At 38.2% G+C, this 72,089-nt stretch overlaps 2 protein-coding genes across 2 annotated transcripts; one reads left to right on the top strand and one right to left on the bottom strand.

Moving 5' to 3' along the window:
• Positions 1-10,284: 10,284 nt before the first annotated feature.
• LOC115714217 (mulatexin-like) lies at positions 10,285-12,528 on the bottom strand. The gene is made up of 3 exons (XM_030642809.2): positions 11,938-12,528; positions 11,690-11,837; positions 10,285-10,863 (listed from the first exon to the last, which is right to left on the bottom strand). Exons 1-3 carry the CDS (start codon positions 12,377-12,379, stop codon positions 10,512-10,514), a joined length of 942 nt encoding a protein of 313 aa, XP_030498669.2. The 5' UTR covers positions 12,380-12,528; the 3' UTR covers positions 10,285-10,511.
• Positions 12,529-38,872: 26,344 nt separating this feature from the next.
• On the top strand, positions 38,873-39,992 carry LOC133036802 (uncharacterized). The gene is made up of 3 exons (XM_061113545.1): positions 38,873-39,022; positions 39,111-39,653; positions 39,729-39,992. Exons 1-3 carry the CDS (start codon positions 38,873-38,875, stop codon positions 39,990-39,992), a joined length of 957 nt encoding a protein of 318 aa, XP_060969528.1.
• The last annotated feature ends 32,097 nt before the right edge of the window (positions 39,993-72,089 follow it).

A 72,089-nucleotide genomic window follows, 5' to 3' on the forward strand; every position in this document is an offset into this window, starting at 1 on the left:
CCTTAAACTACTAGTGTTAATTTCCTGATTAACCAAAAGTAGTTGCCAAAGATATAGAATCCAGTATCCCAAGAGAGTAGACATATAGAGAGGAATTTCACATTATCAATGATTTTGTGATTAAGGAAGAGTAATGGTGGAGAAAAGGTTGTGGTTAAATCAACCTTTCAGATCCTATTACGAGGAGTTTACTACTACTACACTTGATTTGTATATCAAGGTGTTGAGATTATTTGAAACGTATTTTTTGTTTTATATTAGTGCAAGTGGGAGTTTGTTGGGTTTTATGCCCTAAATAAAACTCATATCAATATAATCAGATTTACTTATTAATATAGATCAGAATTAACATTTAATGTTGCATGGTTCACATGATTTACTTCATGATTATATGTACATAATGTATAAATTCATCTGAAACCCTTTTCACATACTTGATCCTGTTTATTGTGCCGTCAACACATTGGAAAGTAAACGTGACTATGTGAATAAAGTTTCCTAGATTTATCAGACATAGGGTTTTACTGATATGATAATCTACAACAGAGTTTACTTGCATTTGGAGAAGTGCTATGTTCTTTCCAGAGCATTGGTTAAAGTAAAGCTCAGGTTGGATGCATGGAGTATGCATCGGAAGGGACCGATATTGAACTTTGACTTAGATTTATTAAACTTACCGTAATATCTATTCAAGTCAATATCGCCTAGTTGATCCTAGATCAAATGATCTTAATCCTGATATGATTAGGCTCAATCTCGAGAGGCTATTCGTGTTCTTTGATTTGTTAGTTAAGCCTACTTTTAGGTCAGGGTGATACGTACATTTTGGGAACACGGTAGTGCAATTGAGTGGGAGCGCTAGCATAAACATGGAATCTATAGCTTCTATCTGGCGAATAGTAAGCAAAGGATGATCTCCTTCGAGCTTGACCAAACGAACATAAATGGTGGAGTACTCATTTCACATAAGCTGAAATATCATTTATACGGGGTCAAGTGTTTTAAGGATAAAATACATTGTAGGGTGTAACGGTAATTTAATCCCTTTACAGTGTAGATCATTCATATAGAGGATCATTGATCAAATTAGGATTATAACAATGGATAACTAATGATGTGTCTATATGGTGGAACATATAAAGCATTCTATATACTGAGAGTGCGATTCTAAGTTCTATGCGTGGATTCAACGAAGAATTAATAAGTTAGTGAATTTTAGTGCTAAATTCTTGATCTACTTATTGGAAGCTCGGTTATATAGACCCATGGTCCCCCCACTAGTTGAGATAATATTGCTTGTAAGACTCATGTAATTGGTTTTGATTAATCAATTATAATTCTCAAATTAGACTATGTCTATTTGTGAATTTTTCACTAAGTAAGGGCGAAATTGTAAAGAAAGAGTTTATAGGGGCATATTTGTTAATTATGATACTTTGTATGGTTCAATTAATAAATATGATAAATGACAATATTATTTAATAATTATTTATAGTTATTAAATAGTTAGAATTGGCATTTAAATGTTTGAATTAGGAAATTGGCATTTTTGAGAAAATCAGATACAAAAGGTGTTAAAATTGCAAAATTGCAAAGCCCAAGGCCCAATCCACTAATGCTATGGCCGGAAACCTATGTAGCTATTTTAAACTGATATTTTCATTATTTTAATGCCATATAATTCAAATCTAACCCTAGTGGAATGCTATAAATAGATAGTGAAGGCTTCAGGAAAATTACACTTTTCTTTAGACTTCTTCTGATTTAGAAAATCTGAGCCTCTATCTCTCCCTATCTTTAGCTGACCACTCTCTCTCTTCTTCCTTAGAATTTTGAAATCCTTAGTGATTAGAGTAGTGCCCACACACATCAAGCAATACCTCAATCATAGTGAGGAAGATCGTGAAGAAAGATCATCAGCAAAGGAGATTCAGCATCAAAGATTCAGAGAAAGAGATCCAGGTTCAGATATTGATAATGCTCTGCTACAGAAAGGAATCAAGGGCTAGATATCTGAACGGAAGGAGTCATTATATTCCGCTACGCCCAATGTAAGGTTTCTTGAACTTTATATGTGTTTATTTTATCGTTTTAGAAAGTTCTTATTTAGGATGTTAATAAACATACTTGTGAGTAGATCTAAGATCCTGGTAAAATAATTTCCAACAGTTCACAAGTACTAACTAACCAGAACTCCCCCTGGAAAAGGGTCTAGAGTTGATAAAAACAAATTGAATGCTCAATAAAATGCACATTAATTAAAAAATATTTTGACAATGAAATTGCCAAAAAAGAACCTAACAATCTCCCCCTTTGGCACTTTAGATAATAAAAATATTATTAATCAACAAACACCTACAAAACAAAGTTAGCGAAACAAACATAAAAACTCCCCCTGAGAAGCCCAACATTAAACCTAAATAAAAAGCTAACTTTGACCAAAGACGAACACAAACACAAACCTCAACTCCCCCTAGACAGTTGAGTATACAATTACTCCCCCTTTTTGTTTATCTATAAGGGCCAAAGACAAAAAGAAATGAAAATATAGAAATATGTCCAACAAAAACAAAAAGAAAGAAAACTTATGCCCCATAAAGCTTGATCAATGAGGACAGCTGCTTGGACATCTCTTGCTGAACCTCCTCCATGGCAGCAAGACAATTGGAGCAGCAAGAAGAGCATTTGGGGGGGCTTGTTCGGATTCCACCATTTTCCTTGGATGCCCTAGGTTCTTAGTTGTAGCAATGAATTTCTGAAGTAAGAATGAGAAACAAAGAAGCAAGAACACAAAGAATAGGGATCGGGTAGCTATGTTATAAAAAATAAAGGAAGTTGGTTTATATAATCATGTGAGAGAGGATCAAAAGAGGAAACTAACTTAAAAAGAGAAACTACCAGCCCAAGAACACAAAAGGAAACCGCTCATTCTCTTGCCACTCCTTTCCTTTTTTTTAAAAAAAAAATAAAATAAAAGGAAACTAGAATTACCAACAATATTTCCAAAAATAAGTCAATCTTTCAAGATTAAACACACATTACCATATAAAAGATTAATCTTTAAATGGAAACATATCAAAAATAAATCAAGGAAGAATAAATATTGATACTTACCATTAAGCACAAAATTTCCTTAGCCCATGAATCAAGACACACGCCTCCCTCTCCTTTTTTTTTTTTTTTATTATTTTTAAGAAACCCAAAATAAAATAAAATGTGTACAATACATATATGAAATTCTAAACAAGCAATGTAATCAAATATCATTGAAAATTGACAAAATAAAATACATGTTATGCTTTTAAAGAAAATAACTAATCAGTATCTCAGGAACAAATCATACTTAATTGATGTTGAGGAAAAAGATATGCATGTTACTAAAGATTGTGAACAAGGATTATCAATTTAATTTAGTAGAGGAGACTTACAAATTTGAACACACTTGTCAGACATAAGTGTGTGCAGTGAAAATAGGATCATTGTCCTTGGCAAGATTTTTCATTTTCGCCTTTTTCAATTTGATCCCGCAACTGGATGCTATCACACCATACTGAAGGTAGCCCTTTTCTATGGTAGTGCATCCTCATCATAGTTGCTAATTACAATGTTCCAGCTTACTCAAAAGATGGCTTTCACATCTCAGTATGGGTAGCTCTATTCCAGCAAGGGCCCTGACAAGTCTGAAACAAAAATTGCTCAACTCTGTATAAGTACATTAGTTAATCCTAGACACAAATAAAGAGTAACATGAACCTTTTAACACAACATCACAAAGAGTATGATAAGAATGAGATCCTAACTAATTATAATCTAAAAGCATAAACATGATTTGTCAAAATACAATGAAAGAACATTAAAAGCTAGAGAAGAATCACATAACAATATTGTACAAAAATATGAACAAGAGAGATTTAGACAATGCAAACTCCCAAAGACTTTCTGAGGGAGTCAAAGCGACTTGAATCTAGGGCCTTTGTGAAAATATCTGCTAATTGTTTTTCAGTAACAACATATTCTAATTGCAAAGATTTATTTTCAACAAGTTCCCTGATAAAGTGATGCCTTATATCAATGTGCTTTGTTCTAGAATGTTGAACAGGATTTTTGGAAATATTTATGGCACTAGTGTTATCACAAAAGATAGTTAAAACACCCAATTCAAATCCATAATCAATCAACATTTGTTTCAACCATAACAGTTGAGTACAACAACTGCCAGCAGCTATGTACTCAGCTTCGGCAGTGGACAAAGAAATGGAATTTTGTTTCTTGCTATGCCAAGATACTAGATTATTCCCAAGAAAGAAACAACCTCCACTTGTGCTCTTTCGATCATCAGCATTGCCTGCCCAATCTGCATCACTAAACCAAGAAAGATTAGAATTAGTATCTTTCGAGTACCAAATTCCATAATCAAGAGTACTATTAACATATCGAATAATCCTTTTTACAGATCATACATGAGATTCCATAGGATTACTTTGATATCTAGGACAAACTCCCACACTGTAACAAATATCAGGACGACTAGCAGTTAAATACAAAAGACTTCCAATCATGCTATGATAAAGTGTAGTGTCTACCTTTACTCCATTCTCATCTTTTGTCAATTTCAATGTGGTGCTCATTGGAGTACTTACCTGCTTAGCCGATTCAAGACCAAATTTCTTGACAAGGTTCTTAGCATACTTACTTTGAGATACAAATGTACCTCCTTCCATTTGTCTCACTTGAAGACCCAAAAAGAAAGTAAGCTCACCAACCATGCTCATTTCAAATTCACTTTTCATTTGATCAACAAAAACATGCACTTCATGGTTAGATGTAGAACCAAAAACTATATCATCAACATAAATTTGAGCAATGATAAAATCAGATTTTATATGCTTGATGAAAAGAGTTTTATCCACACTACCTCTTTGATAATCATGTGAAAGTAAAAATTGAGTTAACCTTTCATACCAAGCTCGAGGAGCTTGTTTCAGACCATACAAAGCTTTTTCAAGCTTGTACACATGGTTTGGAAATTGAGGATCTTCGAATCCTTTTGGTTGCTCAACATAAACTTCCTCATTCAAAATTCTATTTAGGAAGGCATATTTTACATCCATTTGAAACAATTTAATATTCAAAATACAAGCACTACACAAAAGTAAACGAATTGATTCTAATCTTGCAACAGGAGCAAAAGTTTCATCAAAATCAATACCTTCTACCTGTGTGTATCCTTGTGCCACCAAACGAGCCTTGTTTCTCACAATTGTACCGAACTCATCACTTTTATTTTTAAATAACCACTTTGTTTCAATTACATTTATACCTTTTGGTCTTCGGACCAAAATCCGTACCTTGTTGCGAACAAATTGGTTGAGTTCCTCTTGCATTGCATTGAGCCATTCCTCAAAGGTCATGGCTTCCTTCACATTTTTCGGTTCATATTGAGAAACAAAACAAAGAAAGCTGATTAAATTAACATACCTTCTGCGAGTTACCATGCTTTCTTCAGGATTTCCAAGAATGAGATCTTTTGGATGATTCAATTTGACTCTGGTGCTTGGTTCTTTCTGAATAGAATCAGCGATGATGTTTGGATGAGTCAAGATAGACGGTTCTGGTTCTCCAGTCTCAGTTGCAGTATCAGATTCATCATTTGCAGCATCAGAAATGGGTTCTGCTGCATCAGGATCTGCTTTTGCTGCTTCTGGAGGAGCATCCATGAGACTATCTATCTTGGCTTCTGTGGAAAACTCTGAAAAATCTTTAAAATCATCAACAACCACATTAGCTGATTCCAAAACAGTTTGAGTTCTCATGTTATAAACACGATAAGCTCTACTGTTTAAGGAATATCCAATAAACACACCAACATCACTTTTAGCATCAAATTTACCAATATGCTCACGATCTCTATAGACATAACACACACATCCAAAAACATGAAAAAGACTTACATTGGGGCGCTTACCTTTCCAGATTTCATAAGATGTTTTTGAGGTACCTGGACGAATAAACACTCTATTTATTATGTAGCAAGCTGTGTTAATAGCTTCAGCCCATAGGCGCCTTGTCAATTTCTTGCTATTTAACATCACTCTTGCCATTTCCTGCAATGTTCGATTCTTCCTCTCAACAACTCCATTTTGTTGAGGAGTTTTGGGAGCTGAAAATTCATGAGTTATACCTGTAGACTTGCAAAAATCATCATACACAGAATTTTCAAACTCCTTACCATGATCACTTCGAATTCGAACAATTTTCCCAATGTTACAACCTTTCTCAACTCTTAATCTCAAACAAAGAGTGTTAAAGGCATCAAAAGTGTCAGACTTTTCTCTTATGAAATCTACCCAAGTAAAACGTGAGAAATCATAAACGCAAACGAAGATATATCGTTTACCATTCAAACTTTCAACTTGGATTGGACCCATAAGATCCATGTGAAGCAATTCCAATACTTTTGAGGTATTGATATCAGACACAGGCTTGCGAGTGATTTTTAATTGCGTCCCAAGTTGACACGGTTCACACTTACCAACACTTTCTTTACCAAGCTTGGGAAGTCCTCGAACAATACCTGCATTTGACAATTTTTTCAGGTTTTTATAATTAATATGCCCAAGCTTGGCATGCCACAAATCTGTGGTGTTGTTGATAGCTGAATGACAAGTAAACACAGGGGTTAGAGTGTAACAGTTATCATTGGATCGAAATCCTTGCAAGATACATTCATTATCATCATTAAGAACATAGCAATGATCACTATCAAATGAAACAGTATACCCTTGGTCACAAATTTGACTAATGCTAAGTAAATTAGCCCTTAGTCCTTCAACTAACATCACATTTTTCAGTCTAGGTAACCCTTCAAAATTTAGAGTTCCCATACCAACAACTTTACCAGCTAAGCCATTACCAAACGTGACCTCACCACATTGTATTGGTCTGATATTCATTAAAAAATCCTTGTCACCTGTCATATGTCTAGAACAACCACTGTCAAAATACCACATTTGAGAAGCAGCACTTTTATCAGAAAAATCAACTAGACATTTTTCTTTTTCAATCCATTTTTGTTTCAAAGCACTATGTTTCTTTTGAAAAAATTTCAAATTACCAAAATAATTTATTTTAAACAAATTTTTCAACGTGAAACATTTAGGTCTGATATGTCCTTTTCTACCACAAAAATGACAAGTAGGAAAAAATCTTTTTACCTGAGATCTTACTCTTTTCGAAAATCCTGGAGATTTTGCGACATCAAAAACAGCTCTTGCTACAACAGGCTGTGAAACTGTTGCAGCAGAATTTGTAGCCTCAGAATGATTCGTTGGAACACTAGATTTTACAAACTTCGTGACTCCAAAATTTTCCATTCCATTTGATCCAATGCCTGCGAAACCTCTTTGACCTGCATTCTGTGCTTTTTCAAAAATAGAAGATCCAGGGTTAAGCATTTGAATATTTTTCTTAAAATTTTCAAGTTCCTTCTTTAAGAGAGTTATTTTTTCATCTTTATCACAAACATTTTTCTCATACTCTTTTTATTTTCAGTTCACAAATTTCAATTTGATGAGACAATTTTTTATTCAGTTTATTCAACTCTCTATTTTCAGAAGCAACCTGAATCCATTTTTCATACATGACTTTGTATGATTCAGCAAGAGACTCTTCACAGATTTCAGACTCATCTGAATCTGATCCCTCTTGTTTGGTGGTATTATTCAAACATACAAATGTAGCTTTTACCTGTGAATCACACAACACATTAGTCATAACAGAAGTTAGGGCAACATTTTCAGAATTATCTTCATCACTTTCGGTTTCATCATCACTCCAAGTGACATTGAAACTTTTCTTATTCTTTTTCAGAGTGTTTGCACACTCAGATTGAATATGCCCAAAACCTTCACATTACCTGCACTGAATTCCCTTTTTGTTAGAGACAGATGGTTTAATAAAAGTATTACCTTTTGAAACTTTCGAAATATTCTTTTTATTTCCCATCTTTTTCATATAGTTCTGAAAATTATTTGTTAATAAAGCAATCTCATCATCACATTCACTATCAGAATTTTCATTATCAGCAACTTTCAAAGCAATCCTTTTACCTTTATCAGCAATGGATTTGGGTTTGTCCTTTTGTTTAATCTGTTGATTTAATTCAAAAGTACGTAAGGAACCCATCAATTCTTCCACCTTCATTGTGCTAAAATCTTTAGCTTCCTCCATTGCCAAAAGTTTAGTATCGAACCTTTCTGAAAGAACTCTAACAATTTTTCTCACAAGAACAGAATCATCAAGCTTTTCACCAAGAGCAAAATATTCATTAGCAATATCAGATAATTTTTCATAGAATTCAGTTAAGGTTTCATTATCAGACATTCCAAGCTCATCAAATTTAGTTTGAAGCATGATAAATCTAGATCGCTTCACATCAGAAGTTCCCTCAAACTGAGTTTGAAGGATCTCCCAAGCTTCCTTAGCAGAAACACAAGATGATAGAAACACATCAGATTTTATAAAGTGTTACCTGAAGAATCTGTCTCAACTGGAAGAGACCAACCTGATAGAACCATTCTCCAAGCTTTCTCATCTTGAGATTTGATGAACGCCCTCATTCTAACTTTCCAATAAGAATAGTTAGAGTCATTAAGTAATGGTGGTCTAGAAATAGAACTTCCTTCTGCAAAAAATGACATTTTAACACAAAAACGTTATAGGACCACACTAAGAGTTTAGTGGCCCGCTTTGATACCAAGTGAAAAACCGTGTTTTTTCAAATGTCAGTTGTATATAAGAAAATATAAAAACTGTAAGCGTTTGCAGCAGCAGAAAGTAATTCTGCTACAAAGAAATGAACGAAATATAAAATATTTTGCAGAAAAATAAATAACTTGACACAAGAGATTTATACGTGGTATCAGTGTTCTCACGAATACTCCTAGTCCACTGGGCCACGCCCAGAGAATGAAATCAATTAATAAAGTATCAAAATTACAAAGACAATTGACTTAAACAAGTTTAGACTCCCTCTAAAGTATTGTCGCAATCCTTTGTAATCCACTTTATGAATCTGACTTCTTGAAACACCTTCAAGCCCGAACTCCCTTCATCTTTGAAGTGTGAATGCTTACTTCCTCCTGAAGTAAGGCTTCAACAAGTCTTCTCCCGAAGACCAAGTGCTTACTTCCTCCCGAAGTAAGGCTTTATCAAGTCTTCTCCCGAAGACCAATCTCTTGTTCAGTCAAGTAGTTCTTCACAACCTCTAGGACAGAGTAAGAACAGAAATAGAATAACTAGAACCTAGATGAACAACTAGGCTCTCACAAAACAAAGAAACACTCTCTTCTCTCAAAAGATAAATGCAAAAAATGAATAATGGAAGAGCTGATTCGAATGGTTGCTCTCTAGGCTCTATTTATAGAACATGGAAACCAAAGAGGCAACCACAAGTTCGAATCTACAGCTGTACAAAAACTTTCCTACGAAAACACGATCTGCTACATCAGAATCGGATGCTGACGCAGCAGATCTGACCAGAAACGGGAAACTTACTAAAATCGGGTCCGATCTTCTATCAATGCTTGATTCCTGCCAAAAACAGATTAGATATTCTGATTGTATCAAGATACAATCGAAATCAATAAGGAAAAGGCAATAATCAAAGTTTCCCTAAAAAAGACAACTTTCCAAAAGAGAATTTCTTCTCTTTTGAGAAGATTTCAACAAAGGAAAGTTCAGCTGAAAGTGCAACTTTCCAAACAAGGAAAAGAGCAACTACAATCCGAATTTATAAGGCAAGAAATCGAATATGAATGCATAGCAATCTTACCATAAATGGAAAAATTATTTTGTCAACTAAATTGCCAAAAAAGGACTTTACAGTGCCTCTTCGAGGTGAACCTTATCTTCGTAAAAGAATCAAGTTGCAGCTGCTTTTACCTTTATGCATTCACACCTAAGCCCAAGTATATATTCATCTCAAGTTTTGTGCGGCTACTATTCATGTTTTTTTTCGTTTTATACACAACTATTTACTAATTTGCTTCTTTTACTGTTATTATTTTATTTTATTACACATTTTTTTTCTTTTTACTCATCAACAACATACATGAACATGACAAATAGAATTATATAAACAAAATCTTACCACTACTAAAATATCTCTCACTAAATATTAATCTCTTTTAGTTTAAATATAGGCTCGTATTCCTTTTACCAGTTAAGGTATTTATGGTCAATTATTGTTTAAGCTTTTTTTGTGAAATATAAATTGTCTAACAATAAAAACAAAAACATGTGTGTGGCTCATTAATTTATTCATCAAGAAGAGAAGATCAACCTAAGTTGAACCTCTTTATTACATATTTACATTACATAACATAAAAGGAAGTGGTTCTAGTAGCAAAGCATATATATATATATATAGTTTCTTTTCCATTCGTAATTCCAAACATAGAGCCATCATCATTTCTTTTCTTTTGGTAATCTCATATTTTATTCATGATCGATCAGATAGGCATTTGGATGTGAGCATCAACCGATTGGTCGAGCCAATATTTCAAGTTATGTCCATGGCTCACTCCTAACATGTCACAGTACCTCTTGTAGTAGCCGATGGCATTAGTAGCTGTATTATCTACATTGATTATGTTTCCAATCACTCCATAGCTTGGGATATTCACTTTCACTTGGGAATTAGCATTGATAAGTATATCATGACAAGAAGGCTTGTTGTCATGCTGAGTCATCCAGAACCATATGGCTGTTTTGAACGATATAATTGGGTCTGTTGCCACCAAATCAGGGTGGTTGATCAAATCTAGCCCAAGGCTTTCTCCAGCAAGCCCGTAATTGTAGTTGCTGCAATGCACGTCAAGTAGTAATTAAATAAACCAGTTTGGATTCAATCCCTTAACGGTTCTCACAATATATATTGAATATAATAATATATGATGTGGTCCTTTGTCTTTATTTTACTAAAATAATTATATATTAAATAAAAATGAATGTATTATTTAGTACTACTACAGATAGCTAGTAACTTAATTAAAATATTGCTCTAAAATTAAATAAAATATTTAAAAAAAATTATAAATTTTGAATTTTTATTTTATAATTTTAAAATAATAATATTAAGTGTAGCAATATAAACAAGTGTAGTCCATATTGACAGTTAACTGTGAAAAATACATAACAGTTTAATTAAATATACTAACTACTCAGTCATTTGAAGGATTTTATTTTACTACTAAAATTTAAGCTTAGATAATTAGGTACAAATGAACTAATAATTTAAAATAATAAAAGAAATGTCTCTTTCATCTTACTCCTCTAGTCTTGCCTTTCTTCCGTATTTTTAATTCTATTTATTCATTTTGAAAAGAGAACTTATTTTGTCTTAAAGAGAATGATCTATTCAGCTGGTACAAAAAATGATATATTTGCCAGAATAGCCATAAAATTTAATTTTAAAAAAATATAATAAGTAATATTTAATTCTCATTGTTAGCAGCCTTAGATAGTAATAAAATAATTAGTGAGCCTAATGATTCTGAATGAATGCACGACCAGTCACGCATGACTAATTCATCAGGGTCCTACACATATATTAGTGTATATATAAGCTCAGCAGATTTTCATTCAAGCTGTAGATAGTATAATTTTGGTTTTCTTGATTAATACTTACTGAGTGAGTTGTACAGGTCCTCGAGGATTGTATTTTTGGGCAGGAGCGCAGGGCCAATGAGAAGAAGTACAATAATCATTGGTAGTAGTCCCGTTGATATGACAATAGCCCCATGTATGTGACTCATCATCAGACCACTCACTTTCACCTATATATATAAATACAAAAATAATTCCATAGGCATGTTATTAGTTACCAAACATTGATTGATATTATTGAACAATAAGTAATTACACATGAGATATTACCTGTAGTTGCTTGAGAAGTTAAAGCAAAGAAAGCAGCGATCTCCCTCTTACGAGTTGACACATCTCCAGTAGTAGCAAAGCTAGGAAAGGATTGAGTAGCAGCGACAAAAGCCTCGTAGCTATAAAAGCCCTGGCTTTGACAATCACTTCTATGCTTAAACATTTCGTTGTAAAGTGATTTAGTGACTATTTTGGTTACAGAATTTTCACGCACAGTTGGTGTTGCTGCAAACCAGCACTGGTATCGGCAGTTTCCGCCCCTACAATAATCGGATCCGCTACCACAAAAGTTATGGATGCTGCAACACCTTCCTTCATGACATGGTGGATTGCCGAATGGAGGACCACATTTGTGATCGGGTCTTTCATCTGCATAAACCATTCCAAGGCATAATATATTAGCCAAAGATAGTGTGATGATAAGGCTGCTCAAGTACTTCATATCTTTTCTTCTCCTTTTGTAAGATATGACAAGTAGCAAAGTTTGAGTAGTTTTGTTGTGTGTGCTTTTTGAAAGAGGGTTTCATGGCTATTTATAGGTGAACTAGCTCAATTAATTAGGCTGTCTATTATAATTTACACTTACATTTACATACAGAATCAATATCTTCTCTTAAAAAGTGGTATATCATACTGTGTTAAACTAATTAAAATTTGATAAGTCAACTAAATTTTTATTTATAAAAAAATTAAATCTTTAATTCAGACAACAAAAGTAGTTAACATATTTAATATAAAAAGGAGTGCTACCGTCAACTTCATGTTATAACCTCTTAGTCAACTTTCACGCCAAAAACACATGGCGGTATATTTTTTTTCAATTTTTTTTTTCACGAGAGTGTTCGTTATATTTACAAATTTTTGAAATATTTCGAATAGTTTATAGTGCCGAAAATACGTTTGATGTTTTTTTAACACGCGTAGTAAACTAAAATATTCAGAACTCTGTGTTCGGTACTGTAAACTATTCGAAATTTTTAAAATTTAAGGGGATGATACTGTAACTAAAACGAATACCGCTATAAAAAAATAAAAAAAAAATGTTTAGACATATAATTTCGAGCGTAGAAATTAATTAAAAAATTATAATAAGAAGTTGTAATTAGGATTTCTCATTTGTAACAAAGGATCTTTATTCAAATATTAGGTAGAGAAATGCTAGGCTGCAATAATATCGGGTCTATACGTAATCACTCAGGTATTTAAATATTTATATTAATTTAATTAGGTTTTAATATGTGAAATATAGTACTATAATATTTTTGAACTCATTTAATTAATATTTTAATTATGTGGAATCTAGCTTTGAACTATAATATTTATTTAATTTAATTTTTTTGAAATGGATATTTAATTTAAATTTAACTTTAAATATTTCCACATTGATATTATCTAAATTGCATTAATGATATATTAATATGACACATCCTCACCGTAATGACTTATGGTAATGCTATACTATTAAAGAACATTTCTTTTGAGTATGTTTAACACTAACTATATAGTTGGCGTTTTTTATTGGTTATTTATATTTTTAAAAATTATTAAAATAATTTATATAAGTTGATGCTTATTAGTACTGAAATTATATTTAGAAGAGTACTAAGCACTACAGTGGCGGACCCAGAATTTAAAGTGAGGGGGGCGTAAATAAATTTAAAAAGAAAATATAAAGTGAAGTTAGTGGGGTTTGAACCTTTACCCTCTAACCTATTTACTAACTACCTTAACCATTACACCAAGGTTACTATTATGTCTATAAATATCATCTTTAAATACAAATATATGTTGTAACTAATTAAAATACATATACATTTTTTTCTCGATTTTTTTTTTCAGGGGGGCCGACTGCCCCCCCTCGCTACAATGTGGGTCCGCCCCTGAAGCACTACTAATATTTATTTTATAATAAAGTACCAGTATTGTTTTACGATAATTGGTTAGAGATATTTTGTAAAAATTATTATATTATATTATTTGAAACTTGATATTTTTTTTCTTATAAAATATGAATATTTAATTATTCTAATAATAATATAATATATGTTAGAGGGTGTAAACAATGATATTAATGGTGTTGACAATGAATAAGGATACATAATATAAATTACATATATAATAATATAACAAATTAGTTTTATTTTAAAATATTTTTCACATTTTAAGATGAAATATATATAAATTTTACATATAATTTATGTGTACAAACTGATATGCTTTTAATATCTTTATATATTAAAAGTGCCTATCTAACGGCATTTCTTGGTTTAACATTCTTGGTTTAACAGAATATACTTAACATTCTTGGTTTAACAGAATATACTTAAAAATAAAAGAATATTCTGTTAAATTTAACGATTAGGTTTGATCTCCCGTTAAAAAATAAACCCAATAATTAAACCCAAAAAAATTAAATAATCTTTTAAATAAACAATCTTTTAAATATTAATAATCTCTTTTTAAATTAAAAAAATCATCTTAGCCACATATCTCTCTAACAAACCTATCTTGGGAGAATATTAATAATTTTTTTATTTATTTTTTAAAAAAGAAAAATATAGATAAAATATCTAGAAAAGATAATATAAAAGAAGGTTGATTGTGTTGGCTTAGAGATTTTTGGGCTTGGACTTAAAAAAATAATAAAAAAAAAGATGAAATGGGCTGTAATTAGTATTTACCTTATATGTTTGTGCTTATTTTTAGTTTTATTTTTAATTTTACCACCAAGAGGAGAAGGTTGAAAAATATTAGAATATGAAAATATTATTGGTGCTTATTAGTAATTTGCAAAGAATGTGAAAGTCTATAAATATATAGTTGTGTAGCTATTATTAGATATGAAATGAGATAATAGAACTTTTTTCAATTAGAAGATTAATGTACATTTTACTATTAATAACATACATTATTATAACACAACTATGTTTTACTTACTAAATATACTGACACATATTTTATTTTTATAAAACAAATCGTTCAAATAATTATACTATTTTAATTATTAATTAAAATAAAAAACTAAAATATTAAATAAAACTAACACTACGTGGCTTGGCACGTAACAATAACCTAGTATATATACTACATACTAAACGACAATGTTCTCATTTTCTATAATTGTAATATTCTGATCCAGGCCCATTTAATTTTAGGGTAAATGGTGATAAAGTTTCTAAAATTTTCATTTTGGTTTCACTTAACTTCAAAATTTAAATTTGGGCGGTAAAACCCGTATTTTGTTAGTAATTTAACATTTCAGTCCATTATTTTAAATGTTAAGTACCATGTTGGACTGGACACAATGTACACGTGACACAATTTTATTAGTCCACGTAAAAAATTATTTAAAAAAATTAAAATAAAATTAATTTAAATTAAAAAAAATTATAAATAAAAAAATAATTTTTTTCTTTTTTTTTTCCTTTCTTTCTTTCTATTCTTTTCTTTCTTTTTCTATCTGTTCATCTCAGCTCTCTCTCTCTCTATCAGTCCACCACCTCCATCCAAAGTCACTGACCACCACCAACACAACCGAAACCACCATCATCCGTAGCTATCGTAAACACCACCACCCACCACTACCGAAACCACCACCATCCATAACTATGGTAAACACCACCACCCACCACTACCGAAACTACCATCACAACTTATTTTTCAAATCCATATCACACAAAAAAATTAAATACTAAAACTAAATTTAAACAAATTCAAATCCAACAAACAAATAAATACACACAAATATATACACAAAATTTCAGTCCCAAAAGTCAAATCTGAAAACCCTAAATTTATTTTCCCCACAACGATTATTTTTTCTCATATCTTAAAATAATGAACACAATAATACCCAAATAGGGATATCTATACACAGATCTTGATGATTGCAAAAAAAAAAAATATAGAAATCCCTAGAGAGAGAGAGAGAGAGAGAGAGAGAGAGAGAGAGAGAGAGAGAGAGAGAGAGAGGAGATCAGGCAGATAGAGAGAGAGAGAGAGATAGGGGATCGAGTTTTACCTATCTTGGTGGTCCTCGACGACGGCGACGACACCTGGGTCCGTGGTCCTCGACGACGGCGACGACACCTCGGTGGTCTTAAGGTTCGGTATTACTAGGAGAGAAAGAGAAGATGGCTGAGAGAGAGAGAGGGGATCGAGAAAGAGAAGATGGTTGAGAGAGAGAGAGGGGGATCGAGAGAGATGGCTGAGAGAGAGAGAGAGGGGGATCGAGAGAGATGACAGATGATGGTGGTCTTGGGCTGCCTACCTGCGAGAGAGAGAAAGAGAAGAGAGTATTTGCAAAAATGAAAAAGAAAAAAAAAAGTAAAAGAGAAAAAGAAAAAAAGAAAAAAAGAAAAATAGTTTTTTTAAATGATTTTATAGAAGAAAAATATTTTTTTATTTTTAATTTTAATTTTTTTAATATAATTATTTACGTGGGCCAATAAAATTGTGCCGCGTGTATATTGTGTCCACGTGAAAATCCAACTTGACAGTTAACAGCTAAATTTGGACGAAGTGTTAAATTGCTAACAGAACATGAGTATTGGGGGGTTTTACTGCCTAAATTTGGGTTTTGGTGGTTAAGTGAAATCAAAATAAAAATTTTGGGGGTTTTGCCGCCATTTACCCTTAATTTTATTGTTATTGTTCTTGTTTAGTGATCATTTTACTTTCTCTTATCTGATCTACATGATATTCACGAAGGTTTCGCCAGTGTTTGTTTTTGTGTGATTTTATATTTTTATGATATTTTTATTTATTATTGTTTTTTTTAGCATTATAGTAACTCTTATATATTTACTAATAATCTAGGGGCCCGCCGTTTGGTACAGATGACTAGATTTGATTAGACAGGCTAATTTGTCCAATTCAGTGTTTGAACATGTTAGAAGTCTTGATAACTAATCCAGCTAATCTCATCTCTCTGGGATTATTTATCCCATCTAACAGGGTGGGATAAATAATCCTAGGTGAGATTTTTTTTACTTTTATCATTTTTTTAATTTTGATTTTATTAATATATTTTATGTTTAATAAGAATTTAAATGAAAGAATTATCACACATTTATTTATAAATTTTTTATCAAAAACTTATTCATTAAAATTAGTGAAAATGTATATTTTTGAATTATTATACATAATTTTTCGAATTTAAAATAATATTAATTAAACAATAGTTGCATAAATTGATTCTAAGAGAAACAATATGACAATAAAATTATATATTATTTTTAAATTACTAGAAAATTTATATTTTTATTGAATTAGTGATTAAATTAGTCTTTAACATAAATAATTTTATATTATTCAAATATTTTTATTTTACTATGTTAATTATTTATTAAATAAATAACATGATAAACTATTTTATTATATGTACTTCATTATATAGGATATATTATTTTATTATATAATTTAATTATTTTTATTTTTTTTGCTACAAATTATTCATTTTTATTTACTTATTATTATATATTTTAATTTTAATTTATTATTTAATATTTTAATTTTAATTTAAGTTTTTTTTTTCTAAAAGGAAGTAAATAAAGTAGTCTAGTCTATTCTTAAACTAAACACGTTCAAGGACTCCTATACTCTAGTGACTTTTTAATAAATGTAATCAAAATGTAATAAGTGCTCGTGGACTTTCATTTATGTCCATGGTGAGATCCATATAGAAGTGAAGCAAGGCAGTTGTTTTTGAAAAAATAATTAGAAAAAAAATATATGTATTTTAGTTAATTACAACATATATTTATAATAAACGATAATATTTATAGACATAATATTAATTTAACCTATAAGATAAATGTTTAGGATTCAAATCTCACTAAGAGCATTTTTTTTTCCTTTTTAAATTTATTTTTGCCTCCTTGTCTTGCCAAAAAAAAAAAATTAAGCCCCCCTCACTTCAAATCTTGGGTCTGCTAGGTTTCATTTATTAAAATCTCATTGTCAACTTTCATGCCCAAATCACATACTAAAATATATTTTTTTTCAATTTTTATTTATAGTAGTATTTGCTATAGTTACAATATTATTTTTATAAATTTTGAAAATATTCAAATAGTTTAGAATACCGAAAAACAGAGTTCCTCATATTCTAATTTACCACACATACTCAAAAAACTTTAAGCATATTTTTGCTAATGTAAACTATTTAAATTTTTTTAAAAATTTACAGAGATGGTGTTGTAGTTATAACGAACACCGTAATAAAACACAAATATGAAAAAAAAAATGGTCTGTGTGTTTGGGTACAAAGGCTGACTAAGAGATTGTATTAGGAGGTTGACGATATCACTCCTCTTTTATTTAAATTGAAAATGTGGGATCTATCGATTTAAATTATGCAAAGATAAATATTTTAATAATATATTATCAAAGTTTGCCCTAAGGTGTGTAGGACCTAAGATAAAATTAAATTTTAGGACCCCTATGTAAATAATTTAATCATTATAGCAAAAAATAGGTTGATGATGCGTAAGCTATTTTTGGCACGTGGCACAAAGAAAGAACCCTGGAGCCCTACATCCCATGATAGGAAAGTGTCACCTGCACACTGGGGGGCAATTATATAGAGGCTCAGATCACGCAAAATTGTTCTAAGTTTCATCCTTCAAAAGTCTAAGTGATTAGTTAAAAATGACACAAGAAACTAGAATGGAAAACTTAGGATGTCACCTAGACATCTTTGGAGTCAACTTGTGCCTAAGTTAGTACGGGGACCCTATTGACATCTGGGACCCTCATTTACATCAGTTCTGGTTTTTTGTCAGTATTTGTGGGCAATTAGCTCAGCCATTGTACTCAATATATGAGACACATGCCACAACCAAATTTTAGATTCCACAACCAATCCTTGAAAAAGCCCTACCTGGAAGCACCAAGTAGACATGGGTACCCAAGTTGACATTGAGTCACCCTGGGCGACACAACGACTAAGGTTTAGGTTTTCAGGAACTTCTTTAGACCTTGATTCCTAAAATCCAATAAGGAACAATGCCACGACTTGAGTTTTTGCCAACATCATCTTGAGGGTTCACTTCCTCATGTTGGGCACCCAGATTGACATTGGTACCAAGGCATCAACTCAAGTTCACCGAGTAACGCATGTGCAAATTAGACGAAACTGACTATGGGTATAGTTTTCACCATAAAGAAGAATGGACATCAATGAGATTTTTTTAGGCACCTACCTCTGGGCATGGGCACCCTGCTGCAATATATTTTACCAGGATCTAGATTTACTAACAAGTATGTTTTTAACATCCTAAACATGAACTTCTAAAACGATATAAAATAAACACATAAAGGGTATGAGAAACCTTACATTACTTGCAGCGGAATTAAATGACTCCATTGGCTCAGATCTCTAACCCTTGTATCCTTTCTGTAGTAGAGTATCACCAAGATGTGAGCCCGAAACTCCTTCCTTGTGTTCGGATTCTTCACAGTCTTACACACTATGATTGAGGACTTACTTGATATGTGTAGGCATGCACTCAATCACTAAGGCTTGAAATTGTTTTTGAAGAGAGGCTATATTATTTCGAAATAGAAGAAGAAGAAGAAGAAGAAGGAAGAGGTCTCATCAACCTAGAGAGAAAACTAGGTTTTTAGCTTAAGAGGCATTAGTTGGATAATGAGACCATAGCCTTCCTTTTATACTAATTTCCACTAGGGTTAGGGTTGAATTATTTGGAATAAAAAATTGATAAAAATAGAGTAAGAAACCCATCTAGTGGCCGGCCACATAGTGGGCCCTACACTAGTTTGGTTTTTGTCATTTTTCTCAACTATTTTATCTATTTTTCACAAATACCACTTCTTGCACTTTTAACCCTATAATGCCAAAATTATTTATTTAATAATTAAAATAATTATCAAATAAAATTGTCATTTATTATATTTATTAATTAGACTCCATAAGGTCTCTTAATTAACAAATAAACCGTAAAATACTATTTCTTCACAATCAAGCCACATCTTAGTGAAAAATTCATAAACTAGAAATAGTCTAATTTTAGAATTATAATTGATTAACTAAAATCAATTAACTGAGTCTTACAAGCAGTTTGTCTCAACTAATATAGGGACCATGGGCCTATATAATCGAGCTTCCAATAAGCAGATCTAGAATTTACCAAGTAAATCTACTAACTTATTAATTCCTAATTGCATCCACCATATAACTTGGAATTGCACTCTCAATTACATAGAACACTCTATATGTTCTATGATATAGCTACGCTATTAATTATCCATTGTTATAATCCCAATAATCAGTGATCCTCTATAGATGATCTACATTACATAATGATTAATTTACCGTTACACCATTCAATGTATTTTCTCCTTAAAACACTTAGCCACACCTATAAATGATATTTCAGTGAACTAAGATAATCACTGAAATGAGTACTCAACTATTTATCTCTGTTTAGCCAAGCTCGAAGGAAATCATCGTTTCACTTCTATGTCCAGATAGAAGCTATAGATTTCATATCTATGATTAGCACTCCCCTAAATTGTAGTACCATGTTCCCAAAATGTACGCATCACCCAGACCAAAAGGTAGGCTTAACTAACAAATCAAAGAAAACAAATAACACTCTTGAGATTGAACCTAACCATGTCAGGATTAAGATCATTTGATCTAGGATCAACTAGGTGATATTGAATTGAATAGATATTACGGTAAATTTATCATATCTAATCCAAGTTCAATATCGATCCCTTCCAATGCATATTGCATGCATTCAACACAAGCTTTACTTTAACCAATGCCCTAGAAAGGACATAACACTTATCCAAGGTGCAAGTAAACTATGTTATAGATTATCATATCAGTTAAACCCTGTGTACTGATAAATCTAGGAATACATTTAATCACATAACCTTGATTACTTTCCACCGTGTTGACGACACAATAAACAAGAATATCAATGTGATAAGGACTTGGATGAATTTATAAATCAAATAAATATATAAATGATCACATGAACCAAATGATATACTAAATAACTAATAAAAATAATTATATTTCTTTATTGATAATTGAATTTAAAAGATTATATTGAAATATAATTTTATTTAGGTCACAAAGCTCAATACATCCAAGGTGGCACTAGGCGTCATTTTAGGCACCCACGTTGATGTATGTAAACATCGAGCATTTTGGCATATTTTCCAAGAATGTCTGTAATGACCGCTTGATTTTATTTTGAGAATTAGCAGATAATTAGAGTTTAATTTTAGAATTAGACTTTTAATTATTATTTTCATAATTATAGAGATTTATTTGAATTCTAGTTGTATTAATTATGGCTTATGTAAAATGTTATATTTTTCATATATTTATGCCTAGTAACAGTGGAATGCAACGTTTGACCTATAGAGTCACGTAGATATAGTACAGTAAGTTAGTATCACTACTACAAAAATGAGTTTTTTCGACATTTTTAAACAGTTGTTTAAAGTATTTCCGTTAGTTTCTATAACCGTCGCTAATGTGGGTTTCCCGACGATTTTAAATCGTGCCTTATAGTCTGATTACGTTTTTTAATTTTTTTAGCAATAGTTTTTTTCAGTCATTACATTTCAAAATTAGGGAAAAAATAGATTTTCTGTAATTTTTTCCCTGCATTAATTTATAAATTTTGTACAATTTTGAATAGCCACAACAATTAAACTAACGCTATTATTATCTAAATATATTTAAAATTATGTATAGTCACAATAATTGAACTAACGCTAATTAATATCATCTTAATATATTTAAAAATCTATAGTTAAGTTAACGCTAATTATAATAATCTAAATACATTTACAAATCTATGTAGTAACGATAAATCTAGATGTATACACACTGACTAACACAGTAACTATTGTCGCTCCGCTTCTGCTTTCACGTAATGAATCTATCGATCACGCATAATATTTATCTCATCATTTGTATACGGAGTATAGAACTTATCATGTCGGGTCAACAGTTGTATTGGATCTTGTACGATCATGAAACTTTCAATGAATTTCATGACGTAGTATCCACACTGTTTGTGGTCAGGTTGTTGAGGACAGATAGGAGTCATCCACTGGGTTGGTCAATCAGGTCGTCCTATCATTTAGTTATACATGGTGAATGATCTACATAAAAAGTAGATTTTATTAGCATATATAAATTTATAAATAAAGAACATGCTTACTTTCAAATGGGTATAGGCATATTTTCTCTTTGCAGAGAATGATCTTGTCAAAACCGCTATGAACAAGATACAATGCCATAGATATATAATTTTCGTGGTTATGGTACATCCTGGTCAGAGAATACAAAACTCATAATCCATACATAAACATACAGTTTGGATCCATTGACAGAAAATAGATATTAAAACTTGTGAAAGTCATACTGTATTGTCCAATGTACTCTAGGAAACTGAAATTTTAAATTTCTACTTGGAATCCAAAATTTAAAGTCAAAGACTTAAATTTATACCAAATATACAATATGATTATTCTTGATTGGACCACCACTACTAATTTAACTCTAATTATAAGTTTCCTTAAGTAAACATATACAAGTAGGAGACTTCTAAGATCGAGGATTTATATCATTTGGAGATAGAATGTCGGGAATATAGTCATCTGCGCCATTCAATTTCATAGAAGAAAGTAGAATGACATCATAAGCAGATGATTTATAAACTATTCATCTAATGATATACTATTTAAGCAAATTAAAAATGAAAAAGCTAAGAGGAAAAATAAAAAATAATTTCGATTAAAATAAGAATCCAACGATGTCCCAGTAGGCGAGAGTTAAAGTCATTGTTATTTTATAAACTTCTTTATTATTTCATATTGCAAATACAAGTCTAAGTTGTCATCTTTGGATGTACAACTAGAGTTGCATTTACAAATACTTATCTGTTGAGATCTAACACTATTATGTTTGTCTAATAGATGACAATCCTTTGGGATTTGTCGCATTAAAAACAACAAGGTAATTTAGACTGTTGACTTCGCTTTTAGCCAACGACAATGAGTCTTTTTGAGAAGCGATAAACGATATGTCGTAATAAGAATATGTAGTAAAGAAATAATAAGACACAAAAATTTTATAGAGGTTCAGCCCCGAGTAGTTCGGTAATAGCCTAATCCTCGTTAGTTGTATTGACTTAAGAATAAGGAAGAAGATTCCTTTTCTTATAGCTCTTACAATAATATCTCTGAATATATAATTCTTAGACAACCTTAGCTTATAGCATTTTGGCGTACAATTTCTCTAATACAGTTTTTCGACCTCTTGCCCAGTGAACATTCCTCACTATTTATAGGGCTGGAAACTTGAGGAGTAAGAGTTTCGTCTCTCATTACAATGCGCATAAACAGAAAGATCGTGTGATCAATGCTGAATGCAAAGATCGTGGGATTGAGGCTGAATACACTGATAGTGGGATCGTGTGTATGCCACATCCACGTAAGTTGATCCCTGAGTTATAGGGATTGAGCTGGTGACTCACGGTGCGTAAGGCTGAATTCGCTAAGTGTTGCTCATTCTGCACGGCTCGTCTAGTATTCCATTTTGGATATGCCAGCGAGGCATCCTGCTCGGCATGTTGATCCGAACAGATGCTCTAAGTAGAGTCCACGTGTCACCATTCTCGTGATGCCACGTCAGAGTGCCAAATTTGGGATAATATTTGCCCCCAAGTCTGTACGGGACATCCGAGGTTGCGTGTAGACTTATTTCAAGCTGGCTCTGCCTTTGTATGGGGACACATGTCGAGCATGACCGTTCGAGACTTGATGTGAAGCTGACTGGGCATCCCTTCGGTTTTCGGCTAATTAATGCTCTGACAAGTAATATTTTGAAAATCTAAATTTCTCTCTCCACGGTTGACGGTTGCACTCGATTATTTTGATTTCCCATATTCGCTTTCAAGGCGGGAAGCCGAGGCGTCTAAGGTTCCTTTACGTACAGTTACCCTTTTGCCTATAAATACTTGGAGTACTGGCACATTACCTCATTTTATCACCCTTCATTGTTAAGCAAACTTCAGAGCAAAAAGAGAGAACTTTCTGGCTTCAAAGTTTTCGAAGTGCATACAGACGATTTCTGGCTTGCTTGAACCCGGACATAGGAATCTTTGAGTAAGTTTCTGGTTCCCTTTATGCTTTTCGTTTGCATGCTTACGCTTTGAATGTAACTTCGTTGTAGAAAGAATACTTCAGGAAACCCTATGGTCTGAAACTTCTGCGACTCTTATTTTCCATGTCCTTGTGTTAGCTTTCAGCCGTAAGGCTTATTCTAGAACTGCATTGCGTCTGTTTTCCATTTTGCTTTTTCCAGGCTTCATGAACTTTTTTGCCCTAACTCAAGAAAACTTTCTGACTTCTTGAGTTTAGACTTTTCTTTGAACATGATCGTCCTTTAATCTGTTGGTTACTCCTGGTCAGCATATTTGCTTATTTTTCGTTTGATACTCCGTCCAACACTCATCTTGTGTGTTGTCTTTTGTAGATGAACCCAGGTGAGTCTTGGGAGCCCGAGCATCAAATCGACTAGGAGCTGCTTCAACTTCTGCACGAAGTCCACCCTCGTCTTCGTGCTAACTCTCCTTCTAGAGAAGGAAATCTTTCTAATTCCGTACCCAGCCATAGGATGATGGCTCGTACGAAGAAAACTATGCATCTGGTTGACGCTTTTGACCCCCAAGTGGCTCAGCTTGCCACTCTGCCTGACGCCGAACACGATTTGGCGATCCCAATGGAGGAGGACCGTTAGGGGGACACTGAAGTCCAAGAAGTTGAGGAGCTGGACGAGGCGCGTCCGGGCAGTCCTCCCGCTGCTGAGGGAGAGGAAGAGATTGAACCCCCTAACTTCGGGGAGTACAATGAGGCTTGGCATTCAGTCGATGCTGACGAGGACGTCCTGGTTGAGGGCGTTGACTACGTCAGTGAGGAGCTTGCTGAGGCGGTTCCTCACAGGAGGCAGGGTGCCTTGGGCGCCAGGTGGGTAAGTCCTCCGTCCAAGATTTCGGAGGCACGCCTCAGCACTCTCGACCAGGACAGATACTTGGGCGAGCTGGACTGCTACATTTCCGCCCACGACAATCGTGCCACAAACCATGATAAGGGGATGTGTGCCTGGTCGGGGGCTCACGGCCAGCAAGGGGTGCTGATGCCCTTGCATAAGTACTTCCGGGATGTAGCAGACTTCTTCGGCCTCTGCCCGGCCCAGATTACTCCCAAAGGCATTAAGTATTTGTCCGCTCTCTTCGTCCTCTACGCTTCCTAGGGATGGGATGCTCCTTCTCCCCACGAGGTTGCTTGGTTCTTCGACCTGAAGTCTACCCCCAAGCAAGGCAGGTCGGGGTATTTTTACTTCTCTTAGCCATGCTTCAATTGGTTGAGCGGGACGGACCACAAGGCCATCAGTAAAATAGGGCGTTTTGTTGATGAGTATTTCATGGTGAAGGATCCGAGCATCACCCGGACGCAATTTCAGCAGATTCCGACATCACCGTTCTCCCCTCACCCTTACTCTTGGGGATAGGGCTCAGAAACTTGCCCGGTTGCCGGCGGAAGATAGGAATATAATCCAGTTGACCTCCGACAAAAATCTCGTGCAGTACGGGCATTACCCAGAGGACTTTTATTCTAAGTCCGTGACGGGGAAGAAGGTGAATTCTGATGCTGGCCGACCTGAACGAACTCATCCGGAGAATGAGTTGATTCAACTGAAGCGAGAGGCTAAGTTGAAGGGAGGTGCCCGGGCAAAGTAGTATGCTCAGGAGTCCATGAATCTTGAAGATGAAGCTGAGGCTGAGGCTGAGCAGGTGACTCCTTTGAAGAGGAAGAAGAAATTCCTGGCCATGCCCAGGCCTGTTGAACATGCCATTCGCCTAAGGGAGCCCATTTCACCTGTTCGGCCATCTCATCCCTATGCTGGAAAGGGGAAGGCTGTTATGTCTGAGATAAAGTCGATGTCAGGTTGTAACACCCTAACTAACATAGGCGTATTACGTGATTTTTAAACATGCTGTGCAGCTCGTTGCTAATCAACGAGGTTTATGGAAAAACGTGATTAATTAAAATTTTTGCTTTTTAATTAAACTTATAAAATAATATTACAAAAGACTCGGGATCCCGATTATAAAATCATTTACAAAAGATTTAACTGTTTAACTGATACACAAAATAAATGTCGTCTAACGACCAGTTACAAAAAGATCAGCCTCGCTGTCCCGATGATCGTACGCTCCAGGCCTAACCGCCCCGACATGTACAATCTTCACAAGCTCGCTCACGGCCCATCAGCTTTAGCCTTGCCTTTACCTACACATAAACATAAAACTGTGAGTCGACAGACTCAGTAAGAAAAGCATAATAATACTCATACATAATCCTGGTTATGATCAGACGCCCATACCCCTGATCATAGCCCTAACTGCCGTGTCCAACACGATATTGAGTCCCGCTACTGCCGTGTCCAACACGGTACTGAGCCACTACTGCCATGTCCAACATGGTACTGAGTTTTGAACGTTCATAGGGACGGTACTATTGACAAGTATCCTCCTGATCGGTCGAACCGGTCATACTCCGGCTGCTGGTCATACTCCAGCCTGTACCGACGGGATAAGTCAATAGTACAGAACCACCAACCAAGTGTCAGCCTGATCGGTCGAACCGGTCATACTCCGGCTGCTGGTCATACTCCAGCCTGTACCGACGTGACAGGGTTGGGTGGTTCGAAGCCAACATACATAACTAATGTAATCTAACAGGCTTCCTACATGCACGCTAAACATGTAATCTACATATGCATACTGTTATACTAATCTTACCTGGATTCCGAATTCAGGTGTGCCTGGCCAACTCCGACCGGAACTTAGCCGAGCGGGACATGTGCTCCTAAACCGTAAAAATCACAACACCGATAAGTGACACGCTAAATCACAACGAGGACAAAGGTTTTAAAACCAAACTTAACCTACTGCCACTTAATACAAAAATACCCCCAAACTAGCAGAGAACAAACTGTCTGAAAACTCGAAACTAGCAGGAAACGACAAATTGAGAAAAACCGGTTTCTCACCCTGCTGCAAAATCCGGGAAACCGGTTATACACGCAGTGTAAAACCGGTTAGCCGGTTTTACCCAGAAAAACCACAAAATTCAATTCTCTAACCAAAACATTTCCAAACTCAACCAAACTTTCCAGACCTGCTAATTAGACCCTAATAAACATTTTCCAAGTGATAAAACAAAGCTTCATGCACAAAATCAAAATCCACCATTAAAGCTCCAAGCTTTGAGTTCAAAACTCAAACTTGAGCAAATCCCTCAAATATGCATTCAAACCCACTCAAATCTACTTAAACAAACATAAAATCACCTCTGAAAACTATTAAAAACAATAGCAACATCACAGTAACAGATTCACAACATTTCTTCAAAAACCACATATTTTACATAGAAAGTTCAAAGCTTTAAACAAGGTACTATACATGCATTTCTAACAGCTTAAATAACCTCAAAATAACCTACATACATCCCAGAAATTAATAATAAAGCACAGCAATAACAACAGCCACAATTCATGCATGCATTTCATCAAATTTTCATAAAACTCAAGAAAACACAAAGGGGAAGTTCTAAGAGATCAAACCTTGATTAGATTACACAAAGATGAGATGAAAATCACAAGAATTTGAGCAGAAAAATCCCAGCCCTAGCAGCCAAGCCTTGGCCGAAAAGAGAGAGAGAGCTTTGAGTGTGTGATTTTGAAATGTTCTTTCTAATTTTTGACTAAGTGTAGAAATGAGAGAAAATGAATAAAAGCCACTTATCATATTACATTTCAGCCAATAATTAAATAAAATAACATTTATTTTCAATTAATCAAGTCACTAAAAGACAAAAAGTCATTGGGGCAAAAAGACCATTTTGCCCCCTCCACACTAAAATCACATAAAAATCACTAAAGGGGTATTTTTTGGGAAATTCTAAATTCCCGGCCAATCCCGACATTCCCAATGTCTAATAAACCGTCCCAAACTAATAACATGCTAAGTTGTGATTTCTACTGAGCCAAACGCCGAGTTCCAAAATACCGGGCACCGGAAATGCAAAATATGAAAACTACTGAATAACATAACCATGCATTTCTGAATTCCATAAATAGCAGCATAATAAATTACTTAAATAGCTATAAATAATTTTCATAATTAATCATGATTAACTGATAATTTCCAAATTAACTAAGCGGGCTTTACACAGGTGATGATGGACTTCTGACTTTCTTGGCGGGCAGTCACTCTGCGTTTTACTTCTTTTTCAGCTTCTTGAATTTCATGCTTTGTATTTTCTGCTGGTTTGTGCTAACCACGCTGTTTTTATTTTGTGCAGACATTTCTCGGCAGATGATTGACGCTCTAAGGAAGAGGATGGGCGGAAGTTCTAGCGCCTCCCCTCCGGCCAAGAAGTCTAAGGGCGGAGAGGGGTCTTTAGAGAAGAGACCTTCTGGAGAGGTTATTGACCTTTCAGAGGAGTTGACTGCTGCGAATCCTTCCACTCCCAAATCTGCCAAGTCTAAGGAGTTTGGGCCACCAACAACTGGGTCCGAACTGGTCAGGAGGATCCCTGAGCAGGTGCAGGCACCAACTCCACCCGCGTCCGTGCTGCCTGAGGCCAAGAAGGGCAAGGAGGTGATGACTCACTACATGAACCAGCTGGTTCCTGAGGTCAGTGAGCAACTGGCTGGTGCTGACAACGACTCATCTCTAGATGTGTTGGTGGGTGGAGTCTTGAAGGAGCTCACCAGGGTTAGTCTTTCTTGATACTTCCCCTTTAACTCTTCATACTTAGCTCCATATGCTGACTTTTTTCGTTTATGCAGGCCGGTTTGAAGTTGGATTAGGCCTACTCCCGGGCTATATCTGCTACTTCCAAGAGTGCAGCTCTATCCGACACCTTGAGGGCGGAGGCGGACTTGGCCAACAAGGAAGCTGAGGAGGCCAGGGCGGAGACTGCAGCTGTTCGTCATTAGTTGGGTGAGGCCAACAAGAAGTTGTTTGCCGCCGAAAATAAGATCACCGTGCTAATAAAGGACCTCGAGGCTGCTGATCGCTTTGAGGAAACCATCGAGACCTTATCTGCTGAAGTTGATCGTCTTCAAGATGAGAGGAGTTCTGTGCGGCAGGTCCTTCTTCGTCTAAAGGAGGATAAGGACGCTCAGGTGGCCGAGGCGGATCATTTGAAGGAGAAGGTCAATGCTTTGGAGACTGCCGGCCTCGAGCTCTTCTTTGATTTTTGGAAGGCTAATCCCCAGGCCAACTTCGACTACTTGGGCGACGCTAAGGACATGTACCTCGAGTACTGTGTGGCCCAAGTTGCCTATGGTGGGAAAGAGGTGGCTGCTTCAATTGCCGGCCAAGCTTCTGACCAAGCTGCTGATGCTTCTCCTGCTCGAACAATAGATCCTCCTGCTCCAGTTGGCTCAGAAGAACCGAACCCAGAGCCTGGGACTCCAGCTGTTTGAACACTTCTCTTTTTATCTCCTGTTTTTATATATATATATATTATATATGGCCTCAAGGCCTTTAAGACATCATGACGGGCCAAGCGGTCTTTAAACTTGGAATTATTTTTCATTTTTTGGACAGCGGGCTGACCGTGCAGCTTTTAATCCCGATACTACAAGCTCTTGTTATCCTTAATGAATTTCATTCTCTGTTTATAATTGCACTGCAGTTGTGATTGTTTTATGTTTACCAAATGCTTTGTACAGGTATAGGTGCCCCCCAAGGGACCGAGCAGATGTATGACTCTTGGTCACTTGTCTTTCGCAAATATATTGCTTTTCTGTTCGGTGTTTTGGGTTCGACTGAACCTTTTGTACGCACTTTAGGAAAATTATAATCGTGCTGATTTTTCCGACTCAATAGAATTGGAAATACTATCTTTATTCTTGAATTGATCGAAAATGTATTTGTTACCGTAGTAACTTACATCAGAGCTAGTGATCTAATATGATCTTTTTAGCTTAACATGACATAAAACAAATAAGAAACTGTACTTTAAAGTGGTCTACCCGACCTGAGTACTTTTGTTTCTGAAGCCTTTGCGCGTAGTCCGCCCAAGAGGCCATTCACTTAGAAGCGAATGTGCAATAGTACTTTAATGTGGTCTACCCGACCTGAGTACTTTGAAATGGCCTATTTGACCTGAGTATTTTGAAGTGGTCTACCCAACCTGAGTACTCTATTGGTAGTATTTCCTTAAATGTTCTCCATTCCAATATCGTGGTACTAGAATGAGTTGCATTTTTTGTCATACTTACCCAGTTTGTATGCTCTGGAGTCGAGAACTTTGATCACCTGATATGGTCCTTCCCAGTTGGGTCCTAGTACGCCTGACGTGCTGTCTTTGGTGTTTAGGAATACCCTTCTTAGGACCATATCTCCCACAAAGAATTTCCGAGCTTTCACTTGTTTGTTGAAATACAGAGCTACTTTTTGTTGATGAGCTACCAACTTGAAGTTTGCAGTTGCTCGTTTTTCTTCGATTTCATCAAGTGATTCTGCAAGGAGTATGTGATTGGTACCTTGATCGTACGTCAACCTTCTGTGGGATGGTGGCTCGAGTTCGACGGGCAGCATAGCTTCATAACCATACCCCATTGAGAATGGTGTCTAACCGGTTGCTATTTTTTCCGTTGTACGGTATGACCATAGAACTTCGGAGAGTTCTTTCAGCCAATTTCCTTTGGCATCTTCAAGTTTCTTCTTTAGTGTATCCTTCAAGGTCTTGTTGACTGCTTCAACTTGACCATTTGCTTGGGGATGTGCCACTGCGGAGAAGCTTTTGATGATGCCATGGTTCGCACAGAAATCAGCGAAAGATTGACTGTCGAACTGCTTGCCGTTGTCCGAAACTATTTTGTATGGTAGTCCGAACCGCCATATGATGTTCTTCACTATAAAGTCTTGAACCTTTTTTGATGTGATAGTTGCGAGTGGTTCGGCTTTAGTCCACTTGGTAAAGTATTCAACTGCTACCACTGCGTACTGTTTTCCGCCTTTACCTTTAGGTAACTGTTCGATTAGGTCAATTCCCCAGATGGCAAAGGGCCACGGACTTCGCATTTGTGTCAGCTCGTTGGGCGAAGCTCTTGGTATCTTTGAAAATCTCTGGCATTTGTCGCACTTCTTGACATAAGCTTTCGAGTCTTCAATCATCGTCGGCCAGAAGTACCCTTGCCTTAGAATTTTCTTTAATAAGCTCTGTTAGGCTGCATGATTTCTACAGAATTTGTCGTGGACTTCATATAGAAGCCGTGCAACTTCATTTTGTGTGACGCATCTGAGTAATGGCATTGAGAATCCTCTTCTATACATGATCCCGTCTACGATGATGTACCGTGCTGCCTTTCTTCTCATTTTTCGAGCTTCATTTCGGTTATCTGGGAGTTCCCCAGAGTTGAGATAGGCTGTTATTGGCATCATCCATTTCGGAGACGTATCGATCATTTCGATTTCTTCCGTGCCAGTGATACTAGGCTCTTCAAGAAACTGGATCGGGACCAGGTTCGCCTTGTCACTTATATTGCTGCTCGCCAATCAGGCTAGCGCATCTGCTGTTGTATTTTCTTCTCTTGGAATTTGCCTGAGGCTGTAGCTTTTGAACTGTGTGAGCAGATCATGTATTTTTCTCAGATATGCTATCATTTTTTCTCCCTGAGCCTTGTATTCGCCAAATACATGATTTACCACAAGCTGTGAGTCACTGTAGATCTTAATGTGCTCGGCTTTCATCTCCTTCACTAGTTTGAGTCCAGCGATTAAAGCTTCATATTCGGCCTCGTTGTTGGAGGCTTTGAATCCGAATTTGATAGCTGCATGCAGATGTTGCCCCTAGGTGTGACAAGGGCAATTCCTGCACCGAATAGCTGATCTGTGGCCGACCTATCCACATGCATCTTCCAGGTCGGCTTGTTTTCAGTGTTGCTCAGCTGTGGTGTTGACTCGAGATCATCTTCTGGGATGCTTTCAGTTTTTCCTGTGCATTCCACCATAAAGTCGGTCAAGGCTTGGCCTTTGATAGCTGTTCGGGGTTGGAAGCTTATTTCGTACTGCCCCAATTCCACCGCCCACTTGAGTAACCGTCCAGAGGCATCTGGCTTTTGCAGTATTTGTCGTAGTGGTTGGTCGGTGTACACCCGAATAGGATGAGCTTGAAAGTAAGTTCTTAGCTTTCTTGTTGCTAAGATGAGGCAGTAGGCGAGCTTTTCTATCAACGGATATCGGCCTTTGGCCTCGATGAGTCTTTTACTGCTGTAATAGACTGGATGCTGCACGCAGTCTTCTTCTCTGATTAGTATGGCGCTTATGGCATGCTCCGTTACTGCTAGGTATATCCCCAGTTCCTCACCCTCCAGAGGTTTAGAAAGGACGACGGGTTTTGCGAGCTATGCCTTTAGGTCTTGAAAAGCTCTTTCACATTCTTCTGTCTATTCGAACTTTTTGTTTCCCCGCAGGATGTTGAAGAATGGGACACATTTATCCGTTGATTTTGACACGAATCTGCTAAGTGCAGCGATTCGACTAGTTAGGCTTTGTACCTCTTTGGTTTTTGTTGGCGAGTTCATATCCAGGAGGGCTTGGATTTTTTTCGGATTGGCTTCAATTCCTCGAGCATTGACGATGGAGCCTAGAAACTTTCCTGAGCTGACTCCAAAGGAGCATTTTAGGGGATTTAGTTTCATGTTGTATTTTCTGAGGACTTTGAAACATTCATCCAGGTCGTCTATGTGCCCCCCAGCCTTTCTGGATTTGACGAGCATATCATCCACGTACACTTCCATATTTTTGCCGATTTGATCTTTAAACATTTTGTTGACCAATCTTTGGTATGTAGCTCCGGCGTTTTTAAGACCAAACAGCATGACTTTGTAGCAGTAGAGACCCATATTTGTTCGGAAACTTGTATGTTTTTTGTCTGGTGGATGCATCTTGATTTGGTTGTAGCCCGAATAAGCATCCATGAAGCTTAATATTTCGTGCCCGGCTGTTGCATTGACGAGCTGATCGACTCTTGGAAGTGGGAAACAGCCTTCAGGGCATGCTTTGTTGAGGTTTGTGAAGTCAATACAGACTCACCATTTCTTGTTCGGCTTAGGCATGAGTACGGGGTTCGCAACCCAAGCCCAGTAAAAGGCTTCAATGATGAAGTTATTGTTGCGGAGCTTTTCAACTTTGTCTTTCAGGGCTACTGCTCATTCTTTATCCAGCAATCTTCGTTTTTGCTGAACTGGCTGGATGTTAGGATTGATATTCAGGACGTGCGAAATAATAGAAGGATCGATTCCGACCATATCCGCGTGTGACCAGGCGAAAACATCTAGGTTTTCTCTTAGAAATTTTATCAATTCTGATTTTACTTCGAGCAACAAACCCTTTTAGATTTTTAGCTTTCTGGTCGGGATAGCTGGATCGATCTCGATCTCTTCTAATTCTTCCACAGGTCGAGCATTGCTGCTTGGGTCCCCAAGTCGAGGATCCACATCTTCATCCTCGCCTTGGGAAGTTTCCTACTTGGGAATATTTATTCCCTTGTCTGGGCTCTGGCTGGAGGATACTTCCTTCTTAGCCTTGGCCACTGCAAGGTTGTAACATTTCCGAGCAGATTGCTGATTCCCTCTATGACACCCTACCCCGTTTTTGGTTGGAAACTTCAGGCACGAGTGGAATATTGATGTGACAGCTTTTAAGTCATACAAGGCTGGTCGGCCTAGCATTACGTTAAAGGCTGAAGGAACGTCCAATATCAGGAATTGTACCATGATAGTTATGCTCGTCGGAGCTTTTCCAACTGTGAGGGGTAGCCGGATTTGTCCTAGAGGCGCAACTCCTTGGCCAAAGAAACCATAGACGGGCTGAAGGCATGGAGTTAAATCCTTGAGCTGGAGCCCCATCTTCTCGTAAGCAGTCTTAAACAGAATATTTTAAGAAGCCCCATTATCGATCATGGTCCTAGACACCATTTTGTCTGCTATTTGGACTTCCACGACCAGCGGGTCGTTGTGCGGAAATCTTATCTAGGCAGCATCTTCGTCGTTGAATGTTATGGTTGGCTCTCCTGCACGTGGAACTTTGGGCTTCCTCTCTTCCACGGCTAGGATGACTTCTTCTTGCTCGTATTGAGCTGTTCGGGCATATCTTTCTCGAGCTTTCCCCGTGTCTCCAGTGATGTGCGGGCCTCCAATGATGACTTGCAAGTGTCCATCTATTGGTGGAGGCATCAGATCCTGGTTATTCTGACCTTGGTTGGCCTTGACATACTTCTGTAAGTGCGGGTTGTTTTTCTTGATCAGAAGTTCTATTTCCCTCTTCAAGTTGTAGCATTCGTTGGTGTCGTGGTCGTAGTGTCCATGGAACCGGCAAAACTTTGTCATGTCCCTTTTGCTGGTATCTTTCTTCATGGGCCCGGGCTTCTTGTACGGAATTAGCGGCTGAGTCGCTACATACACACTTTCTATATCTTCAGTTAAGATAGTGAATTGTTTGGCGCGATCACGGGGAGTCTGTTCGGGTTTTTCGGTGAACTTTCCCTTCTTCCCGTTTCCTTGCTTGTGATTGTTTCTTGAACGCTTGCCACTTGAATTGCTGGAATATTGGGGAAGCTGGGCGGACGTTCCAGTAGAAGGAACCTTCGTTTTGTTCAGCTTTTGCTCACCTTCTGCTCGCTGAATGGCTTTTTCGAGGTTGATGAAACCTTCGGCCCGGTCAAGGAAATCACTCATTGAGTCGACCGGTCTGTTTTTCCTTATGTCCTTCCACAGTTCGCCAAGGACTTCAATGCCCCCCAGTATCGCAGATAACTTTCCATCCTCGGTTACCCGTGATACCTTGGTCGCTTCCGTCATGAATCTGCTGATGTATGCCCGGAGTGGCTCGCCTGGTCGCTGTTGTACTTCGACCAAATCTCCTAGATGCAATGGGAGTTGGCGTGAGGAAGAGAACTGTGCATGGAATTCCGAAGAGAAGGGTTTTCCATGAACTAAACTTTCCAGGAGCCAACTTGAAATACCATTGCTGTGCGGCCTCAGATAGAGTGGTGGGGAATATTCTGCAACATACGTCTCCTCGCAACCGTTGTAAATCCATTTGCATCTCAAAATACTTGAGATGGGAGAGAGGATCTTCTCTCCCAGTGTACATCTTCCACGTTGGCATCTTGAACTTGTGAGGTAGTGGTAGGAGATTGATCTCTGGCGAGAAGGGAGTTCCGCGTGCACGGTCTAACTCAAGATCATTGTTACGCTGCCCGGCCATGACATGAAACATATTCTTCAGTTCATCGAGCTGGGCCTGTACGGCTGGGCTGACTTGATTGGCATTCTGGTCGGGTTGGATTACATCAGCATCTTTCTGAGTGGGGATTTGACTATGTGCTCCGGACTGCACGTTCGTTGTAGTATTCTCCTCGTCTGTTCCCCTTCTTCTGTTTAGGTCATCCCTTAGGTCATGGGTTGTTCCTAACCTATCGAACACAGAAGAACCTGGCTGCCTTAACGATTGGTTCGCTTGGTTGGCAGATGGAATGGCTCCATTATTTTGCATGGATCCGTCGAGCATGACTCCTCCTGATGAATTCCCGGACAAGGTTTGTCCACCTACCTCTTGGCCCACGAGTGGCACTCATGACTGGGGATTGGACGGCTGACCGTTGGTTGTCTGGGAAGCGTTCACCATTGGGTCATCCTTGGTTTCTCCTAGGGGAATGATGCTCGCCGTTTGCTGGCCTTTAGTCTGATAGGCTCTTCGTATCAGCACAGTGGCTTGCCGACTACGATCTTCGATTTCTGCATGGTGAGCTCTTAATGCCTCCATCTCTTTGTCTCTCCACTTGGCGAACATACGCCTCTGTTCGTCAAACGCGAGGTTTACTGCGGCACGTAATTCCTCCTTATCGTGATGCAGGGTATTGTTGTGAACCTGCATGAGTTCGAGCGCAGCGCGGAGGTTTTGCCATTCTGTTGCGTCTCCGTTGGTTGTTTGGGCGTTGATGCCTGGTGGAACAGTCGTGTTATGAACGTCCTGGCTGTGTGCGGAATCGTTGTTTCCGGTATCTTGAACACCAGGCGCAGTTTCAGTAACAGGAGTTGTCCCACCATTCACCACGCTTCCCGTCTGTCCAGGATTGACAGCGGGTGGAACCCTCAAACTCCCTGGGTCCTGCAACGTCGGATCCAGCGTCTGTGAGTTTGCTGGGTCAGACAGACCTCGACGAGTTTGTACCATCGTGTCAAAAGTACCAAAATGTTGACTTCGCTTTTAGCCAACGACAATGAGTCTTTTTGATAAGCGATAAACGATATGTCGTAATAAGAATATGTAGTAAAGCAATAATAAGACACAGAAATTTTATAGAGGTTCAGCCCCGAGCAGTTCGGTAATAGCCTAATCCTCGATAGTTGTATTGACTTAACAATAAGGAAGAAGATTCCTTTTCTTATAGCTCTTACAATAATATCTCTGAATATATAATTCATAGATAGCCTTAGCTTATAGCGTTTCGGCATACAATTTCTCTAATACAGTTTTTCGACCTCTTGTCCAGTGAACATTCTTCAATATTTATAGGGCTGGAAACTTGAGGAGGAAGAGTTTCCTCTCTCGTGACAATATGCATAAACAGAAAGATCGTGTGATCAATGCTGAATGCAAGGATCGTGGGATTGAGGCTGAATATACTGATAGTGGGATCCTGTGTATGCCACATCCACGTAAGTTGATCCCTGAGTTATAGGGATTGAGCTGGTGACTCACGATGTGTTAGGCTGAATTCGCTAAGTGTTGCTCATTCTGGACGGCTCGTCGAGTATTCCATTTTGGATATGCGAGCGAGGCATCCTGCTCAGCATGTTGATCCGAACAGATGCTCTAAGTAGAGTCAACGTGTCACCATTCTCGTGATGCCACATCAGAGTGCCGAATTTGGGATAACATAGACCAACAATGAAGATTCAAAATTATACTACAGTTAATAACAAAAAACAAATGGTTCAATAGAAATTTATACACAATTCAAAAATTATTAAGCATTCAGCAAATAATTACAAAGACATATGAAAATACAAAACTATCATATCTTATAAATAATTTCCAAGGTTTCCAACAAACTGATACAGTATCCCAGTAGGCAAGAGTCAAAGTAATCATTTATTGAATAGAGTAGTCAGCTCATCTAAAATGGACACTATTCTAGCAACCTTTTATTCGATCAAAATAAGAATCTAGCGTTGTCCCGGTAGGCAAGAGTCAAGGTTATTCTTATTTTATGAGGTTCTACTATTGTTTCATACTTCATAAATTTATCTCTAAGTAGTCACCGTAGGAGAGAGTCTAATAGAGACGAAAACTTACAAAATACTTATCATAAGAGATCGTTACGATGTTAAATGCTTCAACGAATAACCATCCATAAGGGAGACGAAGTCTAGCGTCTCGAGGTTATATTGAAAACAATTAACCATGTAGGACCAACAATGGAGATCGAATATCCTTATAACTAAAACTCATTATTTTAAAGAGTTGTATTTTCATTTTATACTTATTTTAATTTATTTATTTTAATATATATTTATTTAATTAAAATTACTAATTTAGATAACTCTAAATATAAATTTTCATTTAATATTTATAAAATTATACCCTAGGAAGATCTGAAAAATAAAATTTATTTTCCATCCTTAGTATTAATTTTCAAATAAATATTATAAAAATTACTTAATTTAAGCTGGTCCAAAATTAATTAAATAATTAATTTTTAACTTAAATTTAATTTTCTATAAATACATATGTGATAGAATTCGAAATCCCATGTTTAAAAAAAATACATTTTTGAAATTCTCTAGAATAAAATAAAATAAAACTGGAAAAATATTCTAATTTATGTTGGTCTAAAATTAAATAAATTAATTTTCAATATGAATATAATTTTCCTATTTAATTAAATATCTTAAGAAAAATATCAAATATTTAAGTGTCTAGAATAAAATCAACTTAAATATTAATTTTCTAATTTAATTAAATATATCTGGAAAAATACTAAAAAGTCTACCTAGAAAATATCTATCTAGATAATTCATAAACTAATTAGTGATTTTCTAATCATATATTTTAGTCTATTTATTTTAAATAAATTATTAATGAAAATTACTTGATTTAAGTTGATATAAAATTAATTAAAAAGAATTAATTTTCAACTTTAATCTAATTTTCAAAATTAAAAATTTTTGAAATATTTGCATTTAAAATAAATAAATGCAATTCGAAATTAGGTGGGCAAGTGTTTGTGCCTGTCGCTTACTCTAAGCAGGTCCGCGGAAGAGTGGTTCAAGAAACTGGAGCCAAGATCCGTGGATTGCTGGAATAAGTTGCAAACCAGCTTCTGGAGACAGTTTGTCGCCGCAAGGAAAGTTAATCTGGAGGTCAGCGCCTTGACTAGCATCAAACAGCTGCCCACAGAGTCATTGAAGAATTTCATAAAGAGGTTCAAGGAAGAAGCCTCGAAAACCAAGAAAGTCGATGACGGACAACAGCTTGCTCTTCTTCAAGCAGGCATCCGTACAGGGACTCCATTCTGGAACGAGTTACAGCAAGAAGGAGCTTCCAACCTTCAAGATTTCCAGAAGAGAGTCCAAAAATACATTAACCTAGAAGAGGCCCAAATAGTGGCCTATGGGGGATACTATCCTACCGGGATAGCGGGATATGTACCCGGAGCTCAGCTCCCATGAACCTTACCAATAGCCGCTCCGCCGATGAGCGGCATACAATTTTCTGCTACTCCCGAATATAGTTAAGGCCAGGCCTTGGCCCCTGCATCTTCTCACTTTGGAAATCCCTCAGGGATGAATGGACAAACCCCGTTGCACTCCGCTCCAGCCGCAAGCTTAGTAGGTCCTTCTCAAGGCTCTCGGAGCAAGAGGTCCTCAAAAGGTAGCAACCGGACGGAGGATAAGCGGCAGAAAAGGGGGTCTATACACTCCCCAATATACCCAGTACACAGAGCTAACGGACTCCCAAGAGCGTGTGTATTTCGCTACCAGGCAAAATACGCACTACCGGAGACCGCCTCCTCTGTACAAGGATAGCTCTCGAAGGGATCCCAGTAAAAGATGTGAGTACCACAACGACATTGGGCACAACACCAATGAATGCAAAAACCTCAAGGACAAGATCGAAAACTTGATTCAATTAGGACATCTCTATGAATGGATCAAGAACCGGTTGCCTCACCTCAATCCGGTTCAAGCAGCAGGAGCTTTGCCTCAAGGAGCACCTGGGGGTGTAGCCGGAGCATTGGCCGCAGTTGCTCCCCCCAAAGATGCCAAGCAAATTCCTGGCCTGCCACCAAGACCCAACAGAAGAGTAGCCATGATCTTAGGAGGACCTCACATCGGAGGAACTACCCGGAAGGAGCTGAAGCGTTACGCAGGGGCCGTGAAGCACAGTGAGGTTTGGGAGGTTACTCAACTCCCAGCTCAAAGGCCCTGGCTAATGGATCAGACCATTACATTCAAAGAAGAAGACGCTAAGACAGTGCGTTTTCCTCATCACGACCCTTTGGTCATAGAGACTCCCATTGCCAATAAGATTGTGGCTAGAATCCTAATCGACAACGAGAGTTCTGTGAATTTATTATTCAAAGAAGCCTTCACAACAATAGGCCTGACGGACCGAGATCTTTCACCAAACGGTTCCCAGCTCACAGGGTTTAATGGAACAACACTTATCCCAATGGAAAAAGTGAGACTCCCAGTCACTTTGTTCCTAGACACACCCCAAAGAACTTTCAAATACTGCACATTTGTGGTGGTGGACTGCCCAACAGCTTACAATGCAATCCTCGGCCGACCGGCCCTGGTGGATTTTGGTGCAGTCACGTCAATTAGGAACTTGTGCCTGAAATTCCCTAGTCAAGAGGTTGGAATAGGAACCGTAAGAGGGAACCAAGGGGAGGCCAGGTAGTGTTACAACGTTGCTGCCCACCTACCTGTCCTAATGGTCCGTGAAATTATTAAGCCAGAAATGGCGGAAGAAGACGATTTGGATCCCCGTGTGGGATCCGAAAAAATTGTAGAAACCATGGAGGATGTCGAGGAAGTGTCAGTGTGCGACCTCGACCCCACCAAAGTCCTCCGGCTAGGAAAAAGTCTAGAGCCAGAGGAAAAAGAAAAAATAATAAAGACACTAAGGGACGCCACGGATGTTTTTGTGTGGTCTCAAGAAGACATGACCGGCATAAGCCCTCACGTCATAACCCACGTCCTTAATGTCAACCCAGACGTGCCACCGGTTCAACAGAAACGACGCCCCCTCGACTCAGTGAAGGCTGAAGCCTTAGAAAAAGAGGTGGACAAATTGCTAACCAGTGCCATGATTCGGGATGTGTATTACCCAGAATGGCTAGCCAATGTAGTACTGGTGCCAAAGCCTAACGGGACATGTCCGGTTTGTATAGACTTTACCGATCTAAACAAAGCCTGCCCAAAAGATTGTTTCCCCTTGCCAAGAATCGACCAGATGGTGGATGCCACCTCCGGATTCAAGCTATTGTCCTTTATTGACACATACGCCGGTTACAACCAGATCAAGATGCATATCGCGGATCAGGAGTGCACTAGCTTCAGGACCGATAAGGGGGTATACTGCTACCTGGTCATGCCTTTCAGACAAAAAAATGCTGGTGCAACTTACCAAAGAATGGTGAACCGGATGTTCAAGGGCCTTCTGGGGCAAAATATGGAGGTATACGTGGACGACATGCTGGTCAAATCAAAGGCATGCACTAGCCACGCGGATGACCTAGAAGAATGCTTCGAAGTGGTCCGGAGATACGGAATGAAACTTAACCCGAAGAAGTGCACTTTTGGGGTTAAGTGAGGGAAGTTTCTGGGTCTCATTGTCAGTCAGCGGGGAATTGAGGCAAATCCAGAAAAAATCCAAGCTCTCCTGAGCATGCCTTCCCCCAAGAAACACAAGGATGTCCAGAGTCTAACCGAAAAAGTTGCTGCCCTGAGCCGCTTTATCTCCCGGTCCATAGACAAATGCATTCCCTTCTTCAATATCTTGAAGAAATGTCAGAAATTCGAATGGTCCGACAAGTGCGAGGAGGCATTCAAAAAACTAAAAGAGCACATGGCTAAGCCACCAATCCTATCAAAACCCGTTCTCGGAGAGGTTTTGTTCCTATACTTGGCTGTCTCCGAGAACGCAGTTAGCGCGACCCTAGTACGGGAAGAGAAAATAATCAGCATCCCGTGTACTATGTCAGCAAGCGCATGATAGGAGCGGAGACGCGATACCCGGTGATTGAAAAACTAGTTTTTTGCCTCCTAATGGCCTCAAGAAAGTTGAGACCTTACTTCCAAGCTCACCCAATCAAGGTATTAACCAACCACCCGCTCCGGAAAGTCTTACAAAAGCCAGAGGCATCCGGAAGGCTCCTCAAATGGGCAATGTAGTCAAGCCAATTTGATCTACACTACATTCCACGCATTTTCATAAAAGGGCAGGCATTAGCAAACTTCATCACGGAGTGCAATGAAGCTGAAGCTACCGCAAACATACCCACACCACCAGTCCCGACGTGGAAAGTATTCGTGGATGGCGCCTCCAACGAGAACGGATTCGGACCGGGGGTCGCAATGATATCCCCGAACAGACTTTGACTGCAAGTAGCCCTACGGTTCAAATTCTCAGCTTCTAACAATGAGGTCGAATATGAAGCCCTGATAGCAGGGCTGAGATTGGCAAAAACCGTGGGGGCTAAAAGAGTAGAAGTCTACATCGATTCGCAACTGGTAGTAAACCAGGTGTCGGGAGAATATCAGACGCGCGGAGAAAAAATGGCCGCATACGTGGTGATAGTCCGGGAACTGCTCCACGAGTTCACAGACTATAAAGTAGAAAGAATCCCCAGGGAAAAAATGTTCATGCGGACTGTCTAGCTAAGTTAGCTTCAGACAGCGAAATTGAGAAACTGGGGGTGGTACCTGTGGAACGCTTGGCAGAGCCAAGCATCAAAGTAAAAAATGCCATAAAAACAGTTGAGCAAGAGCACAGCTGGATGGTCCCATCATCAAATACATAATAAAAGGCGAATTGTCCCAAGAGAATGCATTATCCAGAAGGATACAATATCAAGCGCACCGTTATGTGATGATGGACAAAATTCTCTATCAAAGAGGACTCAGCATGCCTTATTTAAGGTGTGTATCGGACCCTGAAGCTAAGCAAATTATGCTTGAGGTCCATGAGGGGTTCTGTGGAGATCATACAGGAGGCCCAAGTCTCTCAAAGAAAATACTGAGACAAGGGTACTTCTAGCCAACAATGAAAAAAGATTGCATAGACTACGTCCAGAAATGTGATTCGTGCCAAAGGTTCATGAACATATCGAGAGCTCCTCCCAACGAGATTACCCTGATGCCTAGTCCCAGGCCCTTTGCGGTCTGAGGAATAGATCTTATTGGGTCCCTGCCAACAGGAAAGGGAGGAGTAAAGTATGCGATGGTAGCAGTAGACTACTTCACCAACTGGACGGAGGCTGAGCCAATGAAGACTATAACTGCTAAAAAAGTACTAGACTTTGTTATCAAAAACATAGTGTGTCGATACGGCTTGCCTCACAAAATAGTCTCTGACAATGGAAAGCAGTTTGACAGTGAAGAATTCACCGACTTCTGCAACCAACACGGAGTCGTTAAAAGGTTCTCCGTAGTGGCAAGGCCACAAACAAACGGACAAGCAGAAGCGGTCAAGAAGATCCTAAAGGTCGCCCTAAAGAAAAAGCTGCTGGCCTACGAAAACAATTGGCCTGAAGAATTTCCAAGAGTGTTATGGGCCTACCAGACGACCCCAAGAACAACAACCGGCCACTCGCCATTTTCAATGGCGTACGGTTCTGAAGCAATGGTCCCGGTGGAAACGTTATTCCCGTCCAACAGGAGGACAACTTACGATCCAACAACAAACATGGCTTTCTTACAAGAAGCGTTGGATCAAATTGAAGAACTCCTGGATGAGTCTCAAATACGAATGTCAGCTTATCAAAAGAAGGTGACCAAGTAGTTTAACTCTAAGGTTAAAAGTAGAAAATTTACTATTGGTGATATGGTCTTAAGAAGAGTCTTTCTAGCCACTCAAGAACCCGGAGTGGGGTGTTTGGGACAAATCGGGAAGGGCCATATGAAAATGAGGATGAGATCAGTTTCGGGACCTATAAGCTAAAAAGATTGGACGGAACCATGGTGCCTAGGGCCTGGAATGCTGATCATCTCCGAAAGTATTACCAATAGTCCAAAAATGTAAACTTAGGCATTGTTAAGAGAATTTGTACCGTAAAGTATATGAAACCTCTAAATTTTGAATAAAACTGAGTTCCTTAAAAACAATGTTTTCATAGCACTCAGGGGGGTACTAAGGCATACCACACGGATAAATGTAAAACAGGCCAAAAGTAAAAAGTAAAAACAAAATCAAGCAGAATATATATATATCAAAGTGAAAATATATATTTAAATATCCTGACCAAAAAGCAGGTCCTAAAAAAATATCAAGGGCCTGGGGACGGGCCATAATAACTGTCTCCCCTTAGAAGATAATAATTTAAATTATCTGAAAGGAAAGGAAAGAGACTCTAAATGTAAAAAAAATATATATAGTTGTAATGGTGAGATTGGTCGGACTGCTCGGCCTATTCAATACGAGGAGGAAGACGAGGGCCCCGGCATTCTTCGAGCAAAGCATCAAGCCTCTTCTTCTTCTTCCGGAACTTGGCGAGGGCTTCCTCAGGTTTGGGATAGAAGTCAAGCTTGATGTTTTGGCCATTCGACTGCCAGGCGATATAGACGCCATCATCAAAGCGCTTGACACAATGCTTGCAGACAACTGGGGTCAGGAGCTCATCTCTTTTGGCCTTTTTCAAGGCCTGATCTTTAAAATCTCTTAGCTCCTTCACCTCCACAGTCAGGTTGGCCGTCGACTGCAAGTCAGCCTGATGCAACTCCTCGAAGGACTTTAACTTGCCAGCCATTTCGTCCATAGCCTCCCTGGCTTCCCGAAGCTTGCGCTTGGCCCTAGCAGTAGCCTCGCCCTCCGCCTTCAGCTCCTCCTGGTGCCTTGCCTCCGCCTCAGCCTCCCTTTACTTGGCTTCCTCCGGGTACTTTGCCTCCGCAAGGGCCTCCCTTTGTTGAGCCTCCTCCTGGAACGCCTTCCTTTTGGCAGACAAGTCTCGCAGGATCCTCACAGCCTCGTCTATGCCCCCAAATTCGGACATGACGAACCCATGATCGATCAGGGTCTTGGAAAGGCAGCCGGTCTCGGCAGTAATCTGGGAAAAGAAACATGAATGAAATCAGATGCCTTAGACAAAATATAAGAGAAGGGAATAAATTACAAGTACTCACCGCGACCAAGGCAGAGCTGATGTCTTGCACCTGGTATACGGAGTTCATGGAATATCTTGGCTGGGAATTGAGTCAGGTGGGACACAAATTGGCTAGTCATCTTTGAGGCGAAGGGAGCTCTGGTAGGCCCGACAAAGCAGTTGAACCAGTCCGTCTAGGGGTCCATGTTCAGGTCCCAAGGATTTCGAAAGGCGTCCTCGCGCAAAGTGTTTTGTTGCTCCTCCCGCAGAATCTTCTTTGGGGCTTCCACCTCAGCATGCCCCGACTGAACTCGTCCAGGGCATAGTTGTGTTTGGCAACGCGAAGCATTTGCCTCTCCTCATCCGTAGGGACCGGGGTCAACACAATGTAGTGCGACACAGTATACTCCTCCACTTCGGGAGGAATTCCGGAGTCATTGCTCACATCTGGAGTGTCCCCCCTCCGGGTCCGCTTAGAAGGCTTAATTTCAACCATCTTGCCCTTCCGCTTACGCTCAAGGGTGGCTGCAACCTCGACCTCATCTTCCTGGGCTTCCCCCTCCTCGTCTATCAAAACAATCGTGCCCGAAGGGGCACTGGACGAAGACCTCCCGGGGGTCACCAACTGGGATGGAGCCGGAGGCAGAGAGGCGTCAGGGCTATATGCCTCGAGAAGTGTAGCCAGAAGATCTTCCATAGGCCTGGCCTGCTACAACAAAGAAATAAACGAAGTGTTAGAATAATCATTAAAAAAGGCGTGCGCCCAACAAGAAAGCAATAAAACTAGTCCTACCCTGACTCTCTAATTCAGCTATAGCAATGTCTTGGACTACAAGGCTATTTTCATCATCCCCAAGAAAGCTGTCCGAAGGGAGAAACCAGTTGGAGGATAAATGGGTTGAATGGTCTAGGGGAATAGGCACCGGAGGTCCAGAGCCCATCCGGGACCGACCCAAGAAATGGCCCAAGTGGGAAAAATAATACTCCTTGGCGTGACTCCCCCACCGGGTGGCAGGCATTCTAAACCTGCAGAGGCGCTCATCGAACCCTATAGGTCTAAGTTGGGTATACTCTCGGACAGGAGGGACATAATGAATTACTAAAGGAGACTTACCAGAACCTAAAGTACTAGTGTCGGGAGCACCAATGTTGGGAACCGGGGCCGCAGGCTTGGGCCTGGAGGGCCTCCGCTCCAGAGGAGCTTCCAGACGAAGGGTCCTCTCGGCTGCAGCCTGGGCCTTGATGTAGGCCAGCTTCTGTTCCCTCTTAAAGAGGTAATTCTGGTACCGGTCCTTCGCCGAGGCAATTATGTCCACCCGGAGCGCCCTTTCCACAGCCAGAGTCCTTACATTCGGGCAGATGACCTTGGAAAGATTGAAGTCATCCATCGACTGATTCTCGGATATCAGCTTGGCCTTCTAGCAGTTCTCCGTCGTGACCAAGTCCCCAACGTTGAGGGCATTCTTGTCGTACGTGGAGAAAGTCTTGGCCCGCTTGAGGAATACTCGGGTAGGCGCGGTCCGCATGTAAGGTGGGATCCTGACCCACTCTGTATGAAGTTCCGGGCGGTCCATGGCCTGAAAACTGGAGGAAAAGAAGAAGCGGTGGCGGTACTCCTTCACATGCTTTTGATGGTTGAAAGGGTCTGGGCCCTCGTTCAAAGGATGGGCACGAAGGCCATAAAATTCGTCTTTAAATTTGTCCTCCTTCTTGGGGACAGAAACAAGTTCATAAAAGTACAAAATTTCAGCCGGATTGGGCGAACCCCAGCTGCGGGCAACATACAAAATGAACAAGCCTAAAAGCAAGCGGTATGCTTGAGGGATTAATTGGTATGGCGCAAGGCCAATAAAAACTAGAAAATTTACAAAATAGTCCTGAAGAGGGAGCGTAGCCCCAGACATCAAGTGGGTCTGGCTCCAAGCGCCGAAGCCCCCATAATTGTGATTGGGCGTCTCCTCGTCTCGAGGCAGCCGGTGGAAGGTCCCGGAGGTTGATGGTTTTATGTCTGCCATCACCACAATCTTTTCAAGCTGGTGAGCACAAGTCAATGTGGAGTGGAGCTCATCCGCCTCCCATCTGTTAGCACGGGACTTAAAGTTCTCCTAGGCCATGGGACCCTGCATGACCTCCTCCAGGGTGGCCAGTTGAACCTATCCCTTCTTGGAAGACTTAGAACTAGACGTGGAAGCAGACATTTTGGTTCTGAAAAAATCGAGAAAATCTAGCAGTTAGGCCTCAAACCAAACCCTAATGTTCAAAAAAAGGGAATGGGGGTCCCCTAACCGCTGGAAAGAGGCCCCCTCTGGACGCTTGCCAAATAAGAAAACCCCAAGAGATTTTCCTTGGCAAGAATCGGGTGCAAAAATCCCAAAGGCAGTGACATTGCAAAAGAAAAAAAGAGAAAGAGAAAAGAGGGCAAAGCCGAGAAAGCAAGATCTACTCTAAGCCCTAAAGGCATTACTAGGAAAGATAAGGATGATTCCTCAACAGAAACGTAGTAAAAAGGAGCAATCAAGACGCAAAAAAGGGGAATTTAACGCATCATACAGTAAACTCAGGCAAACTCATTCCCAGAAGTTCGACATCCAACCCAGAAATCATAAAACATGCTGTATAAACGAACAGTAAGCAAGTATAAGGTATACAAAAAACTTACATGAAGTTTGAAGGCTGGGGGTTGGTGTTGATCGCTGGTAGAATGAAAACTGGGAACGATGAAGGAATAGAAGCAAGTAATCTATGGTGTTTGAAGTTTCTTTTCTCGCTAAGAAAACTCTAAGAAAAGTTTGTAAAATGCTGAAAGTAACCAAATGAAGTAAGAAGGTTGGCTTTTATAGGCCAAAACAGGTGTGAGATAGCTGTGATCGACCATCATTGTACGGTCAGGATGGAAATCAATTCGCATTCTACAGATCCAACGGTTGCAATAAGCACTCATCAATGCGGTAGAAAATGGTTGAGTGCCCGACTGACACCCATTTAATGCGCCGTATCAATAAATGGACAAAAAACGAATCGTTGTCTGCAAAAAGCAAATGATTGTAGTCATGATGGTTATAAATACATCCCCACGCGCCCAAGGCACGTGTCGGGAAGTTGATAAGGCAACCGGAGGCATTCAAGCAAGCCTTGTTTACTTTCTTACCAAACAAGGCTTGGGGGATAAATGTTGCCCCTGATTTTGTCCAAAATACGTGGACCAACCGGATTGAGACACGTAGATCGAAGACGTTTAAACTTTGGGATAATTCAACTAAGTCTCTTTAATCAAAGGGATCAGCATTTAACATGCCTCCCGGAGAAGGCATGTGAGTTTCACATACTCCCGGAGAGCAAAGCTACAACAAAGCACCTCCGGGAGGTATCAAATCATATCTGAACAGTCACCATTTAATGCCGCATGGGAGAAGGCGTATTGAAACTGCCATATGTATTAAAGTCTAACGGCATAACCCCCACTACAAAAAACTGTTATTTTTAGTGACAACTTTTTAGTCACAACTTAATTTTTTTGTGACTAAATGTGACTTTTAGTCACAACAAAATATTACTTGTGACTAAAGCATAGTATTTAGTTACAAGTTTTCACTAATTTAGTTTTAGTCACAACAAGTATTGTGACTAAAAATACATTTAGTCACAACAAATTGTAATTTTTGTGACTAATACTTTTATCCACGGACCTTTTAGTCACAACATAGGAATCATAATTTATAATTAGTCACAATTCTTTTACTTTTAGTCACAAGTTTTATTCTGACTAAAAGTAAAAAAAATTGTAGTGCCCCCTTCTGCAGCTACTACACTATGATTAATGAGCCTAGTGACGGCTACTCTATGAGAAATCACATCAATCAAGGAAGGATAAAGGACTACGTCCATTAAACCTCAAAAAAAGCCTAGGGATTAGACTATGCATTTCTTATGATGTATCCATTGGGAATGTGTGCCTTTACTGAATATTACAGAAAACATGTACCTCAATTCTAGGGATTACCCCACAAAAACACTATAAATACCCCCCAAACTCATTAAGGCAGGGGTCGAGAATTCTGGGTTTCATAAGAACTAGAGAGGAAAACCACCAAGAACATTCTCTCTAGTAAATACTGTCATAAATACACAGACTCGTGGACTAAGGCTCATTAATGCCCCAACCACGTAAAAATCTCTCTCATTAATTCCTTATAGCTTTCTTAAATACTATTATTATATTGGTTGCCGAACACCTCGGTAAACAATAACAAATAATGTCCATGTAACAAATGTGAAATAAGATATTAATATAATTAAATTATTATTTTAAACTAACCAACTAAATTTTAAAAATTTAGGGTCGTTAAAAAATAACCTTAAATATCCCATCAAAATTTAAAATTCAAAATGAAACTAATTTAAAATATATAGGTTTATTTGAATTATTTTATCAAATTAAATTGAATAATATAATAAGATAAATGATTTGAAAATAACCAAATAGATATTTTTAATATCATTTTCTAATCTTAAAATTTAATAAAATTAAAATATTAAAATAAACCAATTTTAAAATAGATATGGTTAGGTAATTATAATTTTAAGAATAAAATAATAAATAAATAATAATTATCCAAATTATATGTAAAAAATATCTCAAATTAAGCATTTTTCAAATTTCTACAAAAATATCTATGTTATTTAAATATTTAAAATACTAAGTAGAACCTCTATTTAAGAATACTCTATTCAAGAATAACCTCTAATTTGTTATAAAAAAATCAAGTCCCGATTTGGGCCAGTTATAAATAAGAATAACCTCTAAATTGTAATTAGTTATACATTTTCTAAGTCCCGTATCAACAAAGTATACCTCTATATAAGAATAATTACATCTTAATAAAATATATACATGTATTTTGTAAATTTATTTATGTACAATTAATAATTTTATTTTAAATTATAATACATGTATGAAATTATATTTACTCTAAAATATTTCTAATATGATATAGTATTAATGATTATTTATTGTTATTATTATTACATTGATATTTTTTGGTTTTTTAATTCTTTTTTTCTAGTGTAACTCTATTTAGTTATAACCTCCCAATTAGAATATAATTTACTTGGTCCCAAGTGTATTTTTGGATAGAGGTTCTACAGTATTTATAAATTTCTAATAAGTAAAATGATATAAAATATCATTTTTCTAACTCATAATTTATAAATAGTTAAATATTTCACAAAATAACCAATTTTGAATTTGAAAATTTTATGGTTAGATATCTATAAAAATATCTAGGTTAATTTCAAATTTATAATTATTTAATTTATCCTATAAGATAATTCTAATATAATATTTCAAATTAAAAGGATAAAGCTATCTTTTAATTTAAAGTATAGTCAATATTAAAATATCTGGACTTATAATTAAATAATATATAAATATTAAAAAATTAACAAATTTTTAAAATTTGACCATAATTTAAAAATAAAATAATCAATTTTTAAATTTAAACCTCAAAATATCAAAGAATTAATAATAATCTATTAAAAATTAAATATTATTAATTTAAAATTGATATTTAGGTTTAAATATATTAAAAATAATATTTTATTTTGAAATTAGGGTTTGAAAATTGAAAAAAATTCGAAATTGGGAAAAATCCCACAAAATTCGGATTTTTTGGGTGTGCTACCCAGGAGGGCTGCACGTGCAGCCAAAAGAGGCTGCAAATGGCCCAATCGCGCACGCGCGGAGACGAAGATTGCAGGATCCCTGCACCGAGGTTTCTCGGCGTGTGCAGGGTCCTGCTGGGCGTGATGCAGCCTGGGCGAAGCATGTGCGAGCGCTTCAGATAGGGGTGCCCTCCTTGTCCGAGGGCCTGGTGCATGCGATGCACCCCACTCGACACCATTCAAATCAAACCTTCATAACTTTTTCAATTTTTATCAGAATCGAGTTTCGTAAAAACTAAAATTGCTTAATTTTTCACAAGGAATCCAAATAAAATATTTTTAGAACGAAAATAAAATTATTTTTATGGAAAATTTTTGTAAAACATATAAACCAACATGAACACATCCAAATCAACACACAATCAATATTCATCGTTTTAGATCTCGAAAGATAAATATTGTATATGCAACATCTAGCTGTTCATCAATTGATGACACCTTAGACTAGTATTTTACAATATGAAACAAGAAGATTGTATAAATAAGATTACTTTGACTCTCGCTAATCGAAGCATCGTTGGATTCTTATTTAAAAACAAAATTATCCTAATTCCTCTTAGCTTATTCATTTCGAATTAGCTCAATAACATATCATTGGATGAATGGTATATAAATCATTTCATGTCATTCTATATTTTCTCTTAAGAAATTAAATGACGTATATGATTATATTCCCGAAATTCTATCCCAAAATGATATAAATCCTCAATCTTAAAAATCTCCTACTTGTATGGGAAAATCAGACTTAGAGTTAAATTAGTAGTGGTGGTCCAAGAAAGAATTACTCATTATATTTGGTATAAATTTAAGTCTTTGACTTTAAATTTTAGATTCCAAATAATTTTTAATACAATACAGTTTCACTTTCACAAGTGTTTAATAATCATTTTCTATCAATGGATTCAAACTGTATGGAGTATGAGTTTACTATTTTGTGACCAGGATCCACTTGCACTATTCTAAGAACTCTTTGATGTAACTAAACCTAAGTCATCAAAAAGACACAACCACACATTTTTTTTTTAAATCTATGGCATTTGTATCTTGTTCATAGTGGTTTTGACAAGATCAATCTCTGCAAAGAGTTAATATGCCTATATCCAATGAAAGTAAGTTCATCTCATTCGCAGATGGATGTACATTCAGGGGTGGATATGAGTTTTCGTTGTATTCTTAAAACCATCACTCTAGATTTTACCTTATGCAAAAGAAATTTGAAATGTTTGAAAAATTTCATGAATTTCTAGCAATGGTGAAAAACTATCAAGGTAAGTGGTTAAAGATCTTGCGAACTGATAGGGGTGGAGAAATAGTTAGTTGATATGCAGTTCAAAGATTATTAATTTGATTTTTGAATTATATCCAAACTTACCTCCCCAGAAATTCGATTTGCATATCGATAATTAGTTACTAGTCTGTAACGCCCGTATTTTATAATAATAAACTTTATAATTAATTTTAATAATTTATATCTTAATAACCATATGGATCGGGATCCCGAGTATCAAAATACAAGTTAAAAGTATTTTATTACTATGTACATATATATTTTTTTAAAAGATTTAGCGGACATGCATCTTCAAAATACAGACTCCAAAATACTAAGAAATCGAAACCCTCCAGGTTGCACTGCCGCGATATGTACAATCATGCCGAGTTCTGCCTCACTGTTCCTCCAGCTTTGCTTTTCCTTTACCTACACAAGGTTGCAAAATGATGAGTCAACAAACTCAGTAAGATATGCAAGAAAGATATAAAAGTAGTACAATGCCAGCTTTATGATTAAGCTGCCCTGAGCTTAACAACGAAGCTCACCAAATGATTAAGAACGTTCTTAAGGGTAGTACGACTACTGTACCAAATGCACTAAAGTACCAACTCTGTACTTGTGTTGGTAGAGCCCTTACTGTACTCCCGGGAATTACTAAGTGTTGTACCACGAACACGACGTACCCTGGGTACTCGTGTGGTAACACCGTAACCACATTAACATGCAATACTATACTAACACTCTAATAATCATTTTGTATTAGTGCTAGTAGTATAACAATCAAAACAAGTATATACATTCATATATATATTCTTACGCTATCTTACCTCGTTCCGTGCTCAAGTGTGCCGGTCAGCCTGAGTGGAAGTGCAGCTCGACGTTTTACAGGACCCTAAACCATAATGTTCAAAAACCGATGAGAGACTCGCTAAAACGCTTATCGGGGATTTAAAATAAAAACTAAGCTTAACCCTATCGATAAATAGGATGCCAACACCCTAATTAACTTGAAAACGGGAAAAACTAGGGTTCGGGAAAAATTCCCAACCGGCAGGCCGGTTGCCAACCGGAAGTCCGGTTCCTGGCACCAACCGGTAGACCGGTTGCAACAGGGCCCCAGGAACCAGAATTCCGGTTCTGAGCTGGGAACCCAAAAATTCCTCCCCTTTACTCAAATCAAATCCAAATCTTCTAAAAACTTCCAGAACACCTGTACATTCCATATTAAACCAATTCCAAGCAACAAAACTCAACAAATCAAGTACAAACTCAAACCACCATTAGAGCTCAAGATTTGAGTTCTCAAACTCAAATCTCCCTAATACACTACTTCAAGCATTAAAGCTTGCTTTAAAAAACCAATATCAGCTCTAAACTAACTTCAAAAACCTAAAGTAACCTCACTTTACCATACAGTACCCAATTACTCACTCAACTTCATAATTCATCAAATTTTGAAAAAGAAAGAAAGGTGAGAGCTAAGAGATAATTACCGTGAACCAAAGCTTGTAGATTCTTACTAACAATCCTTGAAATAAAAATCAAACAACCACAGCCCCAGCTGCTCCCTTGAAATTTCGAGAGAGAAAGAGAGAGAAAAGAAAGAGAAAATTCAAAGAAATTCTTTAATTTTTTTTAATGAATAAGAAAACCTAACTTTCTAGAATTGACTAACCCTCCTTTGACTATAATTTCAGCTCATATATTCAAATAAGACAAAAAGAATAATCCACTTAAGAAAATACCCAAATTGCCCTAGCCAAAAGTTCTACAACTTACTTACAACCAAGGGTATTCTAGTAATATCAAGTCCCGAAAATACCAACACCGCTAAAACTTAACAATGATACCCCGAAAAATATTCTAAACCATATAATACAATTCTCTAAAGGCCCCAATGCCGCTTTCCACCGCTTCCGAACACAAACACAGAAATTGGGTAATTAGACATAAAATATCATAACAACATATATGATACATTAAATATATTTCCAAAATATGCATTTCATAATTATTCATTTAATCTCATTCAAAAACCTTAATTAATTAACATTTCAAAGCATTAGCCATATGCGGTCTTTACAATTATCCCCCCGTTAAAAGGATTTCGTCCCCGAAATCTATCTGAATAACTCAGGATGCTGAGCCCTCATATCAGCCTCTAACTCCCAAGTGGCTTCTTCCACTTTACTGTTTCTCCAAAGTACCTTGACCAATGATATGGTTTTAGTTCGGAGAACCTTTTCCTTCCTATCTAGAATTTGCACTGGTTGTTCATCATATGATAGGTCAGGTTGCAATTCCAATGCTTCATAACTCAAAATGTGCATTGGATCAGATACATACTTCCTTAACATGGAAATATGAAATACATTATGCACAGCTGATAAAGATGGAGGTAAAGCCAACTGATAAGCAACTTGCCCAACCCTTTCCAGAATTTCAAAAGGTCTAATAAACCTAGGGCTCAACTTGCCTTTCTTTCCAAAGCGTCTAATTCCTTTCATTGGGGATATTCGTAGAAAGACATGATCACTAGGTTGGAATGTAACATCTCGTCGCTTGGGATCTGCATAACTTTTCTGCCTGCTTTGAGAAGCAAGCATTCGAGCTTTGATCTTTTCTATTGCTTCATTTGTCTTCTGGACTAGTTCAGGGCCTAAGTATTTCCGTTCTCCTGTTTCGTCCCAATGAATTGGGGAACGACACTTTCTGCCATAGAGCAGCTCATAGGGAGCCATTCCTATGGTACTTTGATAGCTATTATTATAGGAGAATTCGATTAGAGGCAAATACTTACTCCAGGACCCTCCAAAATCCATAACACAAGCCCGTAACAAATCTTCAAGTATTTGAATAGTTCGTTCAGATTGCCCATCTGTTTGAGGATGAAAGGCTGTACTGAATTTCAAATTTGTTCCCATAGCCTTTTGCAAGCTCATCCAAAACTTTGATGTAAATTTAGGGTCTCTATCTGACACGATTGACTTTGGTACTCCATGAAGACGAAGAATTTCTTTCACATACAAATCAGCATACTGATCCACTGTATAGGTTACCTTAACAGGTAAGAAATGTGCTGATTTGGTAAAACGATCCACCACAACCCAAACTGAGTCGTACATTCCTGTGGTTCTAGGTAAGCCAACCACAAAGTCCATTGCAATGTCTTCCCACTTCCATTCTGGGAGTGTTAATGGCTGAAGTAATCCTGCCGGCCGTTGATGCTCAGCTTTGATTTGCTGACAGGTTAAGCATTTAGTAACGTAGTCCACTACATCCCTCTTCATCCCATACCACCAAAAATAAGGTTTCAAGTCTTGATACATTTTGGTGGTTCCTGGATGTAATGAGTAAGGGGTAGTATGAGCTTCTTCTAGAATCTCCTTCTTAAATTCATTGATATCAGGGACACACACCCGTGCTTTAAACAACAACATTCCATTGTCAGAAATTGAGAAGTCCTTAGCTTTGCCTGCTAAGACATCTTCTCGAGTTTTAACCAACTCAGGATCTTCTAACTGGGCCATTCTGATTCTTTCTAACAAATTTGACTGAAGTGTCAAATTAAATAATTTCTCAGTCACCAACTCAATATTTGCCCTAGTCATTTCTGAGGCTAACTGAGAGGAAATCATAACCATGTTGGATATCTGATCAGGTCCCTTTCTGCTTAAGGCATCAGCCACAACATTTGCCTTTCCAGGGTGATACAGGATTTCACAGTCATAGTCTTTTACCAATTCTAACCACCTTCTCTGTCTCATGTTCAAATCCTTCTGAGTGAAGAAATACTTGAGACTCTTGTGGTCAGTATAGATCTCACACTTTTCACCATACAAGTAATGTCGCCAAATTTTCAAGGCGAACACTACCGCTGCAAGTTCCAGGTCGTGAGTTGGATAACGCTGCTCATAATCTTTCAATTGTCGAGAAGCGTAGGCTATAACTTTATCTGCTTGCATTAACACACAGCCTAAACCCTGCCTTGATGCGTCACAATACACCACAAACTTTTCTTGATCAGATGGCAAGGCTAGAACAGGAGCTGTAATCAATCGTTGCTTCAGCTCTTGAAAACTCTTTTCACACTTATCTGACCATATAAATCGCTGATTTTTCCTAGTTAACTCAGATAACGGCATCGCAATTTTGGAAAATCCTTCCACAAAACGCCGATAATAACCCGCCAAACCGAGAAAACTTCGAATTTCAGTGACTGTTTTAGGTCTAGGCCAATTCTTCACCGCTTCAATCTTCCCTGGATCAACCATAATTCCGTCTTTTCCAACAATATGCCCCAGAAATGACACTTGTGATAGCCAGAACTCACACTTTTCAAACTTTGCGTAGAGTTTATGATCTCTAAGTCGCTGCAGAACCATTCGAAGATGTTGCTCATGCTCTGCTTCTGACCGAGAGTACACAAGAATGTCATCGATAAATACAATTACAAAATTATCGAGGAAATCCTTGAATACCCTATTCATGAGATCCATAAAAGCTGCCGGTGCATTTGTTAATCCAAAAGACATAACCAAGAATTCATAATGACCATATTTGGTTCGGAAAGCTGTCTTCGGGATATCCTCTTCTCGAATTCTCAATTGATGATATCCAGACCTCAAATCAATCTTAGAGAATACTGTCTTACCCTGAAGTTGGTCAAACAAATCGTCAATTCTGGGCAGAGGATATTTATTCTTAATGGTTAACTTATTCAGCTCCCGATAATCAATACACATCCGAAGCGTTCCATCTTTCTTCTTCACAAATAGCCGGGGCTCCCCAAGGTGACACACTAGGCCGAATGAACCCTAGATCCAACATCCCTTGAAGTTGTATCTTCAGTTCTTTTAATTCAGCAGGTGCCATTCGGTAGGGTGCCTTTGAAACAGGTTCTGCTCCAGGAATTAAATCAATAATGAAATCTATTTCCCGCTGAGGTGGTAATCCAGGCAATTCCTCTGGAAACACATCTAAGAATTCCTTAACCACTTTAACTTCTTCAGGTCCAAGTAACACAGGTTTACTAGAATCTACCACCACTGCTAGAAATCCAACACATCTATTTCGTAACAAATCCCTAGCCTTCAACGCTGAGATTCTTGGAACACGAGAACCTTGGACCGAACCAACAAAAACAAAAGGTTCCTCATTCTCCGGTTCAAAAGTCACCATTTTCCGTTTACAATCAATACTAGCAGAGTATTTGGACAAAAAGTCCATACCAAGTATGATATCGAATTCGGCCAATGGTAACTCCACAAGATCAGCATTTAATTCTCTATCTTCAATTCTAATCATTACAGATCTAATCCACTTTCTTGAAATAATTAGTTCTCCATTAGGCAGTAGGGTTCCAAACCCCGTCTCGAGAATATCACTAGGTCTATCAAACTGATCAAGAAGTCTTGATGACACATAAGACCGAGTAGCACCCGAATCAAATAAAACAGTATAAGCAAAACCATTGATTAGAAGCTGACCTGTAACTACTGAAGGGCTGGCAGCAGCATCTGCCTGAGTTATAGCAAATACACGAGCAGGTGCAGGCACAGGTTTGACCTCAGGCTTCGGTTCCTCTTTCTTCAACTGAGGACAGTCTTTCCTGAGATGTCCCACCGAACCACACTGAAAGCAGGCTCTCCGGTTACAAGTCCCGGGATGATGCTTCTTGCAGCGCGGGCACTCAGGATAAGAATAAGTCTGACGTCCTCCTTTGTTCTGGTTTCCTCGAAACCTTTGACCTTGCCCTGAACTTCTCGAAGATGGAAAAGTTCTTTTCTTCTGTTCAAAGGTAGAACCCCGACTCTCTTTTTCAGGACCAGACATAGGGAGAACAGTGATCCCACCAACACCAGTAGACTCTCGGGTTTCTTGCAAAAATTTAACTGCTCCTTCAGCTCGAAGAGCCTTATCAACCATTTCTGCGTAAGTTGTGGTATCATTCGTTGTAATAACTAGGTCATGTCTAATCTTGGCATTCAGCCCAGCCAAATACTTTTCTTTCTTGCTAAAGTCTGTTGGTACGATTCCAGAGGCTAACTTGGCCAAGCGATCAAACTTGGTTGTATATTCAGTCACTAACATACCCTCGCCTTGTACCAACTCAACAAATTCCTTCCGCTTTGCACTGCGGACCACCTCATTATAATATTTGGCGTTGAAAAATTCCCGGAACTCTTCCCAGGTCATTCTGGTCACATCCCTGGTGAGGGATACCATCTCCCACCATATCAGGGCATCTTCTTGAAATTGAAACGTGGCACATGCCACTCTATCATTTCCGACCACTCCCATGAAATTCAATATTTTTTCGATAACAGTCAACCACTGTTCGGCTTTTAAAACATCAGGGCCTCCCAGAAATACTGGAGGTGCTTGCTTCCTGAACCTCTCATATAAAGGCTCCATGCGGTTACCAGCAACATGTTGCTCAGCTGGCACCGCAGGGACTGCAGGAACCGCAGCAGGCGGTTGCGGGGGAGGCTCAACAGGAGCATCCCGTTGCCTGAGTCGTCGGATCTCTTCTTCTTGTTGCTCAATTCTAGTTTGCATCTCAGCAAACCTTTGTTCCCAATCAACCGGGGCCTGAGGTGGATTCTCCTGTCCACCTCTCGAGACACGACCGCGGCCTATACCGCGCCCACGGGGGTTTTGGGGATTTCTACCACCCCGACCACCTCCGGTCTCAACCAATTCACCCTGCCTTCTAACGTTTCGCTGGTCGTCCATTATTTAGGACTTAGCCTGCGAACCCACAAGGCACGTAGGTCAGACAGTGGTCAAAATATTTTCAAGACCGCAATTAAGATTTAAAACATCTCAATTAATCATATATACCACACAACATATCTTAAAACAGTTTGCAAAAAGAAATAAAGCTTACGGAACCGTGAGTTGAACTCGACACTGGCCTTGATTGTACATATCTTGACGGTCTTCAGTGGACAACCTGGTGGCTCTGATACCAAACTGTAACGCCCGTATTTTATAATAATAAACTTGATAATTAATTTTAATAATTTATATCTTAATAACCATATGGATCGGGATCCCGAGTATCAAAATACAAGTTAAAAGTATTTTATTACTATGTGCATATATATTTTTTTTTTAAAGATTTAGCGGACATGCATCTTCAAAATACAGACTCCAAAATACTAAGAAATCGAAACCCTCCAGGTTGCACTGCCGCGATATGTACAATCATGCCGAGTTCTGCCTCACTGTTCCTCCAGCTTTGCTTTTCCTTTACCTACACAAGGTAGCAAACTGATGAGTCAACAGACTCAGTAAGATATGCAAGAAAGATATAAAAGTAGTACAATGCCAGCTTTATGATTAAGCTGCCCTGAGCTTAACAACGAAGCTCACCAAATGATTAAGAACGTTCTTAAGGGTAGTACGACTACTGTACCAAATGCACTAAAGTACCAACTCTGTACTTGTGTTGGTAGAGCCCTAACTGTACTCCCGGGAATTACTAAGTGTTGTACCACGAACACGACGTACCCTGGGTACTCGTGTTGGTAACACCGTAACCACATTAACATGCAATACTATACTAACACTCTAATAATCATTTTGTATTAGTGCTAGTAGTATAACAATCAAAACAAGTATATACATTCATATATATATTCTTACGCTATCTTACCTCGTTCCGTGCTCAAGTGTGCCGGTCAGCCTGAGTGGAAGTGCAGCTCGACGTTTTACAGGGCCCTAAACCATAATGTTCAAAAACCGATGAGAGACTCGCTAAAACACTTATCGGGGATTTAAAATAGAAACTAAGCTTAACCCTATCGATAAATAGGATGCCAACACCCTAATTAACTTGAAAACGGGAAAAACTAGGGTTCGGGAAAAATTCCCAACCGGCAGGCCGGTTGCCAACCGGAAGTCCGGTTCCTGGCACCAACCGGTCGACCGGTTGCAACAGGGCCCCAGGAACCGGAATTCCGGTTCTGAGCTGGGAACCCAAAAATTCCTCCCCTTTACTCAAATCAAATCCAAATCTTCTAAAAACTTCCAGAACACCTGTACATTCCATATTAAACAAATTCCAAGCAAAAAAACTCAACAAATCAAGTAGAAACTCAAACCACCATTAGAGCTCAAGATTTGAGTTCTCAAACTCAAATCTCCCTAATACACTACTTCAAGCATTAAACCTTGCTTTAAAAAACCAATATCAGCTCTAAACTAACTTCAAAAACCTAAAGTAACCTCACTTTACCATACAGTACCCAATTACTCACTCAACTTCATAATTCATCAAATTTTGAAAAAGAAAGAAAGGTGAGAGCTAAGAGATAATTACCTTGAACCAAAGCTTGTAGATTCTTACTAACAATCCTTGAAATAAAAATCAAACAACCACAGCCCCAGCTGCTCCCTTGAAATTTCGAGAGAGAAAGAGAGAGAAAAGAAAGAGAAAATTCCAAGAAATTCTTTAATTTTTTTTAATGAATAAGAAAACCTAACTTTCTAGAATTGACTAACCCTCCTTTGACTATAATTTCAGCTCATATATTCAAATAAGACAAAAAGAATAATCCACTTAAGAAAATACCCAAATTGCCCTAGCCAAAAGTTCTACAACTTACTTACAACCAAGGGTATTCTAGTAATATCAAGTCCCGAAAATACCAACACCGCTAAAACTTAACAATGATACCCCAAAAAATATTCTAAACCATATAATACAATTCTCTAAAGGCCCCAACGCCGCTTTCCACCGCTTCCGAACACAAACACAGAAATTGGGTAATTAGACATAAAATAGCATAACAACATATATGATACATTAAATATATTTCCAAAATATGCATTTCATAATTATTCATTTAATCTCATTCAAAGACCTTAATTAATTAACATTTCAAAGCATTAGCCATATGCGGTCTTTACATAGTCGTTCCCTAAATCCTTCTATGGTAATATAATTTCAGAATGATGCAATGGTTGTATACTTAATGTAAATCATTACTAGATTCATGGATGACTTAATTAAAATCTTAAGAAAAGCTAGAACTGCTAACCTTGGTTTGCATGTTTGTTAGCTATTCTAAGTGATTAGGGGTGGACCATCCCATAGTCATTAGAAAAGAAAGTGTTTGTTTAAACAAATACTACTTTTCTAAGAAAATGACTAAGTCTGAAAATAAAGTATCAAATAATGGAGATAATCTTTTTTATTGATTCCAAAAGTGTTCTATCATCTTATTTGACATATGATGATCCCACTGCCTTTGTTGTCTTGACACAACCGAAGAGGTCAATACCATTTAGTTTTCTTAGACATAATTCACAGTACCTTTTCGTAGTGGGAGAGTTTCAAGGAACTTCACTTCTTATGACTTGGAAGACACTAGTGATTAAAATCCATTGTAAGTTTAAACAAGTAATGGATTGTCAAGATAAGAAACTAAGAAGAAAAGCCAAAAAAACTATGGTTTAATCCATTCACATGGAGTAACCTAAAGTTTTCTATTACAAGGACATAAAAGGAAATTTTCCTTAATAAGTCTATTCAATGGACTTAACAAAACTTCCTGTTCCTAGTATTTTAGGTTTGAGTTTATCAAAATCTATGGCTTATGGTATACCTGGTAATTACTTACTCTAATGCAAGCAACTTACTTTAATAAGATGCTGAAGCATTTTCTTTCCAATGGCAATCTATAAAAGCTTCTCGATTTCTAGGCATAGATTTTATTTATCTAAGGAAAAGTCTCAACTATTCCAGAAAAGATAAATCCATGAAAGAATTTCTTAAATCAACAGTGAGAGATCTCATATATGCTTTAGTATGCCTTAGACCAGACACCTGCTGTTGAGTGGGAGTAATGAGTAGGTATCAGATTAATCCAGGAAAGGAACATTGGAAGACAATCAAGTTAATCTTAAGATTAAGAAGAGGAACTATATATGTTAGTCAATAAGGGTGTGTTTAAAACTCTTAGACTACATCACATCAGTTTTCGAGACTTGCCTTTGTGCTAGAAAGTTTGCTGATAAGATGGTGATTACTCTGGGGGTGGAGTAATGATTTTGGAGAAGTGTAAAAACCTATCTGAAATCTCTTAGTCTACCAGAAAGAGACTGAATGTTAAAGTTGCAGGAAAGGTACTTATTCAGTCTAAGAAAAGTTCTATACATTTATGGCACCGTTCCAACTTTTCTTAACTACTAGTGTTATTTCCTGATTAACCAAAAAGTAGTTGCCAAAGTATAGAATCGAGTATCCCAAGAGAGTAGACATATAGAGAGGAATTTCACATTATCAATGATTTTGTGATTAAGGAAGAGTAATGGTGGAGAGAAGGTTGTGTTTAATTCAACCTGTCAGATCCTATTACGACGAGTATACTACTACTACACTTTATTTGTATATCAAGGTGTTGAGATTATTTGAAATGCACATTTTGTTTTATATTAGTGCAAGTGGGAGTTTGTTGGGTTTTATGCCCTAAATAAAACTCATTTCAATATAATCAGATTTACTTATTAATAAAGATGAGAAATAATATTTTATGTTGCATGGTTCACATGATTTATTTCATGATTATATATATATAATGAATGAATTCTATTTAAGTCCAGAACATATGAATTTGTTAATGATTATAGTGTTGTCAGCACATTGGAATATAATCTTAATTATATGTTCGAAAGTTTATTCCCTGATTTGTCAGAACACTGGATTTAGACTGACATGGTATAATTAGCGATAGGTATTCTTACACCTTGGAAAAGTGTTATGTCCTTTCCAGGACATTGGCAAAGTTTACCAGTATCGGATGTATGGAGTATACATTGGAAGGGACCGATCTTGAACTTTGATTAGATATATTAGAATTTACCGTAATATCTATTCAATTCAATATCACCTGTTGATCCTAGATCAAATGATCTTAATCCTGATATGATTAGGTTCAAATTCAAGAGTGTTATTCGTGTTCTTTGATTTGTTAGTTAAGCCTACTTTTGGGTCAGGGTGATACGTACATTTTGGGAACACGGTAGTGCAATTGAGTCGGAGCGCTAACATAAATATGGAATCTATAGCTTCTATCTGGCGAATAGAAAGTAAATGATGATTTCCTTCGAGCTTAACCAAACGAAAATAAATGGTGGAGTACTCATTTCACTTAGCTAAAATATCATTTATACAGGGTTAAGTGTTTTAAGGATAAGATACATTGTAGGGTGTTACGGTAATTTAATCCCTTTACAGTGTAAATTATCTATATAAAGGATCATTGATCAAATTAGGATTATAACAATGAATAACTAATGACGTATCTATATCGTGGAACATATAGAGCGTTCTATATGACTGAGAGTGCAATTCCAAGTTCTAAGAGTGGATTCAATAAGGAATTAATAAGTTAGGGAATTTACTTGGTAAATTCGGTTCGACTTATTGGAATCTCGGTTATATAGACCCATGGTCCCCATACTAGTTGAGACCATACTGCTTGTAAGACTCAGTTAATTGATTTTGATTAATCAATTATAAATCTAAAGTTAGACTATGTCTACTTTATGAATTTTCACTAAGCAAGGGCAAAATTGTAAAGAAAAGAGATTCTAGGTTTATGTATTAATTAAGATACTTTATATGTCTAAATTAATAAATATATTAAATGGCAATATTATTTAATAATATTTTTAAGCTATTAAATAATTAGAATTGGCCTTTGAATGGTTAAATTGGAAAATTGGCAATTTCGAGAAAAAGGGGATGAAAAATAACAAAATGGGAAAGTTGCAAAGTGAGGCCCAATTTCCTTATATGGGCCGCCCACTATGCATAGGCTTTTACTATTTTATTTTTTCATTATTTTAATGCCATACAATTCTAACCTAAACCTAGAGGTCATTCTATAAATAGAAAGTAATGGCTTCAGGAAACAACACACAATTGCATCTCATTCTTTTCAGAGAGAATTCCTGAGCGCCACTTTCCTCTCTCTTTTCTTCTCTAAATTTCGAAATCCCTTTAGTGAATGAGTAGTGCCCACACACATCAAGTGGTACCTCAATCATAGTATGTAAGACTATGGAAAATCAGAATCAAAGAAGGAGAGAAAGAGATCGAGATTCAGATCTTGATTATGCTCTGCTACAGAAAGGAAGCAAGGGCTAGAGATCTGAACGGAAGGAGTCATTATATTCCGCTGCACCCAATGTAAGGTTTTCTTAAACCCTTATGTGTTTATTTCATTGTTTTAGAATTCATATTAGGATGTTAAACAAACATACTTGGTAGTAAATCTAGATCCTGGTAAAATATTTCCAACAGTTTTCTTATGTCAAACCACAAAATTACTTACATTTTATTCATATTTTATTCATTTTAGGAAAGTTTTATGAATAATTTTATGAAATTTTCTGAAACTTAATGTGCTATAATAAAATATTCAACCTATCTTAATGTTTGAATATTTCTAAATATATCTAGCACTATAAAATGAATTTATGTATAACATTTAAATCATACAAATCAAAATTAATTGTATTAAAAATAAATTTGCCAAATAAATACAAATTAAAACAATTATTGTATGATGATAAATTAAATGCTTAATTCCATAATATGTAATTAATTATGCATTTATAACCATATAATATCTTAAATATTTATACTAATAATTAATTTGTATAAATAAGGTAAATATACAAATTAGTACAATTAATTATATGATATGAATTAAATGCAAAATTAAAGAATATACTTAATGGCAGATTTTTCAAATTTTATTAATTTAAACAATAAATTACTTCAATTTGGCAATAAATAATTAAATGCACAATTATTACATGCTTAAATAAATCATGTAATTAATTACCAAATTAAAATAAATTTCTATTTTCAATTTGTATTAAATAACATATTAATTCTAAATATATATATATTAAATTAAAATGGAAATTAAATGAATGTAATTTATTGACTAAATTAACACAAAATAGGAAAATAATTAATATTCCAAATAAAAAAAATTTATAAAAATTTGGAATTTTTTTTTTTTTTTTGAAAGTTACTGCCCCGAAAATGACATGTCATTTTTTAGCTATATGTAAAAAGACACGTCCTTTTTTCTAGAAGGCTACCCACATATTGAAAAACGACACGTCGTTTGGGGTCGTCTTCTTCAGCCAACTGGGTCGTTTTTGACCCGTTTTTCAGCCACGTGGGTTCGACAGACCCGACCCAAACCCTAACAGAAAAAACGAATTCCGACGATAAAAATTCATGGAATCAATCCCATTTGAATCTCCATGCATAAATAAAGAGATTCAAGTATGTTTTAGGCAATTAAAACACATAAAAATTGGACTTTAATTTTAATGAAAAAAATTTAGTCTGTATAATCGGAATTATATGAATATGAATATATATATAAAAATTGAGTATGAATATATATATAATCAGGATTATATAATATGAAAGTATATATATATATAAAATATATATAATTTAGATTATAAATGAAGAACCCCGTAAGTGTATACATATATATATATATGAAACTCAAAATAAATCAAGGCAGAGATATATAATCCGCTCTGATACCAACTGTTAGAAATTTATATGTATAAACTGAAATATATGTATGTGTATATAACATGCGGAATAAAAGAACATATACACTATATGAATATAGGATCGAAATACCTCCAACCATTGAATCTTTGAGCTTTAGTCCCACATAAACTTGTTCTGCAAAAGGAAACTCGTTGATGTGGGTAATCGGGCTTCCTCGCTCTCTCAACTCTCTTTAGATGGACTTTTGTTGTTATGAACAGAATGAGTGAGGAGCTTGGGGACCGAGACCCTATATTTATAGGTGAGATACTCCATCAGTATCTGTAACACCCTAACTATCTTAGGCGTATTACGTGATTTTTAAACATACTGTGCAGCTCGTTGCTAATCAACGAGGTTTATGGAAAAACGTGATTAATTAAAATTTTGCTTTTTCATTAAACTTATAAACCATTTTACAAAAGTCTCGGGATCCCGATTTATAAAAATATTTACAAACGTTTTTACTGTTCAACTTTTACATCAAATAAAGTCGTCTAACGACAGTTACAAAATCTCATCCGTGCTGTCCCGAGGATCGTACGCTCCAGGCCTAACCGCCCCGACATGTACAATCCCATAAGCTCGCTCACGGTCCATCAGCAACTGCCTTGCCTTTACCTACACATGAACATAAACTGTGAGTCGACAGACTCAGCAAGAAAAGCATAATAATATCATACATAAAACTGACTGCCGTGTCCAACACGATACTGAGTCCCGCTACTGCCATGTCCAACATGGTACTGAGCACTACTGCCATGTCCAACATGGTACTGAGTTTTGAACGTTCAGGGGACGGTACTATTGACAAGTATCCTCCTGATCGGTCGAACCGGTCATACTCCGGCTGCTGGTCATACTCCAGCCTGTACCGACGGGATAGGTCAATAGCACTGAACCACCAACCAGTGTCAGCCTGATCGGTCGAACCGGTCATACTCCGGCTGCTGGTCATACTCCAGCCTGTACCGACGTGACAGGGTTGGGTGGTTCGAAGCCTAAATACATATCTAATGTAATCTAACAGGCTTCCTACATGCACGCTAAACATGTAAACTACATATGCATACTGTTATACTAATCTTACTTGGATTCCGATTTCAGGTGTGCCGGTCAACCTGACTGGAACTGAAGCTGAACGGCGGATTACTGGCTCCTAAACCATAAAAATCACAACGCTATAAGTGACACGCTAAATCACTTCCCGGGGACTAAAACTTGAAACTAAAAGTTTCCCTATCGATAAAAAGCATGGCAATACCCCTAAAAACCCAAAAACGAGGAAAACTAGGGTTCTGAAAAATCCCCCATCCGGAAGTCCGGTTGCCCAACCGGAATTCCGGTTCTGGGAAAATCTGAACCCCCATCCGGAATTCCGGATGCTCAACCGGAATTCCGGTTCCTCGCAGGCAGCAACCAAAAATTCACATATCTTGACCAATTCGAACCCAATTGATCCCAAACTTTCCAGACCTCCTCTATAGGTCCCAAATAACAATTCTAGAGCATCAAACCTACCCAGAAATCCCACATGCAAAATTCACCATTGGAGCTCAAGCTTTGAGTTCCAAACTCAAGCTTGAGCAAACCACCAAAACCAGCATGCAAACCAACATAATTCAACATAACTAAGCATAATCTAACCTCTGCAAACTAACAAGAACAACAGCAACAACACAGAATATAAACACAACACTTTCCTTCCAAAATTCATACTTTTTACATACAAACAACAAAGCTTAGCTCAATCTAACTATCATGCTTCAAAACAACCTAAATTAACTTCAATCTAACAAGCTTTAAACTCAGAAATTAACTTCAAATTACAGCAGCAAGAATCACATAGAAAACCAACATGCATTTCACATTTTCACACCTTTTCTTCAAGAAAACAAGTAAGAATTAAAGCCAAGAGTTACCTCAATTAAAAATTACTATGATCTTGCTAAGAACAACTTGAATTTGACAAGAAACTCCAGCCCTAGCTGCTCCCCAAGCTTGGTCGAACAAGAGAGAAAAGAGAGAGCTTTGTGTGTGTGTGAGTTTTTGGAAATTCTTCAAAATGACTAACTGTGGAAAAATAAATGAACTAAAGCCATATAATACCATTTCATTTCAGCCAAATAATCACATAAATAATTATTTAATTTCCATTTAAAAATCACATAAGACAAAATATCATTGGGGCAAAAAGACCATTTTGCCCCTCCATACTAAAACCACATAATCATCACTAAAGGGGTATTTTTGGGACATTCTAAATTCCCGGCCATTCCCGACATTCCCAATGTCTAAAACCCGTCCCCAAAATACTAACATACTAAGTTGTGATTTCTACTGAGCCAAACGCCGCGTTCCAAAATACCGGACACCGGAAATACGAAACATAAAAACCGCTGATGACATAATTATGCATATCTGGATTCCATAAATAACAATGATAAATTATTTAAATAGCTATAAATAATTTCCTGATTAACATAAATAACTGCTAATTTCCAAATTAACTAAGCGGGCTTTACAACTATCCCCCCCTTAAAAGGATTTCGTCCCCGAAATCTAACCTGAATAACTCTGGATATTGAGCTCGCATATCTGATTCTAGCTCCCAGGTGGCTTCTTCCACCTTACTGTTTCTCCAGAGAACCTTGACCAATGCTATGGTCTTATTCCGAAGGACTTTATCCTTTCTATCCAGGATCTGCACTGGCTGTTCCTCATAAGACATATCCGATCGAGCCGAAGGCTCTCATAACTGAGTATATGAGAGGGGTCTGAAACGTATTTTCTCAACATTGAGACATGAAATACGTTGTGCACTGCTGATAAAGCTGGAGGCAATGCTAACCGGTATGCCACTTGACCTATCTTCTCGAGAATCTCGAAAGGTCCTGTAAATCTAGGGCATAACTTGCCTCTTTTCCCGAAACGTTTAATCCCCTTCATCGGAGATACTCGCAAAAACACATGGTCCCCTACACGGAACTCAACATCCCTACGTTTCGGATCTGCGTAACTCTTCTGTCTGCTCTGGGAGGCAAGCATTCTAGCTTTAATCTTCTCTATTGCCTCATTGGTCCGCTGAACTGACTCTGGACCTAGGTATTTCCTCTCCCCTGTCTCATCCCAGTGGATAGGGGATCTACACTTCCTACCGTACAACAGTTCGTAGGGTGCCATCCCTATCGTACTCTGGTAACTGTTGTTGTACGAGAACTCCACTAACGGTAGGTATTTACTCCATGAACCCTCAAAGTCCATAACACAGGCTCTCAGCATATCCTCCAATATCTGAATTGTCCTTTCGGACTGACCATCTGTCTGAGGATGAAATGCCGCATCGAATTTTAGCTTCGTACCCATTGCCCGTTGCAAACTTTGCCAAAATTTGGAGGTGAATTTCGGATCCCTGTCCGAAACAATAGACTTCGGTACCCCGTGAAGTCTCACTATTTCCCTGACGTACAGTTCTGCCAACTGATCCACTGAAAATGTTGTTCTGACCGGCAGAAAATGAGCAGATTTCGTAAATCGGTCCACCACTACCCAGATGGAATCAAACATACCCGTGGTCCTAGGTAATCCGACCACAAAATCCATAGTAATATCCTCCCATTTCCATTCTGGTAGGGTTAGAGGCTGCAACAACCCTGCTGGTCTCTGATGTTCAGCCTTGATCTGCTGACACGTGAGGCATCTCGAAACGAATTCTACCAAATTCTTCTTCATACCGCTCCACCAGAAGTACGGTTTCAAATCTTGGTACATCTTGGTGGTGCCGGGATGTAGAGAATATGGAGTAGAATGAGCCTCCTCAAAGATCTCGTTCCTCAAGTCCACACTGTTCGGGACACAAACCCTGGCTTTATACAAAAGTATTCCACTGTCTGACACTGAAAAGTCTTTGGCCTGACCAGCCAATACCTCATCTCGGATCTTCACTAACTCCGGATCTGTCGTCTGAGCAACCTTTATTCTTTCTAACAGATTAGATTGCAGCGTTAAGTTGTGAAGCTGACCTACCACAAACTCAATGCTGGATCTCACCATATCCTCTGCTAGCTGAGGTGAGATCTGAACCATGCTAGCCACTTGCCCGGGACCCTTTCTGCTCAGGGCATCGGCCACAACATTGGCTTTCCCGGGATGGTAAAGGATCTCACAATCATAGTCCTTCACTAATTCCAACCAACGCCTTTGTCTCATGTTCAAATCTTTCTGAGTAAAGAAATACTTGAGACTTTTATGGTCGGTATAGATCTCGCACTTCTCACCATACAAGTAATGCCGCCAAATCTTCAGTGCAAAAACCACTGCGGCCAATTCTAAATCATGAGTCGGGTATCGCTGTTCATAATCCTTTAACTGACGGGAGGCATAAGCGATAACCCGATCGGCTTGCATCAATACGCACCCCAAACCCTGTTTGGATGCATCACAATAGACCACGAACTTTTCCTTGTCCGAAGGCAAAGCTAGTACCGGAGCAGTAATCAACCTCTGTTTCAGCTCCTGAAAACTAGCTTCGCATTTATCTGACCAGATAAATCGCTGATTCTTCTTTGTAAGCTCGGTTAGGGGCATTGAAATTTTGGAGAACCCCTCCACGAACCTACGGTAGTACCCAGCTAATCCCAAGAAGCTTCTGATCTCTGTCACTGTCTTCGGTCTCGGCCAATCCCTGACGGATTCGATCTTCCCGGGATCCACCTTGATCCCATCTTTACTCACTATGTGCCCTAGGAAGGACACCTGAGACAACCAGAACTCACATTTCTTGAACTTGGCGTAGAGTCTATGTTCTCGAAGTCGTTGCAGTACCATCTGAAGATGTAACTCATGCTCCTCTTCTGACTGAGAGTACACGAGGATGTCGTCGATAAACACGATCACACAGATATCGAGGAAATCCTTGAATACTCTATTCATCAGGTCCATGAATGCTGCAGGAGCATTGGTTAGTCCGAATGACATAACCAGGAACTCGTAGTGTCCATACCTAGTGCGGAAAGCCGTCTTTGGAATGTCCTCCTCTCGGATCCTCAACTGATGATAACCCGAACGGAGATCAATCTTAGAAAAGACCGTCTTCCCCTGAAGCTGATCGAACAAGTCATCGATCCTAGGTAATGGATATTTATTCTTCACCGTCAGCTTGTTCAACTCTCTGTAGTCGATGCACATCCTCATAGATCCATCCTTCTTCTTCACGAACAAAACCGGGGCTCCCCAAGGTGACACACTGGGCCGAATGAACCCTATGTCAAGCAACCCTTGGAGCTGAATCTTCAATTCCTTAAGTTCAGCTGGAGCCATCCTATACGGGGCTTTGGAAACCGGATCCACCCCTGGTGCCAAGTCAATCACGAAGTCGATCTCCCGATGAGGTGGTAACCCTGGAAGTTCTTCGGGAAAAACGTCCAAAAATTCCCGAACCACTCTGATGTCCTCTGGCCGAATGGTGTCTGGCCGAGTGGTGTCCACCACCACGGCCAGAAACCCTAAGCACCCACCGTGCAATAATTCTCTCGCTGACATAGCCGAGATCACCGGGATCCGAGATCCCTGAACCGAACCCACAAATACGAACGGTTCTTCACTTTCAGGTTGGAAGACCACCATCTTCCTCTTGCAATCAATGCTCGCCGAATATTTAGATAGGAAATCCATTCCTAAAATAATATCAAATTCGACTAAGCTCATCTCTATCAGATCAGCGCTCAACTCTCTACCATCTATCCTGATCGGCATAGACCTAATCCACCTATTGGAGATAACCAATTCTCCGCCAGGTAACAGGGTTCCAAACCCTGACTCATATCTATCATAGGGTCTACCCAACTTACTAAAGATTCTGGCCGCCACATAAGAACGTGTAGCCCCAGAATCAAACAGCACTGAATAAAGCGAGTCGTTAATAAGAATCTGACCTGTAACAACTGATGGGCTGGCATCCGCATCGGCTGCGTGATCGCGAATACCCTGGCTGGAGTGGGCATCGCTGGAGCTCTCGGTGCTTCTGGCCGGAGCTGGGGACATTCCCTCTTGAAGTGCCCGGGCATGCCACAATGAAAGCATCCCTGCCCCTTGCACTCTCCCCGATGGTGCCTCTTGCAGCTAGGGCACTCGGGGTAGGAGAAGCGAGTCTCATTACCACCAGGACGACTCCTCGTTCGGTTCCCCCGGAACCTCTTGTTCGACTCGAGCCGCCGAAGCGGTGGGTGCCCTCTTCCTCTGATCAATGGCCGAACCACTACTCCCCCGCCGAGCCTCGATGCAGGAGGGTAGGAGCTCCGCCACCAACCGGAGTACTAGCTGACTCTGACATGCACCCCACTGCGCCCTCAGCTCGCAGTGCCTTCTCCACCATCTGAGCGTAGGTGGTGCTGTCGTCAGTGGTAATCATCAGGTCATGCCTGATCTTGGGATTCAACCCGTCCAGATACTTCTCCTTTCTGCTGAAGTCGGTCGGCACAATTCCCGAGGCTAACCTCGCCAACCGGTCAAACTGAGTAGTATACTCAGTGACACTCATGTTCTCCCGCTGGGTCAGGTGAACGAACTCTTTCCTCTTGGCGCTTCTAACCGCCTCATTGTAGTACTTCGCGTTGAAGAGTTCCTGGAACCTTTCCCAGGTCATGGTGGTGACATCGTGAATCTGAGACACCATGTCCCACCATACCAGGGCATCCTCCTGGAACTGAAATGTGGCGCACACCACTCTGTCGTTGCCGGTGACACCCATGAAGTTCAAGATTCTGGTGATCACCGTAAGCCACTGCTCGGCTTTCGACACATCTGGACCTCCCAGGAATACCGGAGGTGCTTGCTTCCGGAACCGCTCATATAAAGGTTCCAATCTGTGGGCCGCCACTACCATCTCGGCCTGGGCAGCAGGGGCAGGTGCCACTGGAACTACTGGCACTGGAACTGCAGGAGCACCCTGCTGTCTCAACCTCTGAATCTCGAGGTCTTGCTCTTCGATCCTGGCTTGCATCTCCGCAAACCGTAACTCCCAGTTCGGGGCTCCCTGATCGGCTGGGGGAGCCTGGGCAGCCTGTGGCGGGTTCTCATCACCCCGACCACGAGCCCTGC

Source organism: Cannabis sativa, chromosome 4, assembly GCF_029168945.1.
Source record: "Cannabis sativa cultivar Pink pepper isolate KNU-18-1 chromosome 4, ASM2916894v1, whole genome shotgun sequence".
In the NCBI taxonomy this organism is placed as follows: domain Eukaryota; kingdom Viridiplantae; phylum Streptophyta; class Magnoliopsida; order Rosales; family Cannabaceae; genus Cannabis; species Cannabis sativa.

Excerpts from the sequence above, each read along its gene's own strand:
- LOC115714217 (XM_030642809.2), bottom strand. The coding sequence starts at position 12,379 with ATGAAGTACTTGAGCAGCCTTATCATCACACTATCTTTGGCTAATATA. Across the intron at positions 11,838-11,937 it reads AACTTCTCAAGCAACTACAG|GTGAAAGTGAGTGGTCTGAT; the intron begins GTAATATCTCAT and ends TTATATATATAG. Across the intron at positions 10,864-11,689 it reads GGACCTGTACAACTCACTCA|CAACTACAATTACGGGCTTG; the intron begins GTAAGTATTAAT and ends CGTGCATTGCAG.
- LOC133036802 (XM_061113545.1), top strand. The coding sequence starts at position 38,873 with ATGAATGGACAAACCCCGTTGCACTCCGCTCCAGCCGCAAGCTTAGTA. Across the intron at positions 39,023-39,110 it reads TACACTCCCCAATATACCCA|GATAGCTCTCGAAGGGATCC; the intron begins GTACACAGAGCT and ends CCTCTGTACAAG. Across the intron at positions 39,654-39,728 it reads TAATCGACAACGAGAGTTCT|CTCACAGGGTTTAATGGAAC; the intron begins GTGAATTTATTA and ends AACGGTTCCCAG.